This window comes from Carassius carassius, chromosome 28, assembly GCF_963082965.1.
Source record: "Carassius carassius chromosome 28, fCarCar2.1, whole genome shotgun sequence".
NCBI lineage: Eukaryota > Metazoa > Chordata > Actinopteri > Cypriniformes > Cyprinidae > Carassius > Carassius carassius.
The window spans coordinates 5,327,032-5,387,294 of NC_081782.1; the positions used below are offsets into that span (position 1 = coordinate 5,327,032).

Here is a 60,263-nt window from a genome sequence, read left to right on the forward strand (position 1 = left end):
AAATGTTTCTTCTGCATGTGTGCAACAACTTCCATTCCCAAATATGAATGGTGGATCTGATACCAGTGAAGAAGATGAAGTGAATTACTCCACTGTGTCTGCTGTTAAAGAACCCAGACATAAGCAGAAGAGCTCAAGCTCAAGCAGTTCAAGCTCTGATGATGAGAACAGAACTGAATATTCCACCATTAAAACATAAACACAAGGAGTTTCCAATTTAAGTATTAAAACTATAAGTATTATATCCTTAATCTTTATTATAGTTATAATATTAGTATATATAATCTTGTTTCAACTACATTGTGTGAAATGCAAAAACATTGCTATATATATATATATATTTTTTTTTTTTTTTTTTTTTTTGGTGGGGGACTGCTGAACTGCAAAGCTTAGAACATATAAACGCTTGCATAAAACTGTGAATAATTGTTCACAAATAAAATAATTTAATTTGAACTTTAATTGGACACAAAAATATAATTGAATCATATAGTCATATAAAAAAAAAAAATTAACAGTCAGCATAATTTACAGATTACCACAAAACCAGGCATAAGGGTACAATTTTTTTTATTATTATTTATTTATTGAGATTTATACATTATCTGAAAGTTTTCAGCTTTAGGACAATATTTAGCCAAAATATTTGAAAATCTGGAATCGGGAAAAAAATCTAAATGTTGCCTTTAAAGTTGTCCATTTACAAATAATAATAATAATAATAATAATAATAATGCATTTTACATAATTTAAATTTACAAAATATCTTCATGGAACATGATCTTTATTTAATATTAATGATTTTTGACATGAAAGAAAAATCAATAATTTGGACTCATACAATGTATTGTTGGCTATTGCTACAATATAGCCGTGCAACTTAAGACTGCTTTTGTGACCCAGGGTTACATACTGTATATAATTCAGAGTGATACTTCAGATACTTCAGAAGGATTTTATATTCCAAAGATAAATGCATATATTATAAAAAAATGTTACATATTGTGTTAGAACGCATAATATCCTGATGATACATAATATGCATGACAAATGTTTTATTATTAATAAAGTCTTATAAACACTATAGTAAAATTACTATAGTAAAATGCTTTTTGGTTTTGACGTGTAGCTTTTTCATCAGACATTTCCATAGATGTTGCCTACTTCCTCGTTGATGTAATCAGCTTCATAATCATAATCCTTATGGAATATTTATGAAATGAAAGTACAAAGCCAAACATCAGTAATTTTAGTAAGTAATATGTTAAAGAATCTATTCTCAGAGTGTAGCACAGTAATAGCAGAAATAAACAATATACTCACTGAGTGGGATTTTGGATCACTGAGGTGCATGAGGGAAAATACACATTTATGTGGTTATTTCGTTTAAATACCAGGTATATTTTGTTAATTTTGAAAAATGTTAAAGACTGAAAATCCACTTATTAGAGAATTTTATGTGGTTCAAAGTTGCTGTACCTCTTTGGTGAGGGCATTCGAGGTTTGGAGAAAGGTTTTTTTCCTGACTCTGGACTTGCATTTTTTGACCTGGGAACATATGTTGTGTGTAAGAAAAAGAAGCTGATGCTGTAAGTTTTAATAATGCCTTTAACCTTTTGTTTAATTTCTAATTTATTTCCTGTGTGATTTAACCTCAAGTTTAATGTGTGTAAATCCTGACAGCTCCAATATCTTTTAAATAACTTTTAAATGAAGTAACAGATCATTAAAGATCACATAAGTAAGCATCAAAGACAGCAAATGCATAAAAAATATTATAATTAGATAAGCTTTGCTTGCTTTATGTCATCCAGTTAACATCTACACAGCCACATATGGTAAGTGGTATGGCAACATCTACTTTGTTCTCAGAATATACAATTAGCTTTTGTTGAAGTGTGAAGTTATACATAGATAAGTTATATCAACGGAAATAGTTAGGTAGAGTTTGTAGAATGGTAGAGTTACCTTTGTCTCTTCTTGAATATGACTACAACAAGGATACAAGCCAGAAGGAACACAAGTGACGGTGTTAGGATGTAAAGACCAGTAATCTTGAGTCCAATGAGCACTGGGTCTGCATCATGATGAGAGGGGAATAAAAAAAAATATATAATTAATTTTAGCACACAACTGAAACTAATATAATAACTGATCTAAAAGGCAAGGCAATGGTGTAAGTATGAGCTACATGAAAAACAAAGCACATTCTTCATTTTGGATTGGATTCACAAGATTTGGAACACAAGATAATCAGTATGAAACCATATAAATTATGAATGGGACAAAATGCTAATAAATTACTCACTTTGCACATTTAAGACAACAGATGCCGTAATGTCTCTTCCAGAAAATTTTGCTGTACATATCAATTTCTTGCCATGGTCTTCTCTTGCCCCCAGAAAGGTTATGCTAGAATAGCTGATCTGATCTAAAGCAGAAAGTGATTTGTTCCACTCCGTGACCTGCATGTTCTTATAGTTCCATGTGATGTTTGGATTCTCATTCTGGCAGGAATGGTAGACACTACAAGTGAAGTTCTTTGCGATGCCCTCGGTGACATCTGCCAGTTCAGGCTCAATCGATATGTTATGATGGACACCTGAAATTGAATTGAAATCTTGAAATAGGTCCAACTGTGGCATTTAAATTGAACTTACAGTTAATATTACACAAAGTAGTTCATGTTTGTGTTTACTCACATTTAGCACTTTTATCTTTTGTAGCTGTCACAGTTATTCCACCATAATGTGTTACTGAACACTCAATAATCGAATGTACTGTCTTTACGACACCTGTGCGTGTCAGAGTGCTTTTCCACAGGCCATCTTTAATATGCTCATTGTCTATTTGATCAGATCCTTCTATACCGTTCAGAGTGATGGTTGGTTTGCTGTATGGACACGTGTGGAAAGTTGAACATACTACTGTGATGGCGTCACCTGTCCTGTCACCTCCAAAAACTTTGATGCTGGATTGCTGTGGACTTTCTACAAATAGCAGAAATGTCACAATTAGGCAACGCACTCTCACAACTATCATTAGTTAAAGAAAGAAAATTAATTTAGATACCTTTGACAAGGATTGTAGAAGTGACATCATAAAATTTGTAGGTCCTATACCCAATGTTTTCAGGGTCGATCCATGCATATAATTTTTCTCCATGGTGGGACAGTTCCAGGTTTTTGATCAGCAGACTGCAATCCCTACTTGAGTTACTATATAAATCAGTTTTTCCTCTGAACATCTCAATGACACTGTCTGCATGCCAAGGATCGTAAACTAAAGGATAACCTTTAGAGACCCACTGATACCACACAACTCTACGTGGGTTTTCAGGTGGGTTTGATGTGTAGCTGAAAGAACATGGTATGACCAAACAGGAACCTTGGAGACCATAAATATCTTTTGGCATGCTCACTTCCCATCCCAAAGCATCATAGAGCAGAACAACTGTGGGACAAAAGTTGGGAGTCATCACATGTTAATTTAGGCTGTAAATTTTAGCATTTAATTTGTTTTCTGTTAGTTTAGCACACTTTAATACACTAAACTTTGTGTATTTCCTAAGTGTTAGTAGTAGATTCAGGTAATGCGACTGCTGTAAACATTTAGTTGGAAGCTGTTTGGCTGTTTTTATATGATTGATAAATCTTGTCATTGCTGATTTGGTGTATAGTATTAGAAATGTATTAAATTAGTCATAAAATATAATGGCCTTGAGTCAATCATAATTTTATACTGTGATTAGAAATAACGTTCTTTCCATATTGTCAAAAAAAATAAAAATAAAGCACCATCTATATTCAAATGAAATTCAATGACGTGAGAGAGTTGTTCTTAGTCAAAGTACTTGTCAATTATACAGCATATGTTAGTCTGTCTAGTCTTCATTGGTAGGTGATCTGGATGTTGTAGTTTTTAGAGAGCCTCCATCTTGATCTGTAGTCCTTTACCACGGGCAACTTGAGGCGATATAAAATTCCTACCCTTAACTTAACTCACCCTCGAAATGCCACACAGACACACAATTTACACTGTAAAGGCTAATGTTTCCGCACAATAATGTGTTTCACTTTTTTTTCAAAATGCTGATACATTTTTTGATCTTGTGAGTGTAAGGCAGAATTTTTTGACTGCTGTGAATAAAGTGTGTATAAAATTGTAGCCTATTAGTTTTTATATGATTTTGGTATTATCATCACTGAGCAGCCTAATGTGGAAATTTCTGTTAAATTATATTAATAAACATATAAAAACATCTACTGTGACAGAACATGCCCAAAACATACCTAAAAGAGGACAACAGATAATATACCTTGGAAAAGTAAATGAAGTAGAAGTGGTGCTGTCATGTTCCTGGGTCAATACATAAAAAATAAAAAAATAAAAAATTTTAATGTTAGTAATGGGTGACCTTTCGGCCTAACAGTTCACTTAAATTGTAGTTTTCACAATAATTTATTTAATAATAATGATTTAATACTAATACATTATTTGTCATTCCTACCTTCTCAGTTGTCCTCTGTAGAAGAAAAGATAATAACCTTTTACCAAGGAGAGCAAAATATGAGAAGTGAGAGAAAGGAGAAGAATAATTTTCAGAAAAGTGTCCTCCACACCCAGCAAGATGAAAAATATTTCTTGATCTTGTTATAGCTCATCATATCAAGGGGCTTTTGCTGTGACACCACAATCAAAAATAGTATTTCCTGACATGAACGCCACAATTTGCGACTCTGACAATTGAGTTTACTAACATCATAATACACACGTGGTTCATTTAAAAACAATATACAAAACGCAAAACTGAACTTAACGTATAAAACAGTTAGTAATTAAATCTGAACTTTTTATTGTGCCCAAATAGGATTAGACATTTTCTTTTCACAGTCATTTTTACAAAGATGATTATTTCTGATAACATTTGGTTTCATCACAGTCTGTTAATTCACTAGCAATATACTTTCAAACGTTAATGACAAACACATTTGCAGTAATATATGCAACAGCACAATTTTACTGTTTGCTGCAGTACTGCATATTGCTGGTTTCTGGGGAAAAATGTACTTATATTATGAATAAACACTGTAGTTGACCTTTGACCTTTATTTTAAAAACAAGTTTGAACAGAATCATAGTCGATTAAAAATGTATTGAAAATTTTGAGAAGAAATCTGTGTTTTGATGATCCCCAGGGAAATGTGGTAAATGTGACTGAAACGTTGTGTTTCTTCTCTGGCAAATTCAGTCAAAATTCTAAAGTCAGTGCAAGCATTGCTGGTTGCCGTCTCTGACTGCAGCGGAAGTTAGCAGCTATGAAAAGATACTGGCATCAACACATACCACAGCATACTATGGCCTATTAATGCCTGGAACAAATGCAGATTAGTTATGGGTGATATAAAGCATGTGATGCATGTAGAGATAATTATATATATATATATATATATATATATATCATTTTTAATTTTTATTTCTACTTATGTGCTCACACAAACATGCTGCAAGCATACATGTAGGTAAATGGCAGAGTAGAGCAGAGACAACTTTAATACAATCAATAAAGTCAATACATGCTACAGACTCAAAAAAAAAAAAGAAAAAAAAGACTGACTATATTTCAGATTTTGCAATCTTCTGTATATTTATTTTGAGCATTAAAACAAAAATCCTTGTTTTGCTCATTAGAACTTTCCATACACATTGAGAAAATCTAATTTGTACAGGCGTTTCTGGCATGGAAGTTAGGTGTGCTAACAAGGCTGCTAAAGACTGCAGCCTCAAGCCTTGGTCACTAGTGTGCTTCTTGAGATCAGGGAAGTGAGGTTTAACCGCATTGCTCTTAGCAGCTGGCCTCTGTTACACTAGAATGTGTGATGCTGTGAATTTTATTATGTTTTCTGTTCAACGTGCAAAGACAAATCTTAACCAATTCAGTTAATTCAACACAGATTGCTTTAAAGCAGCTTTACAGTGATTGTAAATCCACATTTTTCCGTTTTACAAAAAAAAGGGTTTTTAATTATGACAAATGCTCTTAATGTCAAATGAGAATTGAATTAATGAATTCAAGGCTAGATAATTAAAATGCTTTACTGAGTAGTTGCCCTTTATAAACAAACTACGGCTCAATCCAAAATGCAGCAGCTAGAATTATTGAGACATTAGCTTGGTTCTGTCAACACTGCATTGGCTGCCTATTAAACATCTTATACATTTTAATATGTTGCTGATTACTTAAAGCCCTGAATGGATTAATGAAGATTTAATTAAATATTTAAATTTAGGTTTATAGACCCATCTCCTTAATCTTCATGTTCTCACACATACATGCTTGGAAAGCATTGATAAAATCAATACATGCTACAGACAAATACGCTGCTGAATATAATTTGTTTTGTTTATTATCATCAGACACGTTCATATAAATTGAGCTTGTCCATGTTGTTGTAAACAGCCTCATAATCGTCACCCTTGATGTAAAAAGATTGTAATAATAATAAAGAACAGACAGAGGTCAGTCAACAACTTATTTCAGAACATGTTATATTTTCCACATTTTGATAAAGTGATTGTAAAAATAAATAATGTACTCAGTGAGTATGATTTTGGTTCACTGAGGAGCATGGTGAAAAAAAGGAAATCTGCATTTATCATCTCAACTGTTAAGTTAAAGGGGTTATATGATACTATTTTTAAAGATCATTATTTTGTGTATTAGGTGTAATAAAATATGTACAGTAAGCATGCTTTAGTGTTAAAAAACATTATTCAACATATTGTACATTACTATAGTTTCTCTATAGCCAGTCTACATAAAATGTGTAGTTGCCTTTCGAAAGGACTCTCCTGTTGCATGGAACACATTTGGGAACACATTGGGTTTTACTCTGTACTGAAGACTGTTTTGTACACATTTGTGCAGCTGCACAAACCAATGGTGTTTTAGCCAGCCAGAAAGGGCAGAGCCGACCACTATATAAGTCAGCTCGGAACACCATTCATCAGATCATTCTCCTTCAGTGACAAGGATCATCTATTCGCTGACTCTGCAATCAAGAAGCCAAAGAAGGAAGAAGCTCAACCTGCAGCTCACCGCCATAAAAGAGACGTTGCACTCACTGCAACAGAATGCTCTTACTCAGAGCATGAATCTCGCTGTTCTCGTTGCCTGTATGCTTTCCACTAATGGTCCTGATTGCTCAGGTCATCAGGCGAGTCATGGAGACCAAGTGCTCACTCCTCCTAGTGGCCCCACTCTGGAGAATCCAGGCCTGGCTCCCAGAGCTAGTGCAACTCTCAGCAGCAGCCCCGTAGCCCATTCCACTGAGGAGGGACTTTCAGAACATTATTATTATTACCTCTCACATGTGAAAGACATTATTTGGTATCCCTGACTGGAGCTGTGGAGCCTTCATGTATGGTGCCATGACGGGAGCTTAGACAGCTTTCTGCTGAATTGTGGCCCTTATCACTTAAATCTGCCATCCTCCTAGCCTTAGCACTGGTTAAGCAAGTGGTTGACTTAAAAGTACTGTGAGTCAGCTCCTCATGTCTTGAGTTTGGTAAAAAAAAAGACTTGTTAAGTCGTCCTAATCTGCTCTGTCCAGTGAGGGTACTGAGAGTACATCTAAAGTGCTCTAGTCTGTTTAGACAGTTACAGCAGCTCTTTGTTTGATTTGGAGGCTGACATAAGAGACTGCCAGCCACAAGTTAGTGACTTTCTTGCTGGATTGTAGATTCAATAGTCTTGACTTACGCCACAAAAGTCTTACAATGCCCCATAGGTGTGAGGGCCCGCTCCACTGGTCCAGTGGGGTTTCTATTGGTTAGGTTTGTGTGGCTGCCGGCTGGTCATCGCCGTTCACATTTGCCAGATTTTATAATTTGGATGTCCCTGCCCTACAGGCATGGATTCTTTCAATTTAGACTGCTTTCTTCCCCCTTGGGCAAAGCTGGTTATATCTGAGCTTATCAGCACAGATATATGCTTGCGGCACAGTATGCTCATGCTCTACACCCGATGTACCTGATACATTGTTAGAAGAATGGCATCTATGCTAATATTAGTCTGTTTCTCTCTTATTCTGAGGTCACTGTAGCCACTAGATCCAGTATGTATCCAGATCAGATGGTCACTGGAGTCACCTGAATCCAGTATGTATCCAGCCCAGATGGTGGATCAGCACCTAGAGAGGACCTCTACAACCCTGAAACTCAGCAGAGACCAGGACAACCAGATGATCCCCAGACACAGATCCCAGTAAAGACCTTGTCTCAGACAGCCACTGGGACAAGACCACAGGAACCAGTGGAGAGTCCTCTGCACAATGTGACTCTGCTGCAGCCTGAAATTAAACTGCTGTTTTGTCTGGCCAGATGAGAGCTGGCCCACCAACTAAGCCTGGTTTCTCCCAAGGTTTTTCTCCAATCTGTCACTGATGGAGTTTTGGTTCCTTGCCACTGTCACCTTTTACTTGCTTAGTTGGGGACACTTTATTTTCAGCGATATTGTTGACTTGATTGCACACATACTATTTAAACTGAACTAAGCTGGATGATGACATCACTGAATTTAATGATGAACTGCCTTCAACTGAAAAAAATTGTGTTTATAATTGTAATGTTGCTTTACTGACACACTATTTTCCCAATTAATGCTGTACAGTTGCTTTGACACAATCTGCATTGTTAAAAGCGCTATAAATAAAATAAAGCTGACTTGAAAACTCTTAGGAGTCATTGTCCAGTGCTCCGAGACTGGGCTTGCTGGACAGACTGTTCTGTATCTGCTCATAGCGCAGCATGATTGGATGGGTTACCCAAATGTATTCCATGCAACGGAAGAGACCGTTGAAAGGGAACACTCCAGTTACTGCCTTTACCTCAGTTCCCTGAGATAAGGGAATGAGTGTTGCATTACTTCGGGGGGGAAGTTGTGGCCTAATGGTTAGACAGTAGGACTCATAACCCAAAGGTTGCGAGTTGAAGTCTGAAGACGGCAGGAATTGTAGGTTGGGGGAGAGAATGTACACCAAACCCCAAATTGCTCCCAGAGCGCCATATCATAAATGGCTGCCCACTGCTCCGGGTGTGTGTTGACAGTGTTTGTGTGCACTTTGGATGGGTTAAATCCAGAGCACGAATTCCAAATATGTGTCTCCATACTTGGCTGTATGTTATGACACTTTCACTTAATAATAATAATAATAATAATACATTTTATTTGTAACGCACTTTACATCAATTCAATGACCTCAAAGTGCTACAATGCACATAAAACAACAAACTATATACTATAAACTTTAAAATTAGCGTAAAAAGAAAACAAAGACATAAAAATAGCACTTTTAGCCATAGGCTTTTCTAAAAAGATGGGTTTTAAGTCCTTTTTTAAAAGAGTCAACAGTTTGTGGGGTTTTACTTGGGATCCCGATGAGGAGTGCGTTGCAGTAGTCCAGCCTGGAGGATACAAAGTCGTGGACAAGTTTTTCTGCATCAGGGAGAGTGAGTATGGGATGAAGTTTTGCAATATTCCTGAGGTGAAAGAATGAGGTTTTGCATAGCTGTTTAATGTAGGCCTCATAGGTCAAGTGAGGATCCATTCTAACACCAAGGTTTGTGACTGAGGATGAAAGATGGATGTCATGGCCGGAGAAGGTAATGCTGGTGATGGTGGATGACCGGGTCTGATGTGGAGTGCCAACAAGAATGGCTTCCGTTTTTGAGCTATTGAGTTGCAGAAAGTTAGCCGTCATCCACGCCTTTATCTCCTCCAGGCAGGTGGAAATTGTGGAGAGGGCTACAGAGGGGCTTGGGTTTGTTTTAATGTAGAGTTGAGTGTCATCAGCGTAGCAATGGAAAGATATTCCATGCCGGCTGATGACATAACCAAGGGGGAGCATGTACAGTGTGAAGAGGGTGGGGCCAAGGACTGATCCTTGAGGGACACCACAAGTGACAGAGTGTGTGTCCGATTTAGCACCACCCAGGGAAACATACTCTGTTATTTTAAATGAGTCCACCCCCCAAGATTACTGTTATAAACATGAGCCACGTCTAAAAGGCAAAGGTGGAGGTGTTGCTTCAATTTATAACAACGTTTTCAGGATTTCTCAGAGGGCAGGCTATAAGTATAACTCGTTTGAAGTAATGGTGCTTCATACAACATTATCCAGAGAAACAAATGTTAATGATAAATCCCCTGTTATGTTTGTACTGGCTACTGTATACAGGCCACCAGGGCACCATACAGACTTTATTAAAGAGTTTGGTGATTTTACATCCGAGTTAGTTCTGGCTGCAGATAAAGTTTTAATAGTTGGTGATTTTAATATCCATGTTGATAATGAAAACGATGCATTGGGATCAGCATTTATAGACATTCTGAACTCTATTGGTGTTAGACAACACGTTTCATGACCTACTCATTGTCGAAATCATATTCTAGATTTAATACTGTCACATGGAATTGATGTTGATGGTGTTGAAATTATTCAGCCAAGTGATGATATCTCAGATCATTATTTAGTTCTTTGCAAAATTCATATAGCCAAAATTGTAAATTCTACTTCTTGGAACAAGTATGGAAGAACCATCACTTCTAACACAAAAGACTGCTTTTTAAGTTATCTTCCTGATGTATCCAAATTCCTTAGCATATCCAAAACCTCAGAACAACTTGATGATGTAACAAACTATGGACTCTCTCTTTTCTAGCACTTTAAATAAAGTTGCTCCTTTACGCTTAAGGAAGGTTAAGGAAAACAGTTTGACACCATGGTATAATGAGCATACTCGCACCCTAAAGAGAGCAGCCCGAAAAATGGAGCGCAGCTGGAGGAAAACAAAACTAGAGGTATTTCGTATTGCTTGGCGGGAAAGTAACATATCCTACAGAAAAGCATTAAAAACTGCTAGATCCGATTACTTTTCTTCTCTTTTAGAAGAAAACAAACATAACCCCAGGTATTTATTCAATACAGTGGCTAAATTAACGAAAAATAAAGCCTCAACATGTGTTGACATTTCCCAACACCACAGCAGTAATGACTTTATGAACTACTTTACTTCTAAAATCGTTACTATTAGAGATAAAATTGCAACCATTCAGCCGTCAGCTACAGTATCACATCAGACAGTGAACTATAGACCCCCTGAGGAACAGTTCCACTCATTCTCTACCATAGGAGAGGAAGAATAGTATAAACTTAAATCATCTAAACCAACAACATGTATGTTAGACCCTATACCATCTAAGCTCCTAAAAGAGGTGCTTCCAGAAGTCATAGATCCTCTTCTGACTATTATTAATTCCTCATTGTCATTAGGATATGTCCCCAAAACCTTCAAACTGGCTGTTATTAAGCCTCTCATCAAAAAACCACAACTTGACCCCAAAGAACTAGTTAATTATAGACCAATCTCGAATCTCCCTTTTCTGTCCAAGATACTAGAAAAGGTGGTATCCTCACAATTATATTCCTTCTTAGAGAAAAATGGTATATGTGAGGATTTCCAGTCAGGATTTAGACCGTATCATAGTACTGAGACTGCTCTCCTTAGAGTTACAAATGATCTGCTCTTATCATCTGATCGTGGGTGTATCTCTCTATTAGTTTTATTGGATCTTAGTGCTGCGTTTGACACAATTGACCACAAAATTCTTTTGCATAGACTTGAACACTTTGTTGGCATCAGTGGAAGTGCATTAGCATGGTTTAAATCGTACTTATATGACCGCCATCAGTTCGTAGCAGTGAATGAAGATATATCCTATCGATCACAAGTGCAGTATGGAGTACCTCAAGGCTCAGTACTAGGGCCGCTACTCTTCACGCTTTATATGTTACCCTTGGGAGATATCATCAGGAAACATGGTGTTAGCTTTCACTGTTATGCTGATGATACTCAGCTCTATATTTCTTCACAGCCCGGTGAAATACACCAATTTGAAAAACTAATGGATTGCATAGTCGATATAAAAAACTGGATGACGAGTCATTTCTTACTGCTAAATTCTGAAAAAAACAGAGGTGTTAATTATAGGACCTAAAAACTCTGCTTGTAACAACCTAGAACACTGTCTAAGACTTGATGGTTGCTCTGTCAATTCTTCGTCATCAGTTAGGAACCTAGGTGTGCTATTTGATCGCAATCTTTCCTTAGAAAGCCACGTTTCTAGCATTTGTAAAACTGCATTTTTCCATCTCAAAAATATATCTAAATTACGGCCTACGCTCTCAATGTCAAATGCAGAAATGTTAATCCATGCATTTATGACCTCAAGGTTAGATAATTGTAATGCTTTATTGGGTGGTTGTTCTGCACGCTTAGTAAACAAACTACAGCTAGTCCAAAATGCAGCAGCAAGAGTTCTTACTAGAACCAGGAAGTATGACCATATTAGCCCGGTCCTGTCAACACTGCACTGGCTCCCTATCAAGCATCGCATAGATTTTAAAATATTGCTTATTACTTATAAAGCCCTGAATGGTTTAGCACCTCAGTATTTGAATGAGCTCCTTTTACATTATAATCCTCTACGTCCGCTACATTCTCAAAACTCAGGCAATTTGATAATACCTAGAATATCAAAATCAACTGCAGGCGGCAGATCCTTTTCCTATTTGGCGCCCAAACTCTGGAATAACCTACCTAACATTGTTCGGGAGGCAGACACACTCTTGCAGTTTAAATCTAGATTAAAGACCCATCTCTTTAACCTGGCATACACATAACATACTAATATGCTTTTATTATCCAAATCCGTTAAAGGATTTTTAGGCTGCATTAATTAGGTAAACCGGAACCGGAAACACTTCCCATAACACCCTATGTACTTGCTACATCATTAGAAGAATGGCATCTACGCTAATATTTGTCTGTTTCTCTCTTGTTCCGAGGTCACAGTGGCCACCAGATCCAGTCTGTATCCAGATCAGAGGGTCACTGCAGTCACCCGGATCCAGTACGTACCCAGACCAGATGCTGGATCAGCACCTAGAAAGGACCTCTACATCCCTGAAAGACAGTGGAGACCAGGACAACTAGAGCCCCAGATACAGATCCCCTGTAAAGACCTTGTCTCAGAGGAGCACCAGGACAAGACCACAGGAAACAGATGATTCTTCTGCACAATCTGACTTTGCTGCAGCCTGGAATTGAACTACTGGTTTCGTCTGGTCAGAGGAGAACTGGCCCCCCAACTGAACCTGGTTTCTCCCAAGGTTTTTTTCTCCATTCTGGAGTTTCGGTTCCTTGCCGCTGTCGCCTCTGGCTTGCTTAGTTGGGGACACTTCATCTACAGCGATATCGTTGACTTGATTGCAAATAAATGCACAGACACTATTTAACTGAACAGAGATGACATAACTGAATCCAATGATGAACTGCCTTTAACTATCATTTTTGCATTATTGACACTGTTTTCCTAATGAATGTTGTTCAGTTGCTTTGACACAATGTATTTTGTTTAAAGCGCTATATAAATAAAGGTGACTTTGACGTTGCCTTTGACTTTGTTCTGTCCGTGAGATATGATGTAAACCAAGCCAAGGTAGTATCAGAGAGTCCAATAGAGGAGTGGAGGCGGTGTAGAAGGATATGGTGATCCACGGTGTCAAATGCTGCAGTGAGGTCGAGAAGGATGAGAAGTGATGGAGATCCAGCATCAGACGTCATCAGTAGGTCATTAGTAACTCTGACCAAGGCAGTTTCTGTACTGTGGCCAGAGCGAAAACCAGACTGGAACTTCTCATAAAGACTGTTAGTTATGAGATGGTTGTGGAGTTGGTCGGAAACTACCTTTTCCAACACCTTTGACCGGAAAGGGAGGTTGGAGATGGGGCGGTATTTAGCAGGAACTTCTGGATCAAGGCTGGGCTTTTTGAGTAGTGGCTTGATGACCACTTTTTTCAGAGATGTGGGGACATGGCCGGACCGAAGAGACTGATTGATGATATTGGTGATCATGGGACTTATTGCAGAAGAGTGACTTTTTATCAGGGCTGAGGGAAATGGATCCAGGTCACAGGTGGATGGCTTCATCTTCCTTAGCAGGACTTCAATTTCATGCTGAGTGATATCCTTGAAACAGCAGAGGTGCTGGGTAGTACCAGATTGAGGGTTAGTGGATATTACTGGGGGGGGGAGCATATACAGTGGGGGGGCTGGAGAGAATGGAGCGTATCTTTCCTACTTTTGTTTTAAAGAATCGGATGAAGCTGTTGCACCGCTCCTGCATATTATCGAAGTATAGGGGAGTCTGGGGTTTGAGGAGATGATTTACAGTTGAGAAAAGTTGCTTGGAGTTTCCAGGGCTATTGTTGATTATGTGGGAGTAGAACCGGGACCGTGTGTCACTGAGGGACTTGCTGTAGGCCTTCTGATGTTCCCGGTAGGCTAGCTTGTGAACAGCGAGTCCTGAGTCCTTGAAACGCCATTCGAGGACACGCCCTGTTCTCTTTTGTAGCCGCAGCTCCGTGGTGTACCAGGGGGCTGAGCATGTGAAGGTGACTGTTCTGGACTTGACTTGGGCATGGCGGTCCAGAAGTGAGCTGAGTGATGAATTGTAGAGATCCACAGAATTAGTGACTGAAAGGGGGGTTGCAGCAAAGAGATGGCAGAGGTCAGTAGTCAGGGTGACTGGGTTGATATTTTTAAGGTTCCTAAAACTGATTTTTCTGCTGGGCTTACTAATGGGGAACAGAGTGGGTAACTCCAATGTGATGGCCTTATGGTCTGACACGCCCAGATCGTGCACAGAGAGATTGGTGATGGAGGTAGAGTTGGTGATCAACAAATCAAGATTGTGGCCTCTGGAGTGTGTTGGGACATTGACATGTTGGGTGAAATTAAGACTGTCAAGAAGATTATTAAATTCAGCTACAGAGTAGGAAGAAGAGTCGTTTACATGAATATTAAAATCACCAAGTATGATGATATTCCCTGGGGTTGTGTAAAGTGTGGTGAGAAGATCATACATCTCGGAAATGAAAGCTGGATTCGGTTTTGGAGGCCGGTAAATCAGAAGCATTGTAGTGGAAAGTGGCGGTTTACATTTGAATGCAAGGCATTCAAAAGAGGAATGGACAGGCAGGGAAAGGGAGGACAACTCAAAATCTACCCGGTGCACAACGGCAAGGCCACCACCTCGGCCAGTGGTGCGGGCCTTGCTGAGGTAGGTGTAGCCAGAGGGACATGCTTCATTGAGACTAGAATAAACTTCTGGTTGTTGCCAGGTTTCAACTAGGCACATGAAGTGTATCTGCTCGTTGATTATATGGTCATGAATAAAAGATGCCTTGTTGTTAAGGGATTGTGCATTTAAAAATTCAATTTTTACAGGGGACGCTGGATTTGTGATAGCAGAATGTCTCTGTAGGGGCTGGAGTAGGCTGTTATCCACTCCGCGTTTTCTGTCCTGATTGGAATGAAATAGCCTCTTGTTGGCAGCGCTCTGATGACGTGTCCAGATCGACGGAATGCACTGCTCAGGCTGCTGATGGTAAACAAAGCATCTGTGTGTACTCCGATGGACATAACGGGAGCGACGCAAAATGCATGCCTACTTTCTTTGCATATATGTTTGGGCCGCATTATGTGAATATTTCTAAATAGTGGCCTGCTGAGGATATTGACAAACAACTACATAACACACTAAAGAAAAAGGAAAACATGACATCGTATCATATGACCACTTTAATAGAAACTTGAAGGGACATCAGAACTTTTATTGTGACTTGGCGCCGGTACAGGATGGCTGCCTCCATGACGTGCTCTGCATATGTTTTTGTCTTTTTGTTAGTTTGTCCTGTCTTTAGTTATATTCCTGCAATCAGTTTCACCAGGGATGAACTGCTGAACATTCGGCAGAACGCACCACAAGATGTTTTTCTGGATTTCAATTATTCAGACGTTTTACTGAACATTGTTATCGGAGGAGCAGCGGCACTGATCAAGCGCTTCAGGACGCGCAGGCGGGGAAAGCGGATTTGCCTTGCTTTGCCTAGCATCCATCTGGCAAATCTACGCTCTCTACCCAACAAAACGGACAAACTCCTTCTGCTTTCTCGGACAAATAAGGATTTCACACACTCTGCTGCTCTGTGTTTCACGGAAACCTGGCTGAATGACGCCATACCGGACAGCGCGCTCCATCTGCCGGGCTTTCGCTGTTTAGAGCGGATCGCGACGCAGAGTCAACGGGGAAATCGCGCGGCGGCGGGACATGCTTTTACATCAATGAACGGTGGTGTACAGATGTAACTGTGTTAAAGAAAGTTTGTCAACTGCAAGCCATTCTATTCGCCGCGGGAGTTTCACTCGCTCATTCTGGTTAGTGTTTACATCCCTCCGCAAGCGCAAGTAAGTCTGGCTTTACAGAAACTCGCTGAGCAGATCACATAGACAGAACAACAACACCCGGACTCTGTTTTAATCATTCTCGGGGACTTTAATAAAGCCAATCTCTCCCGTGAACTGCCAAAATACAGACAGCATGTTACCTGTCCCACCAGAGACAGTAATATATTGGATCACTGTTACACAACAATAAAGGATGCATATCACTCTGTTCCACGAGCAGCTTTGGGACGTTCTGATCACCTTCTGGTTCATCTTATACTGACCTACAGGCAGAGACTAAAATCAGCTAAACCTGTATTAAGGACTGTAGAAAGATGGACTAATGAAGCAGAGCAGGATTTACAATCTTGTTTTGACCTCACTGATTGGAGTGTTTTTGAAGCTGCTTCCACCGATCTGAATGAACTCACAGAGACCGTAACATCATATATCAGTTTCTGTGAGGATATGTGTATTCCTACCAAGACTCAACTAAATTACAACAATGACAAACCGTGGTTCACTGCAAAACTCAGACAGCTCCGTCAGGCCAAAGAAGATGCTTACAGGAAGGGGGACAATGTCTTGTATAAACAGGCTAAATACACACTGGAAAAGGAGATCAGAGTGGCAAAGAGGAATTATTCTGAAAAAATAAGGACTCAGTTCACTTCGCACGACTCAGCATCAGTGTGGAAAAGTCTAAAGAAGATCACCAATTACAAGACACCACCCCCCAGCAATGTGGAGAATCAACGACTGGCAGACGATCTGAACGAGTTTTACTGCAGGTTTGAAAGAACACCCATCACCTGCCCTGAACACCTCTCCACACAATCGTTCACACCAATAACAACTCCTGCAACCCATCCTGAACACCTCTCCACACAACCGTTCACACCATTAACAGCTCCTGCAACCCGCCCTGAACACCTCTCCAATCAAGCGCTCTCACCATTCACACCTCCTGCATCCCCCCTCTCCCCCACACCTGCAATTCAGACCAGCGAGGATGCGGTGCGCCAGGTCTTCCGGAAGCAGAAAAGGAAAAAAGCACCAGGCCCAGATTGTGTTACACCAGCCTGTCTGAAATCCTGTGCTGACCAGCTGGCCCCCATCTTCACAAAGATCTTCAACAGATCGCTGGAGCTGTGCGAAGTCCCTTCATGCTTCAAACGCTCCACCATCATCCCCATCCCAAAGAAACCCAAAATTACAGGACTAAATGACTACAGGCCTGTGGCTTTAACATCCGTAGTCATGAAGTCATTTGAAAAACTGGTGCTGGCCCACCTGAAGGACATCACTGGACCCTTGCTGGATCCTCTTCAGTTTGCCTACAGAGCAAACAGGTCTGTGGACGATGCAGTAAACATTGGACTGCATTATGTTCTGCAACACCTAGACAGACCGGGGACCTATGTGAGGATCCTGTTTGTGGACTTCAGCTCGGCTTTTAACACGATCATGCCAAACCTCCTCCTGCCCAAACTAACTCAGCTCTCCGTGCCCACCTCCGTCTGTCAGTGGATCAAAAGCTTCCTGACAGACAGGCGGCAGCTAGTGAGGCTGGGAAAATACACATCCAGCACCCGTACAATCAGCACCGGAGCTCCCCAGGGCTGCGTTTTCTCCCCACTGCTCTTCTCCCTGTACACTAATGATTGCACATCTAAGGACCCCTCTGTCAAGCTCCTGAAGTTTGCAGATGACACCACACTCATCGGCCTCATTCAGGACGGTGACGAGTCTGCTTACAGACAGGAGGTTAAAGAGCTGGCTGTCTGGTGCACTCTCAACAACCTGGAGCTTAACACGCTCAAAACAGTGGAGATGATTGTGGACTTCAGGAGAAACCCCCCTGCACTCCCCCCACTCACCATCATGAACAGCACTGTGACTGCAGTGGAGTCATTCAGGTTCCTGGGCACCACTATCTCTCAGGACCTGAAGTGGGACATTCACATTGACTCCATTGTGAAAAAGGCCCAGCAGAGGTTGTACTTCCTTCGCCAGCTGAGGAAGTTTAACCTGCCACAGGATCTGCTGAAACAGTTCTACTCCACCATCATCGAATCCATCCTCTGCACTTCAGTAACTGTCTGGTTCAGCTCAGCTTCTAAATCTGACCTCAGAAGACTACAGAGGGTAGTCCGGACTGCTGAGCGAATCATCGGTTCAACTCTCCCATCTATTCAAGAACTGTACTTATCCAGAGTGAGCAAAAGGGCTGTTAAAATCACTATGGACTCCTCACATCCAGTACACTCCCTCTTTGAACTGTTGCCATCTGGTCGACGCTACAGAACACTGAGCACCAGAACGACCAGACACAGGAACAGTTTCTTCCCTCAGGCAATCCATCTTATGAACAGCTGATACACACTGAACACACTACACTTTATATTTATATACACATACACTTAATTTATCTAACACACATACTTAGTATACACTTACATTTTGCACATAATATACATGTACATACATAACTGCATTTTTGTAATATACCTGCCTACAATTGTCAATTTGTATATTGTCATTCCTTATCTACTTATTTGTATTATTTGTATTTTTATATTCTTTTATTATGTGTTTTATGTTCTGTCGCTGTCATTCTGTTGTACTGCGGAGCTTCTGTCACGAAAACAAATTCCTCCATGTGTAAACATACCTGGCAATAAAGCTCATTCTGATTATTATGACACTCTACCTATTAAATGTTATTATTTTGCTGTGTAACCTTGTTAAATTAATTTAAGCCTTTGTGTTTCAAATGTTCTGTACCTCTTTGGTGAAAGCATACAAGGTTAAAGCCTAATTTCTTGACATTGTACAAATGTTGTTTGGCCTGTAAAGAGAGAAGATTCATCTGTGACTGGTGTGTAGAAGTCAGAGTGAATGAGGCTATGCAATTTATTAAGATTTTCATGTTAAAATATTTCAGTATGCAAAAACATCTAAAACATTTATCAAATGTATCAGCACTGTGGTGATATCATAATGAAGGCCTGATATGTATCCTGCAATCAGTAACCAAATCAATGTCCACCTCTACATTTGAATATCAATGTTAACTATCAGTCATACATGTTTACTGTTAGAAAAAAAATACTTGGAAACAAAATTATCTAATGGAATTCTAATTGATTATTATGTTTGATAGAATAAATACTAACTTGTATTCTGCTCTCAGATTTGCATTGGATCTAGGTAATTGATATCTGCAAAAAAAATATATAAATATTATTATGTCTTGTGTGAATGTCATACATACCTTTGTTCAAATTATGTTTGTGGCCCCTGCATATCATGATTTCACATACATATTGGAAATAACATACTGTACATACAGCGTCACTTTCTGTTTAGCATTCCTTTCTGTTATGGTTGGAAATGTCAATCATCATCTGGTCTTTGTCCAGAAGTGTCTCAAGATTGTCTTAACTAAATTTGGAGATGTTCTGATAAACATTATAGGATGAGTTGTTGGAAAAAAGTAGTTTTATTATTATTAAAATACAAGTTAAAAGCAGAAACCTACGGAGCCCCTAAGGGACCGTGGTGGTGGGAACTGAGTGAAAAGAGGAAAGAATGAGGAAAAAATATTTTTCAGATATTAGCGTTTCCTTGCAAAACTTTTGCGTTCTTTCACAAAAAAAAAAAAAAAGTTCGGACAAACACTTACATTTACATTTATTCATTCTGCGTATGCTTTTATCCAAAGCAACTTACAATTGGGGAATACATAAGTTGATTCTTTAATATTTATTTTGTAAAGTTAACAGGAAGTGTTTGTCCGAACTCAACTGGTTTTGTGAGAGAATGCCAAAAAATATTTGCGAGAGAGGAACACAAAAGAACTCCCGATGACACTATACAGTTTGAGATAGAGGGCTCAATTTTATTTTTTATTAATTTTACACTAACATTTAAAGGGGTGGTTCATTGGATTTTTTCTAGGCTTGATTGTGTTTATGGGGTGCAGTCTAACATGTGTTAATACTTCGTTTTTCAAAAAAATCTTTATTTTTTTAGCTTTAGCGCGCGTCTTAACGTCCTGCCCCTCATCTTAAATGCATTTGCTATGGTTGTATTGTAAACAACGGCATTGTTAATATCTCTTATCAATGTTTAACGCTTCTCATAGCTATGTGAAAATAAATGTATAATTAAATTACATTTATGCAGATGCTTTTATCCAAAGCAACTTACAGTGCATTCAAGCTAACACTTTTTACCTAACATATGTTCTTTGGGAATTGAACCCACAACCTTGTGTTGCTAACGCAATGCTCTACCACTTGAGCCACAAGGAACACAGTTCATTGAACACAGTGTAACAGTTCATTGCTGGAGCTGAGCTGAATTAGAGAGAGAGGCAGAGAGAGGGAGAGAGATGCAGAGGATGTGGTAGCAGAGGGACATGTGGAACAGTATTAAGAACCACTGCTTTAGACCACTGATTTTGAAACTTGTGAATCCGTTAGAATCATTAGAAGACAGAATCATGATTTGTATATGAATAAATTTTTACATGCACCTCTAGTTTTCGCTTAGCGCCCTTCTTGCCACTTCCCGCCGAAACGGGTGTGGCCCAACCTATAAAAGGAGCTCGAAAAGGCTGACTCACCTGATTTTTCATCTCTTCAGCGAAGCTCACGCATCGCTGGATCACGAAGGAAGCAAGCGCCGTCTGAGAAGCATATCAGCGGGACGAGCCATTCTGAAGCTACTGGCCTTCGCCGCCTTCCACTGCCGTTCCTGCTGCGCTGTCCGGCGCCTATATCCTTTCAATTCTGTTATATCCAACTGTTCTTAAAGAGCTTGCGTCTTTTTTAAGATGCCTTCCTGCGGCTCGTCAGAGCCCCACTCAGCGAGGGAGACCGGTACGTCATCTGTGTCTCCTGCCTGGGTGAAGATCATGCAGCGCTCGCGCTCGCTGACGGCGGATGCCCCCACTGCGAGCTGTTGTCATGGTGACTCTGAGGACTCGCCTGGCCTTTTTCTCTGAGCCTGCATTCTCCGCTGCGCTGAGGCGCCGTGAAAGCGCCGCTTCCAGCGGATTCCGGAACAGTCTTCAGCTCAACCAAGCTCGCCCTGCTTCACCGGCCTCCCCTGCATCGCTTCCCGGTGTACTTCTCAAAGCCCTCCTCATTTCTTCCTGAGCTTCACGAAGAGGTGGCGAAGGCTTGGAACGCTCCATATTCAGCGCGAACTCGTTCGTCTGTCTCACTAGCATTCTCCACACTGGATGATGCTAAAAACAGGAACTACCAGTCACTTCCGCCAGTGGAACAGGCGATAGCGACGCACCTTTGTCCGCCCTCTGCTGGACGGCGGCAAAAGCGGTGTTGCCACCTAAAGCCTGCTGTGTGACGCTGCGTCTGCACTACTCACGATGGCTGCTTCATCGAAGCACAGGTGTACGAGTTCCGCTGTGGCCGAGATCTCACCCAAGCGCGCCGCTGTTTCAGTTCCAGGAATTGTGACTGTCTCAGCGTTATCTTCAACGCGCAAGCCTGCACAGTTGCCCGCTTGCCTGCACACAAAAGCCGTTATCACAACAGCTTCAGCAACGCAGCTCGAGACCCCCGTTCTCGCTCTACCGGCCGTCGCCCCGCGCCGCGGAGACCGCGGCAGAGGATTACGGTGAGGCCGGGAGCCCCGAAGCCATCCTAGGAAAGCCATCTATGCCTGCTGCATGATGCTGCGTCTGCACTACACACGATGGCTGCTTCATCGAAGTGCCGGTGTACGAGTTCCGCTTTGGCCGGGCTCTCACCTAAGCGCGCCGCTGTTTCAGTTCCAGGGATTGTGACTGTTTCAGCGTCTTTTGCAATGCGCAAGCCTGTACGGTTGCCCGCTTGCCTGCACACAAAAACCGTTATCACGGCTACCCAGATATTTCCCGAAAAAGGTGTAATTTCTGGTGTCCCGGCCACGGCCGATGGTGCTATAAATGTAGTGACGATGCCCACTTCTCAGTGCCCATCTCCACATATAAGCACAGCCCTTCACACAGGGTTCACGCCCATAAAAGCGACTCAAGTCGATCACGCGCACTACATAGTAAACGTGCCCACTCCTCAGTGCCCACAATCACTATGTCACACGCATCATGTGGTTTCTGTAAAAACGAAACCCACTCACGTTCGTCTGGCTACGGCCGATGGTGCTATAAATGTAGTGACAATGCCCACTCCTCAGTGCCCATCTCCACATGTAAGCACAGCCCTGCACACAGGGCTCGCGCACATAAGATCGACTCAGATCGGTCACGCGCGCCACATAGTAAACGTGCCCACTCCTCAGTGCCCACAATCACTATGTCACACACGGCGCGTGGTTTCTGTAAAAGTGAAACCCATGCACGTAAGCTCTGCCCAGGCAGACAGCGAGTCGAAAGTGGTAAATGTGCATGCTTGCAGCCCACAGTTACTCGCAGACATCACGAGTCCCACGGGACCCCCTCAGCCCTCCCCCAATCGGTTAAGCACCGGGATGGGGTCGAGGACGAGCAATCTGCCCGCTGTGATCAGCGCTCTCCCCGCCTCAAATGCCACAGGCGTAACGCCCATGGTGCAGCGCACCCAAGCGCCGCCGTTGCCCAGTCAACAGAGCGCGCTTCACATCCAGCCTTTAGCCATTCATGCAGATGCATGGTCAGCGCTTCCAGGGGTTTCGGATTGGGTGCTAGGCATTATAAAGAGAGGCTACTCGCTACAGTTTTTTCGACGCCCTCCGCGCTTTTTTGCGCGCGTCGAAACTACGGTCAAAACAGAAGTAGCACACAAACTTCGGGCCGAAATATCAAAACTGTTGAGCAAAGGGGCTGTAGAGCCTGTGTCTCGTGCTCAAAGCGAGTGGGGGCTGTAGAGCAGATACTTTCTGGTGCCCAAGAGAGACGGGGGTCTCAGGCCCATACTGGATCTAAGACAGCTGACCAAGGCATTGATGAAACGCATTTTTCAGAATGCTTACGACCAGGAAGCTCCTCGTGCAGATTCGCAGAGGGGACTGGTTCATGTCAATAGATCTGAAGGACGCGTATTTTCAAATACAGATAGCGTCAAGTCACAGGCGATATTTGAGATTCGCCTTCGAGGGCCAGGCATACCAGTTTACAGTCCTGCCGTTCGGCTTGTCCGGGCTCCTCGTACGTTTACGAGGTGCATGGATGCAGCGCTTGCTCCTCTTAGACTCAGAGGCATGTGAGTGCTGAATTATTTGGATGACTGGCTGATTCTGGCTCGATCACGAGCGGAGGGAGTGGAGAGTGGAGCACAGGGCCGTTTTACTCGATCACCTCGAGAAGCTCGGTCTCAGTGTCAATTGGGCGAAGAGTTCGCTGAACTTCAGTCAGACGATTCTGTTTTTGGGTATAGTTCTGAACTCGTGTTCCATGACGGCGCGGCTGTCACCACAGCGCGCGTTGGGCATTCAGCGCGCAGCGAGTTCTTTCTGCTGCAGCGCGACCGTTTCGCTCAAACACTGTCAGAAGGTGCTGGGCCTCATGGCCTCAGCATCTCCAGTTCTGCAGCTGGGCCTGCTCCGCATGCGCCCCCTGCAGCTCTGGCTGAAGGCGCGGGTGCCGCGCAGAGCGTGGGTGTCTGGCCGACTGCATCTCAAGGTCAATCAGAGCTGTGTCACAGCCCTGAAACCCTGGACAGCAAACGGCTGGTACCAATCAGGTGTAAGCCTGGGGACTTCCCCGAATGTGAAGATGGTGTCGACGGACGCCTCCACTTCGGGATGAGGAGCGCTGCTCGAGGGCAGACCGTCCTTTGGCCTGTGGTCAGAACGGGAAAAGCTCCATCATATCAACTGTCTGGAAATGCTGGCAGTGGAGAACGCGCTGATGCGCTTTTGTCCCCAAATCAAGGACCACTACGTCTTAGTCCGTTCGGACAACATGTCTGTGGTGTCCTACATAAATCGCCAGGGCGGTCTCGGGTCCCGAAACCTGTACAGGCTGGCGGAACGCCTCCTGGTTTGGGCTCAGCGCAACGTGCGTTCGCTGAGGGCAGTGCATGTGCCTGGGCTATAGAATCTGGGTCCAGACAGGCTGTCCAGAGGCAATGTTCCTACGGGCGAATGGTCTCTACACCCTCTACAGTCCGGCTGTTGTGGGAGAGATTTGGCAGGGCGGAGGTGGACCTCTTCGCGTCCCACGAAAATGCTCACTGCCCCGCGTTCTTTTCCAAGAACGAAAGCGCGCTGTCATGGAAATGGCCGTGCTGCCCGCTTTATGCTTTCCCTCCCGTCTCCCTCCTTCCGCAGGTGATGGAACGGGTGAGAGAAACGAGATGTTCAATACTGCTTGTAGCACCTCTTTGGAAGAACCAACCATGGTTCCCAAGATTTGATGCAGTTAGCAGATGATCCCCGTGGCCAGTACCGTTGAGGAGGGACCTCCTCTCGCAGGCCAGGGGTTCGATTTGGCACCCTCAACCGGAGTGGTGGGCGCTCTACGGTTACCCGCTGATCTCGCAGTGGGAGTGCTAAATATCATCACTCAGGCTAGTGCTCCGTCGACACGACGTCTGTATGCCTCGAAGTGGTCGGTGTTCTCCAGCTGGTGCACAGCTCGAGGATGTTCACCCCTTAGTTGTGAGGTGAAGGAGGTTCTCTCCTTCCTACAGGAGCTGTTGGAAAAGTGCCGGTGTCAGGAGAGGATAGAGACTCGAGTCTTCTTTGCCCTGTCAGGGTTTTAAGAGCTTATGTGTCTCGCTCTGCTGCCTTTCGACAGACTGAGCAGCTGTTTGTCTCGTCCGGTGGACGTTCCAAGGGAATGGCTGTTTCGAGACAGACTCTATCCAGATGGATAGTTGATGCTATAGCGTTAGCTTACGCTTCCAGGGGCCTTCAGTGCCCGCTGGGCGTCAGAGCACAAACCACAAGGGGCGTCACCTCATCGTGGGTGTGGTCTGCTGGGATCTCCTTGCAGGATATATGTATGGCGGCAGGTTGGGCCTCGCCATCTACATTTATCAGGTTCTATAACCTGGAGGTTCCCGCCTTGCAAGCAAGGCTGCTGTCGGTATAGTCGAATCGGGGCCCTGAAGGGAACTCTGAGTTCGTGAGCATTATGCGCTGCCGACTGTTAAATGGGCAGTATTGCGTAAGACCCGCATTGCCACATTGTTCAGGCCTTGCCTCGGCTGTGTGATGTCATATTGCCGCATCTACGGATGCTGCTAGATATGGGACGGAGGGCTTCCCCCCTTCCTGTCCTGGACTCTCTGTGAGTCCCTCAGGTGACTGTGCACTGTAAATCCTGGGCGTTGCTTCAGGTTTATTGGTGTGTGATCCCTGCGCGCACGGCGTTTTACATTGGGTTCCCGTAGCGTCTTAGCTAAGACGCAGTACGAGAGAGCTCTCGTAAGAGAACGTACTCGGTAACTAAACGTAACCTCGGTTCTCTCTAGAAGAGCGAACGAGTACTGCGTTCTCTGCCGTGCGTACGATTCACTCTGGTTCGCTTCGGCGATGAAATAAATCAGGTGAGTCAGCCTTTTCGAGCTCCTTTTATAGGTTGGGCCACACCCGTTTCGGCGGGAAGTGGCTTATTGGTCTGATGTTGCATCAGCCTGCGCTCGATAGGCTGTGCAGTTGCCGCAGAACAAGCCAATGAGTGAACGAGCCGTCTCGCCTATGGCTGTGTACTGCTGCAAATGCGCTTTACAAAAATACAAAATTAAGGATAATTTTTTTGCTTCAGTATTTCGTGAAAAGAGACTTTTCCCGTAGCGTCTTAGCTAAGACGCAGTACTCGTTCGCTCTTCTAGAGAGAACCGAGGTTACGTTTAGTAACCGAGTATGTTTTGTACTTTGTTGACAGGCCCTATCCTGCATCATCACTCAGGCATGTACTGTTTATCTGGAGCTCCTGGACTTCCCAGTGGACAGGACAGGTCAAACTGAATCTGTGTGCACTTTCCAGGATGTGTGAAACTGAAAGCTTTGAATGAATGGAGCATGGGTCATGTCATCTGGACCTTTCAAATTCACTCATTGAACTTTAGCAAGATGACAATCCTACACTTTTAGTTAGGAGCAAGCATGTGACTGCTGTCTTAAAGCTATGAATAAACCAACATCTATATCTTCTTAGGAATCAAGAACAACACAAAACCTGCCCATTATATTTGAAAAGTATTTAACATGCAGCACATTTATTTGAACCTTATGATACCAAATAGGCCTAGTAAAGCTGTTCTGTTAGGACCTAAAAATAGGCCCCACCTTTTGGATTTGGCATTGAATTGTAAATATACACTTATTATGGGTTTTACCCAAAATGTAAGATATTATTCTTAATAACAATTAATATTACCAATGCTAATATTTTTCATGAAAGTTATATTAAGATTTAAAGTGTTTTTAGCAGATAAAAGTAGTGTGGGTGTTACATGGTACACTGTGCAGTATTTGCTAGCCTTTTTCAAGAGGGAAGCTTTGGAATAACTGATCGTTTATGCTTTTGGTGTTGTACTTTGTAGACTGCCCCTATCCTTCATTGTCACTCATCTAGGCTACTGTTTATCAGGAGCTGTTGGGCAGGATAGGTCAAACTGAATCTTGTCCACTGTGTCCAAGATATGTGACACTGAAAGCTTTGATGCTTTGAGCGTGGGTCATACCATCTGGAACTTCCATTTCATGGAAATAGCAAGATGATAAATCCTACACTTTTTGTTTAGAGCAAGCATGTGGTGGTTTACTTAAAGCTATGAATAAACCAACATCTAGATTTTGTTATAAGAATTGACAACACATACCAATTATATTTGAAATGTATTTCACGTTTATTAGTACATTTGAATTTTAATAACATTTATTTTACATACATTTTGATATTAAATCCTGAAAACAGGACCTAGTAATAAGACATTCCTTTTGGATTTGGCATTAAATTGTGCATATATTATGGGTTTTTCCCAAAATTTATGTTATTATTCTTAAAAATATATATTATTATCTAGGCTATTGTTACACCAACTAACATTTAAAGTGTTTTTGCAGTCATCAGTGTGCACTATTTGCTTGCTTTATTTATTAATTATTTAATTAATTAATTACCTAATTCATTCATTTATTCATTCATTAGAATGAAGCTTCAGGATGGAATAACTGAGCGTTTATGCTCTTGGTTTTCTAGTTTGTAGACAGTCCCTATCCTGCATCATCACTGTTTATCTGTTTATCTTTATACCACAAATATAATCCAAAATGCCATAGATTCTGTATATTTCCACCAGAGGATTTGCTGCACCTGAACGAAACCTGGTGATCACGTTATAGAGGTTGATAAATGCAATGCAGATTATATATATAAGGCTGTATTATTATAGCTAGTGCCAAGCAGTTTCAGACTCACTTGTATTTCTTGACAATGAAGAAACTCAGTAATCCAACCAAAAGTCCAGAGATGACTGGTATGATAATGTGGCTGAGAGTTGCTTGTTCTGGTGAAAGAAAAACAAAAATCACTTACTTAAGATGATCACTATTACATTAGAAACAATATATACACAGAACAGTTTTATTCTTATACCTTTCACAAAGATAGATTGAGTCGCTGTAATTACTCCCTTGATATTCCCATGATGCTTGACTGTGCATGTGATGGAGGTGTGATCAACCTCTTTCGTTGGGGTGAAGGTCACGACAGACTCTGCTTCCCAGTTTCCATGGCCAATGTCCTTGTAGCTCATGATGGTGTTTCCAGTGTGTTCCAGGTGAGCGTCGGCTGGTGGGATGGACAGGTGTGCCGGACAGAGCATTTGAAGACTGCAGGTTGACCCTCCTGCACAGACTGCTCGGCCTGCAGCTCTGGTTTTGATGCTTGCTCTGTAAATATATTTTGAATGACAAAACACGTATTTCACATAGTAAATAAAAGCACAAACAAGCTCACATTATTTAGACCCAAAAACATAATTTGGGCTCTTTCCATTTTTTAGGCTGTTTTCTTATTTGTACCCTAAGAAATCAAAGGTTGCACACTTACCGATCATTTTAATTGGCACACAGTTATCCACAAAGGAGTACTTGTCTTTGACCAATGTCTGTAATCTAAAAAAATACATGTCGTTGTCATGGTTTTTGACTTCATCAATCTCCAAGGAGCAGTTTGGAGCCCCCAGTGAACCAATCAGTCTTGAACGACCCTTGAATCTGTCTTTAACCATTGTGCCATCGATAAATTAAATCATTATTTTTGTCCTTCATTTGCCACATAGCCGTAAAACGATCAGAGCGCTGTTGTTGAGCAGGGTATTTGAATGAACATGGCATCACCACACAAGATGAAACCAGAGCCTCCATTTCAGTCTCTACATGCACCTTCCAAACATCAGCAAACACGCCTGCACAAATAACTGTAAACAATAATGATAAAAGTTAATAAACTTATACAATTATTTATATTTAAAAAAGTCATAATTTTCTAAATTAATTTTAAGTAACTTCACACTGTAAATGAACAATGTCCTAACACGTTTTAGTTTACTTAATGTACAACAATTTGTTGAGTCAAATCATAAAAACCTACAGTAGTTATACTATTACTAGTAATCTGTAGGTTAAAAATGAAGTGTTACTTTATGCATTTTTACAAAGGTTTAATAAGGGGTTACATCGAGTGATTCGTTCGCGAACTGGATATCACTACACTGCACTACGTTTGGAAAAAGTTGTGGAATTTTATTTTTCAAATCTCTATGTATTAGTTATATTTAATCAGGTCCCACATTTCTGTGGTTATAATAATTCTTGCAGCTTTCAAGTTTATAATGAGGTAAATCCCTGCATTTATTCAACATAGCTTGTAGGTTTGAACAGAGGTGGAAAGTAACGAATTACATTTACTCGCGTTACTGTAATTGAGTAGCTTTTTTGTGTACTAATACTTTTTAAAGTAATTTTTTAAATGTGTAATTTTACTTTTACTTAAGTATATTTTGTTTGAAGTATTGTACTTCGCTACATTTTAAAACACATTAATTACGGAGTAAAAAAAAAAAAAAAAAAATCGCTCCCTGGAAACTACGTCAGTAAATAATGGGCAGGAGGGAAAACTGGCGCTAAAAATCACAAGAAAGATGCAGACGGACAAAACAGGCGTTAGTGGTGCAGACACCGCTGAAAACGAAACCCCGTCATATTCTGAAGTTTAACTCGAAGGGAATGAAGTGAACCCCTGGCCATATGTATGCTCTATTATGCAGTGTAAGCTGTACTTGCCTAGGAAGACCAAACTAGCAGCTTATAAAATCTCGACAAGACATCAACCCTTCGCAAGAATGTAGAGGTAAGCTAAATAATTCGTTGCATTGGTGGTTAAAATGAAGCTTTGACATTTTAGCAAGAGGTTTTGCACAAATTAGCTAAAAAGACCATGGTGAGGAGTGTGCTGTTTTTGTTTTAATGATGTGCGCGAGCATTTATAGTGCGTTCTTTCACTGTGTGATTCAGTCTCCTAAAATGCATTTAGAATGATCACAAAATTGAAAATATAGGGGCAGAAAATTCACATTGTTATATAATTTCATATATTAAATCAAAATCACACAAAGAATGCCATCTTTTCCTTCAAAAATCATCATGAATATATACATTATATATATATATATATATAACAGTTCAGTAAACAAGTTAATTAAGAGACTTGTGTTTTAGACACCATATTGCCTTTTTTAGCTCTATTTCTACAACAAAATAATTCCAAACACAGCCACCAAAGCACAGTTTTGCGTCTCTGAGCAACGTGACAGTGACAGAACTGTCACTTGACTCGACTAATCAGGTAATTGTTGCATTGTCACAAAAATGTATAATTTGAACTCCTTTTAAGTCCCTCGCAGTCACATCCAAAGCTTGCGCGTATAAAGCCGCCTCCCGAGTATTAGCCTATATAGGAGTTATTTTTCATAGTTTGTTGAGTTTAAGCAACCAAATACACACAATATGATGTCTGATGGTTGTTGACAAATAAAACTGTTTCATGGCACACTCCACTAAAGTACAAGGGGGGAAAGGAAAGAAAAGGGGGGGATATCAAATATTAAACAACACTGCATCGTCAGTGTTTGTTGTATCAGACACGTGCAATTAACATTAGGCTATATGAAAAACAAGCTCAAATGGAGTTAAGGTCTTTGGCCGGCAAATGAGGAGATCTGTGTTTTGTCCACATCTGAGGCAAGTGCAGCGCATTATATGCTATCATTACCTTTTACAGGCTATATAACGTTTATTGTTGCTATATATATTGTCGCTTAGTTTTTCTTGTTTAGTAAACTTGGCCAATGTCTCATGATATAAACGACAAAGCGCTTATGCACAGGATATTCAAAACGTACAAAAGTATATTGGCTAGATGGCAAAAAACGTACTTCTCCAGTCTTCAAACACACAAAGACATTAGACTTTACAGACATAGTGTTTGAGTAAAGAAAATGCTGTACTATTCAAACAGTTATTTGTTTACCCTTGCTTTGCAAATAAGCTGTCTGTCTCCTCCAGGCTGTGCGCGCGCGTCAATCTGAGTGGAGGCGTTTTACTGACAAGCTCTTTTAAATACTTATCATTGGTTAAATATTCGTAAAACCCTCTGATTTAAAATAATAATAACGAATTATAATAGAGATATTAATTTTGGTTAATTTTTCAGGGCACATATCCGTCTGCCTGTGAAGGCCACAGCCATGGCCTCACAACCAGTTTAAGAGCGGTAACCTCATGTACTTAGTTTGTGCTGTTTTTCTTTAGGATTAGTTTGTATGCATTTTTCATTCACATTTGTTGCAAACATTTATTTAGTTACAAATAACTCACAGGACACGAAGGTCATTTCACATACATTGTATTTTATTTAGTTGACCATACAGAAGTATAGTTTTGGGAGTGCTCACCATTAGTTACTTTTGTCAATTTGTTTGTGTAATTATTTGTTTCTGAGCTTACCAGTGTTGGATTCCACACCCGGGAGAGATCCAGGAAGTTGGCTGGCTTAAAGGGGTGGCGGTTGGAGCAGGAGCAGTTTTATAGGGGAGGTGGCCTAATTGGACACTACCATTGTTTATGTCCCGTGGGGATAGCTCATTCTCTGCTTAGATATTCTGGGGTTTGGATTTATATTATATTGAGTACTTTTGTTGAATTAAAATTAATTATGTTTAATAATGTTTATTACTTTTGGAATAAGTTTTATGTAGATTTTGCTGTTATTTGTAGCTTGTGTAGTAGTGTTGTTGTTGTTAGTCTTCCCCTGTGTGTTAAAATTGGTCTGATCAGCCAATATATATGTCCCCGTTGTTTCTTTGTAAGAGTTAGTTGTATTTTTTTGTTTAGAGCTTTAGTTACTGTTTGTTTATTTGACTTTTGTTTTTGGGTCCAAACTTTTATTTTTACTTTGTTGTCATGATTTTTGGGAAATAAAAATCCTTATTTTTTTAATTTCCCTTGCGACTCCTCTTGCTTGACTGCTTGGTCCCTGACACTGCCATTAGTGATGGCAAAATCGAGGCCTCGTGAACCAATGAAACAGTTGAACCAAATGTGCCTTATTGTTTCGAGGCTTCGAATCAATCCGACACCCGTCTCAACGGTGACACCTAGTGGTCACTTGCAGGTGTTGATCTGAAACAACCTTGACGAGCCATTAAAAAATGTGTTTTTTTATTATTATAATGTTCTAATATGTGAAGCTTGTAACCTATAGGCTCCTCACTGTGCATAATGTTATTTTGGTCATGAAAAATGAATATTAATAAAAGAAATCAAGCCACAATGTCTTTTTTAGAGATTTTTATTCAAAAATATTAATTTATCTGCTGTGGAAGGACTTAGCCTACTTCTTTTTTTACAGATAATTTCTCCAGCCTTTGAAAAAATCCTCTCACAAGGGACACTTGTTGCTGGCATACAAAGATATTTTTTTGCAAGGACATACAAATGAGGAAAGATTACTGCTCTCTCTTTCCAGTAAGTTAGTGGATCATGAGTTCTGGGCAAATACGCATCGTTGATGTATTTTTTCACTTCCACTGTGGCATCAGCTGTAGCATTGTGTATCATATTGGTTTGATGGATGCAAGTATCAAAAAGTTCCCATAAACTGTCCTGTGTTTCTACTGGTGTTGATGTTGATGTTGATGGTGATGGTGATGATGATGATGATGGGTGTGATGTTGACATTTCTGGGTCTGAATAAAAATGAAAACAGCAATTAGTAACAAATCCTAAACTGATGGCATATATGAAGGATATATTATATTACATGATTCAGATTACATAACATAACACAGACTGAAACTGCTCACCAGGATTTGTGTTTGAACGCATCAGTGAAGCACACTCCAGTGTGATATGCTTTTCAGCTTCCTGGGCTTTGGCAGCATTTCCAAATGACACATTTTTGAACCTTGGGTCCAGCAGTGTAGCCAGTGCCAAGGCTCTAAAACTCTCATAACCTCCACATCTGGAGTGCAGACCTTCTTGCAGATATGAGCCTATGAACCAAAACAGGAGAAACACATATTTATAATAATGACAATAATATGACAGTTATGGCCAATCACATGGGTAGTATGGTCATTGTGGCCTACCTAATTGAACAGTTGATTCCTGCGTTGCATTTCCTTTTTTCTGTGCTAGCTTGTGCTGCAACATCCTGTACAGTGGTATAAGCTTTGAAGCAGACACTCTTTTCCTCTGACATCTCTGTTGTTGCGAGTTTGAATGGTTGCAGTATTGACAATGATTGTTCAATAATGTCATAATCAATACTTGTCAGGGGAGCAGTATCATTGTTTAAGTTGGAAAGTGCAGCAGCCACTGGTTCACGTTGGTCATACAAGCGCTGTAGCATGTCAAATGTGCTGTTCCATCTCGTGTCAACCTCCTGTATCAGTTTCAGAGTTGGTCTTCCCATCAAGCTCTGCATCTCCACAAGCTTGTCCTTTGCTTTGCAGCTGGATCTGAACAACCCCACTATCTTTCTGGCCTTCTGGCGTATTTCATTGATGACTGGGGTTTGATCTAGTGCCTTTTTCACAATCAAATTTAAAGTATGAGCAAAACATGGGACATGGATCATGTTAGATGCATTGTCAGTCACCATGCACTGAACTTTGGAGGTTATTCCCCACTCAGCCATTAGCAAGGCTTTAGCCTCCATGAGATGCTGGGCTGTGTGGGTTTGGTAAAGCCTCCTTACACCCAGTACAACAGTTGCCATTTTTGCCTCTGGTGTTATGTAATGGCAAGTCACACCAAGATATCCATCCATATTAATGGAGGACCACATGTCAGCTGTAAGGCTAACAAATTCGGCCTTTTGTAGGTCCTCCATTGTCTTCTCCTTGGCTTTGTTGTACTTTTCGCTGACCATTATTTTAAGCACCTTCTGGGATGGGAGGACATAGCTTGGATCAAGCTTGTTCACAAATGCCCTGAATCCCTCATCGTCCCTGATGGTGAAGGGCTGCAGATCCTTCACCACCATGTTTATAAGAGCCTCATCCAATTCCCTCTGTCTGACTTTTAAAAGAGAAGACAAAACATACTTTCAGACAAATACATTGGAAAAATACAGCTTCAATTAGTGCACATCTATTAAAAGTATACCTTCCAGTGTTTATAATCAGTGCTTTATATAACTTATAAACTTTATAAACAGTGTCCCAAAAGTTTGTAATTATATTTCAATTATAATTATATCCCAAACAATGCATACCTTGCTTAGATGGCCCAGCAGTGTCAGTAGCAGGCCTAGGTACAGGGGGAATGCCATCCTCTGCACCCTGCAAAATGGCAGGATGAGTGCTCCTCAAATGGCGCATCATGGATGATGTATTGTTGCAGTAGGCTAGCTGCCGATCACAATACACACATCTCACTTTATTTGGGGTTTCTAAATGGAAATGCTCCCACACCACAGATGTACGGCATCTCTTCTGGGGAGCTTCCATTTTATCTATCTATCCAAATCTATCTATCTATATATGAATCGATCTATGTATCTAGATATGTATCTATAATCTATGTATCTATATATGTATCTATCTATAATATATGTATTTATATATGTATCTGTAATCTATCTATATATGTATCTATCTATTAATCTAGCTGTCTATATATATTTATATCTATGTATCTATTAATGTGTCACTATATGTATACTCTGTCTGTCTCTAGCCTCTCAGTCAATGTGTTGTGTAAATTTAAATGTTAGTCTAAATTGCCTATAACTAATCAAATCGCACTATGTCACTATATCACCAAAAATCCGCTATCTCAAAGTCAAACTCCTCTCACAAAAACCCACGAGGTCAAAATGCGTTTATTTCACTTTTATACAGATGTGCGATTGTGTGGTCTGTTCCCGACCGTTCCAATCAAACGCTGATTCGGCGGACCACACCTGATGAAACAATTAGTGAAACACTTCGAGGCTTCGTTTGGTCATAGTCACGTGACATGGGTGTTTCGAATCACGCTTCGGATCAGTGTTTCGACACATCTGTGCTTCGGGATCTCGCAAAGCTTCGGAACGACTGTTTCGCTTCAGCCATCCTTAACTGCCATACGGAAACGCCACCCCCTGAGGAGGGGGATCCACCAAAATGAGGTGCCGCATCTGATTTCGGAGGTGCCGGATCCGGATCCGGCTTGTTCCGGCACAAATTAAGCCCTGCTCTTGGAGTAAATCTAAAATATCTTAAACTGTGTTCCGAAGATGAACTGAGGTCTTACGGGTGTGGAACGACATGAGTTATTAATGACATAATTTTAATGTTTGGGTGAACTAACCCCTTAAATGTGAAAAACATCTTTAAATTAATGTATAATGTAATGTGTGTATATATATATATATATAAATATATATATATATATATATATATATATATATATATATATACACACACATGCATATATATATATATATATATATGTGTGTGTGTATATATATATATATATATATATATATATATATATATATATATATATATATATAAGTACAGACCAAAAGTTTGGACACACTTTCTCATTCAAAGAATTTTCTTTATTTTCATGACCATGAAAATTGTAGAGTCACACTGAAGGCATCAAGGGCTATTTGACCAAGAAGGAGAGTGATGGGGTGCTGCGCCAGATGACCTGGCCTCCACAGTCACCAAATCCTGAACCCAATCGAGATGGTTTAGGGGTGAGCTGGACCGCAGACAGAAGGCAAAAGGGCCAACAAGTGCTAAGCATCTCTCGGGGAACTGCTTCAAGACTGTTGGAAGACCATTTCAGGTGACTACCTCTTGAAGCTCATCAAGAGAATGCCAAGAGTGTGCAAAGCAGTAATCAAAGCAAAAGGTGGCTACTTTGAAGAGCCTAGAATATGACATATTTTCAGTTGTTTCACACTTTTTTGTTATGTATATAATTCCATATATAATTCCACATGTGTTAATTCATAGTTTTGATGCCTTCAGTGTGAATCTACAATTTTCATAGTCATGAAAATAAAGAAAACTCTTTGAATGAGAAGGTGTGTCCAAACTTTTGGTCTGTACTGTATATATATATAATTAAGGGCACAAATACTAATAATGTGTACCTTGGATATTATTACACGTCTGCAGTAAATCCGGTTGCCAGGGATCACAGGAGGACTAGTTCATTGGGAAGCAAATAATGAGAACATTTGTCATCTTGAACGCTAAAAATACACACATAGCCTATAATTGCAAAGCAAAGATAGTAAACTTATTTTTCTGCAACTGTGTGCAACACATTTATAAGGAAAATATGCTCTATGGGTCATTTCAAATATGTCCACACAGCTCCCTCTGCAGTTCCATATAATGCAGTTCCATCTGTAGCAAATATAACTTTCATTGGAAGTATTGTTTTAATACTTTTGGAGTATTTATCACTCGCACTGAAGGTTTTTTTTTTAGTTTTGTGAAGATGTCTGTTCACAACTATAATCTGTTAGCCCTGCACGAGGCTTGCGACGAAAGTTATTTAGAAAGCATGGTTGTAGCCAGCTCAAAATCTACCAATCCTACTCACACGCCGATTGATAGCCCGCTCCCAAAAAGGTTGAGATCCGTGGAAGAAGGTGAAACTAGTATGGCTATTCTCAGTGCCTTACAACTGTTAACCAAAAAAGTGGATGAACAGACCGAGCTGTTGAAAGGCTTTGATAAGCGTATTGAAGTTAACAAGGGCGCCATCTCTGAGAACAAGGCAGAAGTCTCCGTGTTGCAGAAGAAAGTCGCCGAATTACAGATAGTGAACAGCTCTGTCAAGAAAGCCCACGAGGAACAAGCTCGCTACAAACGAAGATGGAATCTGAGGATGATTGGTCTACAAGAAAAAGACGGAGAGGATGCAAGAGAATTGGTGATTGGGATTTTAACCAGAGTGGTTCCGCTTTCTGTTGATCGGCTACGAGACACGGTGGATGTTGTTCACCGTTTGGGGATCAAGAGAAGTGATGGCACACAAAGGCCCATCATCATTCAGTTCGGAATGAGAAATGTACGTGATGATGTGTGGAGAAAGTCCAAGGACGCGAGAGTTTGCAAAGAAATGCATATTCGGTTCAAGGAGGACTTTTCCAAAGAAGACAGGGAAGCTCGGTCAAAGTTATGGCCGTTGGTTCAAGAGGCTCGGAAGAGGGGGACGCGAGCGTTCCTTAAAGAAGGTTACGCTTTGATTGATAACCGGCGTGTGGACCCCGAATGACTGATTTAATGCCTTGTAGTCTGAGGTAATGTTTGACTTGATGACAAGTGCTTTTCTGGTTTGTTGCAGAGAATTTAAAGGAACATATTCTTCTCGTTCCTGCACATCGTCTTTATTGTTTGGTTTATTGAGGTTCGATTTAATGGTGTTATCATTTCTTTCTTTAAATTGTAGGGGGCTAAAAGATAATTTAAAACGTAAGGCTATTTTTCTTTATTGCAAGGAGCAAAAGACGAATTGTGTTTTTTTACAGGAGACTCACTCTCAGGAAGTTGATGTTAAATTTTGGAAGAATCAGTGGGGGGATTCAGCTTTTTTAGTCATGGTACATCCCATTCTGCAGGTGTCATGGTTCTGTTTAATAGGCTACCATGTAATGTTATGTGCCACCTAAGTGATTCAAAGGGTCATTGGCTTATGGTAGTAATTGAACAAGGAGGTGTTAATTTTATTTTGCTGTGTATTTATGGATATAACCAAAAAACACTGAATAGGGAATTGCTTGTTTTTCTTAAGGAGTCTGTCAAAAAATGGAGAATCACCTATGCTGTTGATAGAATTATTTTGGGAGGGGATTTTAATTTAGTTCATGATCTTTGGTTCGATCGTTCTCCTCCAAAAGCAAATTGTCATTGTTATGAGGAAGTTATTTCAGATTTGATTTCAGATTTACACTTAACAGATTATTGGAGATGGAGTAATCCTCATAAATCACAATTTACATGGTTCAGTTCTTCTAATAAGGCCCAATGCTCAAGACTTGACTACTGGTTGATATCTAATAATCTAATTAACAACGTATCGAAATGTGACATTTCAGTTTCTCCTTTAACCGATCATTGTGCAGTTTTGCTATCCTTTTCCTTCCTTAAATCAGGTTGTGAGCGCAGTGTCATTTGGAAGTTTAATAACAGTCTTCTTGAAAATGAGGGTTTCTGTGAAAAGGTTAAAGAAGCTTTAAAAGATGTTAATGCAATGGAAACGTCACCCCTGAGTAAATGGGAATGGTTTAAATCTAATGTTAGAGGATTAGCTATAGAGACTGGTAAGCAAATTAGCAAATTTAAAAGTATGAAACGGCTTGAATTGATAAATGAAATGCACAAATTTGGCAACAAAACTGATTTAACTTTAGATGAACAGATTCAGCTAAATAATTTACAAGCGAAATTTGACAATTTATACTTGGAGAAGGCCAAGGGAGCCTTCATTCGCTCTCGAGCCAGATGGTTAGAAGAAGGGGAAAAAAAATCTTCGTATTTTTTTTAATTTGGAGAAACAAAGACAAACTAAAAAGAAGATTCAGAAGTTGTCAATCAATGGCTTAATTATTGAAGATGATGATCAGATTAACAAAGAAATAAGAACTTTTTATTGCAATCTGTATAATTCTAAATTCTCCGGTATTGAGTCTTCAATATTTTTCACAAAGATAAAAGAACTAAGAAAAGAGGAAATAGAACAGGATTTCAAATCATATTTGGACGAGCTCCTTAACATAGAAGAACTCGACAATGCTATTTTTATAATGTAAAAGGGTAAATCTCCAGGCTTAGATGGTTTATCGGTGGCTTTTTATCAACACTTTTGGACAGACATTAGACTTTTGCTTTATAATGCTTTTTTAGAATGTATTTCTAGTGGCAACCTTTCACCTTCCATGAAAAGAGGCATCATTAGATTAATCCCTAAACCCAATAAAGATAATTTGCTGCTGGACAACTGGAGACCCATAACTCTGTTATGTAATGACTACAAATTATTAGCTCATGTTTATTCGAGAAGGCTGGATAAAGGTTTGGCTAAAATTATTGATGAATGTCAATCTGCCTTTATAAAAGGTAGAAATATTAATAACCATACTAGATTAATACTGGATATTTTAGACTATAGTGACTTTATTAACACAGACAGTTATATTATGTTTTTGGACTTTTTTAAGGCATTTGACACTATTGAACATCCCTTCCTTTTAGAATATTTACGTTTTCTTGGTTTTGGAGAGGAATTTTGTAGCATTATCAAAATGTTTTACACTGATATTAGTAGCTATGTCTCATTAAATTCTGGTATGACTTCTAGTTTTATAGTGTCAAGAGGAGTAAGACAAGGTTGCCCCATTTCTCCAAAACTTTTCATTTTGACTACTCAGTTATTAACATTACTTATTAATAATTCACATGATTTACAAGGTATTATTATATTTGATAAAGAGTTTAGGTTAAGCCAATTTTCTGATGATACATCTATTTTTTTTAAAGACAAATCTATGGTTGAAAAAACAATTAATATCATTCAAAAACTTTCTCTAAAGCTTCTGGCTTAACTCTTAATTTAAATAAATGTGAATTACTTCCAGTTCATACAAGTGTGGATTCTACCATTAGTAATATTAAAGTTGTTCAAGAAGTAAAATATTTAGGAATCACAATATCTAAAAACCCAATTAGAAGACAAGATGTAAATATTGCCAATCGAATCATTGTTACGGAAAAGTCCTTAAGTCATTGGTTAACCAGAGATTTAACAGTTTTTGGTAGAGTTCTTCTGTCTAAAGCTGAAGGTATATCCAAATTATCTTATCCTTGTCACTCTCTTTATGTCTCCTCCAGCAATATTAGTAAAGCCAACTCTGTTTTATTCCATTTTTTGTGGAGAAATAAAACCCACTATATTAAGAGATCTCCACTAGTCAGAGATTATAATGAAGGTGGAATTAAGGCCATTGACTTTGAGGCACTAGTAGGTGTGTTTAGGATTAAGTGGATTAAAGAGTTTCTTTCTCAACCAAATTCAATGTGGTTCCACATTCCCAGAAGGTTGTTCCATAAGTTAGGTGGCCTGGAATTTCTTTTAAGGTGTGATTTTGAAGTTAATAAAATCCCTCTTAGATTGTCTAATTTCCATAAACAAATCCTTCATTTTTGGAAAATATTTACACATAATTTTACTCCCCATAGATCCACACTCTGGAATAATAGGGTCATTTTAATAAATAAAAAATCATTATTTAAGAGGAATTGGTTTGAGAAGGGCGTTTTATTTGTGACTGATATCCTTGATCACAGTTGTAATTTCCTTAGTTTTGAGAGTTTCAAAGAGAAATACGACGTGGCTTGTACAACAAGAGAATTTGACAAAATCTGTAAAGCCTTTCCTCTTCCCCCTTTTACATTTAATTTGTGGTATTTTAAAATATTATAATAGCAAGCCTTCTCTTCCGGCCCTACTGATTAATGGTCTAGATTTAGTTGATAAGAAATGTAATAATAAGGTAATAGGTTTGGTGTTAAGATCTAAAATATATACAGATTTTAACAAACCTCTGCTGGTTCCTGAATTTCTATCGCAGTCCACTATGGTAAAGGCTGTCTCAAAATTTATTAGATGGCCTGTTTCTTGTCCGTCAAATCAGTCTTGCCCTTGCCTTGTCTTCTTGTCTTGTTTTCATGTTTGGGTTATGTTTGGTTTTGACCCCTGCCTGGACTGTTTACCCCTTTGGATTACCCTGTAATAAATGACTTACCTGCAATTGGTTCTATCTCCGTGCCTCATTGGATCCCGAACGTGACAGAAGGACTCCGTCACACTAGGAACCAGCATGTCATTTTTCCGTTCCCCAGCCAAGATGGTGGAGCGGCGAACCAAGTACCTTCGGCTGATCGCCCTCCGCCAAGAGGGCAATGAAGTGGGGGCCCTGGCTCAGGTGTTCTGGTCCCTGGCCGAGGGCATGGGCTACAACGATGCGGCCCTCAAGGACTATTTTAATGGCGGGCTGGATGATCCAGTGTCTCAGGAGGAGATGGCGCAGTTAGAGACACTGGAATTCTGGGAATTCGTGCGCTACCTGCAGCATCGGCTTCGGTGGGATGCCCCAGCCACTTCTATCTCTTCCGGCGGGGTGGTCGTCAGCCCAGCACCACTGCCCAGGATGGCAACCAGCCAAGCGCCACAACCCAAGATGGCCGCCAGTCCAGCACCACTGCCCAGGATGGCTACCAGCCAAGCGCCACAACCCAAGATGGCCGCCAGTCCAGCACCACTGCCCAGGATGGCTACCAGCCAAGCGCCACAGCACAAGATGGCCGCTAACCCAGCGCCAATGCCCAAATTGGCCACCGTTCCAGCGCCACAGCCCAAGATGGCCGCCAGCCCAGCGCCAATGCCCAAATTGGCCACCGGTTCAGCTCCACAGCCCAAGATGGCCGTCAGCCTAGCGCCACAGCACCAGATGGCCGTCAGTCCAGCGCCACAGCACAAGATGGCCGTCAGTCCAGCGCCACAGCACAAGATGGCCACTAACCCAGCGCCAATGCCCAAATTGGCCACCGGTCCAGCACCACAACCCCAGATGGCCGCCAGTCCAGCGCCACAACCCCAGATGGCCGCCAGCCCAGCACCACAGTACAAGATGGCCGCCTGTCCAGAGTCATGTCCCAAGATCGCTGCTTGCCCAGCGCCGCTGCACAGGATGAGAGTCTCAGCTGACCCTCCGAGTCGAGTCAGGTGCCAGTTGACCCTCCAGAGTCGATTCAGGTGCCAGTTGACCCTCCAGAGTCTATTCAGGTGCCAGTTGACCCTCCAGAGTCGATTCAGGTGCCAGTTGACCCTCCAGAGTCGATTCAGGTGCCAGTTGACCCTCCAGAGTCGAGTCAGGTGCCAGTTGACCCTCCAGAGTCGAGTCAGGTGCCAGTTGACCCTCCAGAGTCGAGTCAGGTGCCAGTGAACTCTCCAGAGTCGAGTCAGGTGCCAGTGAACTCTCCAGAGTCGAGTCAGGTGCCAGTGAACTCTCCAGAGTCGAGTCAGGTGCCAGTGAACTCTCCAGAGTCAGGGCTAGTCACCGCTGATCCTCCAGAGTCAGGGCTAGTCACCGCTGATCCTCCAGAGTCAGGGCTAGTCACCGCTGATCCTCCAGAGTCAGGGCTAGTCACCGCTGATCCTCCAGAGTCAGGGCTAGTCACCGCTGATCCTCCAGAGTCAGGGCTAGTCACCGCTGATCCTCCAGAGTCAGGGCTAGTCACCGCTGATCCTCCAGAGTCAGGGCTAGTCACAGTTGACCTTTCAGAGTCAGGGCTAGTCACCGTTGACCTTTCAGAGTCAGGGCTAGTCACCGTTGATCTTCAAGGACTGAGTCAAGTCACCGGTGATCTTCAAGGACTCAGTCAAGTCACCGGTGATCTTCAAGGACTCAGTCAAGTCACCGGTGATCTTCAAGGACTCAGTCAAGTCACCGGTGATCTTCATGAACAAAGGCAAGTCACCATTGATCTTCATGAACAAAGGCAAGTCACCAATGATCTTCATGAACAAAGGCAAGTCACCAATGATCTTCATGAGCAGTGTCAGGCCAGCACCAATCTTCTGGAGTCCAGTAAGGACACCAGGAAATTACCAGAGTTTCGTCGTCCCGTTGGTCCAGCCGCACGGAGGTCTGCTCCGCCTTGGGGGGCTCTGGTCCTGACCACATGGCTGTGGTGGTCTTCTACTCCGCCCTGGGGGCCTTCCGCCCTGACCCCACGGCTGTGGGGGTCTTCCGCTCTGCCCTGGAGGACTCTGGCTTCGTCCACAAGGACGTGGTGGTCTTCTGCTCCGCCCTGGGGGGCTTCTGTCCTGACCACACGGTTGTGGTGGTCTTCTGCTCCGCCCTGGGGGGCTTCCGTCCTGACCACACGGTTGTGGTGGTCTTCTGCTCCGCCCTGGGGGGCTTCCGCCCTGACCTCACGGTTGTGGTGGTCTTCTGCCCCGCCCTGGAGGACTCTGGCCTCGACCCCAAGGATGTGGTGGTCTTCTGCTCCGCCCTGGGGGGCTTCATGTTGTTTTTTTTGCCTTTTTGTTTTTGTGTTCATCCCTGTCCCTGTTCCTCTCTGTAAGTCTGGCCCTCCGTCCCTCCCCCTGAACCTCCTCCGGTCCTCCTCCCTCCTGGTCTCCCTGTTTTGTGTTTACATTCTGGTGTCTGTTCCCCATGTTTTCCTTTTCTGGCCCTCCGTCCCTCCCCCTGAGCCTCCACCTGTCCGCCTCCCTCCTGGTCTCTGTTTTGTGTCTGTCGTGTAGCGTCTGGGAGCCGCTCCGTAGAGGGGGGGTACTGTCACAGTGTCTGGGTTGTGTCCCTGGGTTTCCACTAGATGTCCTCCTTTCCCACGGTGTCTGTCACCTTATTAACTGTCTGTTCCCTTATTTGGTCACCTTCCTCCTGTTGAGTAATTGATTGTTCCCCACCTGTCTCCTGTTCCCTCATTATCCTTCTGTGTATTTATACCCGGTCTGTCTGAGTCTGTGTTACGGAATCCTTGTTTAATGTCTTATGATTATTCTTGTCCGTCAAATCAGTCTTGCCCTTGCCTTGTCTTCTTGTCTTGTTTTCATGTTTGGATTATGTTTGGTTTTGACCCCTGCCTGGACTGTTTACCCCTTTGGATTACCCTGTAATAAATGACTTACCTGCAATTGGTTCTATCTCCGTGCCTCATTGGATCCCGAACGTGACAGTTTCTCCCAAAGTTAAAGAAACTCATTTTAAAATAATACGTAATATTTATCCAGTTGCTGAATTTCTTAAAAAGCGATTTAAATTCGTGGTGGACGCTTGTGTATTTTGTGGAAAATTCGAGGAAACTGTGGAACATTTATTTGTCTTTTGTCCGGTTACCAAAGAATTTTGGAAAGATATAAAAGATTGGTTGTCTCTAAAAATAGATGGTGTTCCTTTGCTTGATACTGTTGATATTCTGTATTTTGTGGATAATTTGGATCTGTCCGTATCAGACCTAATTAATGTGATGATTCTTCTGTGTAAATATCATATTCACTGTAGTAAATGGAAAAATTCTAAGCCGTCATTTAATTGTTTCATCAATGATTTCAAACTTTTTTTTTCATCTCTCCATAAAATTAAAATGGATAAGTCAGCCAAAAAAAATACTTTGTGACATAACAGAATTTTTACTGTTTTGAGTGTTGTACTGCTCCTTTGTTTCTATAGGTTGTTGTACAGGTTAATTTATAGCTCCCTTGTTATTTTATTTTATTATTATTTTTTTGTTTGTTTGTTTCATGTATATGTGGCTGGGTTCAGTTCTTTTTTTCTGAATATACCCCTTATTGTAATCGTTTGTATTGTTTTTTGTTCCTCTGCTAGAGTATGTATCTTGTTGTTGTGTGGTTCAATAAAAAAAAAAAAAAGTAAAAAAAAAATAAAATAAAAAATAAAGGCATGGCTGAGTAGTGATAGCGAGATCTCGCGATATCTTGGGGGTCTGCTGCGCTCAGCCAGTCAATATGGAAATCGAATCCGAAACCAAAACTGAATTTATCGTAACCAAAATCAAAAAGAACACCACTTACAATAATAATAATACAAAAAATACTTAAAATGTATTCATGATTATTATATATTTTTTAATAAAATGCTTGAAAGAATTTGCTCATACAACCCAATGTATTAGAGCTTAATGTTTTATTTTTTATGCATATTTTATGTTTTAATAATGTGAAACTTGTGTTTGGTTGTAAACATCTGTAGGCCTGTAAGTGAATACAGACTACAAAGTCTGACACAGGCTTTGTATTTGATTATGTTTTTAAACTTAAACTTCCAGTAGGATAAGATCATAATATTTTTTCCCAGTATACATTTCACACTGTTGTCATTTATAAAGTACTATGCTTTATAAGACATTTAAAGGTTTTATCATGAACTGAGTGAAACTAGAGGAAACAATTGTGTGCTATATTGGCCTGATCTGTTCAAATTGTGTGTGTGCTCTCCCATATCATGACGTGTCTAAAGTAAATAATAATGTAAACGTAACACATGGCCATGATGAAATAAAAACAGAAAAAGCAATGGCAGATCCCATATTTAATTTATGCTGTATCTGTATGCGCAATTGTTACGATTTCTTTACTATTAGGTGGCGCTGTCTGCATACTGTTCAAAGCACTCTCAGGATGGTGACGACATGCACAACATTTTGTTTCAATGCCTTAACGCATTTCTAAGAAGCAACCTCACTTTCAGGTTGGAATGTCACTGTCTGAACATAACAATGATTCAATCATATTTAATAGTCAGGAACAAAAGTAGTAGATTTTTTATTTGCAATATTTTTGTTTAAATCAGCTAAAAAATATAATTCATAAACATAAATCATAGTAGTTGTTTGCTTAACAAATCTGAATACATCTGGAATTATAAAAAGATGCAGATATGCATGACAAATGTTTTGTTATTATCAATACAATCAAACATTGTTAATATTTTTACAAACATTGTTTTGAACCCATTTTGCTTTGATTTTGATGTTCTTCAGATATTTCCATAAATGTTGAGTTCACCCATGTTGGCGTATTCAGCTTCATAATCATTGTCATAATCATTGTCCTTATATTTCAAGAAAGAACAGAGAGCCAGACATCAGTCAATAGCTTATTTTAATATTTCTCATAGAAGTATGTTTTCTGCAGCGTAACACAATGTAAATAATGTACTCACAGAGCAGGATTTTGGATCACTGGGGTGCATGTGGAAAACATAAAAATGTTGTGGTTATTCCATTTTAATACCAAAAATATATTGTTATTTTTATTAATATATAAATTAGACATATATGGGTTCAAATGTTCTGTACCTCTTTGGTGACGGCATTCGAGGATTGGAGAAAGGCTTGTTTCCTGACACTGCATCTTTTGACCTGAGAACAGATGTCATGTGTAAGAAAGGAAGTTGATGCTGTGAGTTTTACTTTCTTCTTTACCTTTTGTTTGAATTCTACTAGTTTATTTTAGATTCTGTTTGATTTGACCTCCAAATTAATGCTTTTCACTGCTGACAGCTCCACCATCTGCGTGATTTCTACATGCTGACTAAAAGTAATAAACATCACTAGAGCATTTCATTGTGTCTTACCAGTTATCAAAACCAATTTTAAAATATAATGTTTAAAATAAGGTACAGAAAATAAAACAATTAAATATTATCTTATCAAGCAGCAAAGGAGCAAAAGAATTAATGCAAAAAAGATGATCTTATCTATCTAGATAAGCATTGCTTCTTGTATATCATCCAGTGAACATCTACATATAAGTGATATGCCAACTTAATACACATTTGGTTTGTTCTCAGAATATCTAATTAGCATTTGCTAGCACTTCTCTAAAGCAAACAACACTTCATGCTTAGACAAAAAGTGTGATGTTTGTCATATTCACTGTTTGGCTATTTACACAGCGGAATTTGGCAAGCGCAAAGATAGAACACGTCTCCGAGATGAAATTATATATATATATATATACACACACACTTATGCATTACAATCCTTTCATTTTTATATATTTGGCATGCTTGTGTGCTGCTGTGTTTAATAAGCACATTGTGGACCTGCCTATACTAACATGCTCTTTAAATAACAAAGAAAAAACATTGCGCCAGACTTTAGACCAGGTTTGGTATATGACGCAGTCTATTTTCAGCTCCTTAAAATAGCATTGCGCCAGCAATGCGCCTGAACACACCTATTTTTTAGACCAGCACGCACATGTGCGCACAAATAAATGCAAATGCATTTGCTAATTTAACGATGTGAAGCTGGACAGTGTATGATAGGGCCCAATAGTTGTGTACTGTAGTTTACAGTGGTACTTCCTTTTAATTGGTGTTTTTAACATCATATTTATTTGTGAAAAATACTATAATAACATTGCGTAATCAAGATGTTTTTATTTAAGGTATAAATGTTTATTTTACAGATTCAATGAAGTTAACACCCAATTTCATTACATAAATTGTTATGCATATGTTATTTATGTCATCTTTAAATTAAATAGCGTGTTACGTCCCTGTGGTTGTGCGTGGCCATGTTTTTTCTCTCTCTCTCTCTCTCTCTCTCTCTCTCTCTGACTTTTCTTAGGGTCACTCCCCTCTGGCCTGGTGATTGGCTTTGAGACCTGTCAGTTTCTATCACTGGCGTGACATCACCTCTCCCACAGCCAATCAAGTTTCCCACCTGCAGCCAATCAAGTTTCCCACCTGCAGCCAATCAAGTTCCTGCCAGCAGTTAAAAGGACGCTGAAAAGAACGCGAGGAGGAACTTGTTTTGATGCCACTCTGTTTTTGTTGTTGCTTTGTACGCTTGCTTTCAGTAACCCTTTTGTTTTCGTTGCCATCTTGTTTTGAACATCGTTTTGACATTTGTTTTACTTTATGTTTGATTTCGGACTTTTTGATGGTATTGAGTAAAAGACCCAGAGTAAAGTGGACAGGTAAAATGTCACGTGACTTACATAAAACAACACCTAGGTGACTTGATGTATATACACCCCAGGTAAGAAAGTGAATGCCAACTTCTGTATGTTTTGTTTGTTAGCTAGGGTAAGTAAGTTAGGGCGTTTTCTGACGCTGAAGATTTGACGTCTTTTCTTTTCTTTATTTTATTAGTCAGGTAAGAGGTTTACTTACAAGTTAGAATGAGTTTTGTTTTGTTCTTTTCATTTCTTTGGCTTCACTAATTGTCCCCTTTTTCTCTTGGGTTATTTATTTTTCTGAGATCTTTTTGAGTTGTAAATACTAATTATTTCGCCTTCCTTATATTCACCATTATTACTATTACACATTTTTGTATACTTATTTTCATTTAATGTATAATAAATCATTTTTCTTTCACCATTAGTTCGTTACGTGTTGTCTCTTGTCACCCCAATCACACCGAAAAACTATCATGACCTCAATGTTACCTCTTTTGACCTTAGGCCATAAGAGTTCGTAACATAGCGTGACATCTTATAGGCCTACAGTATATCAACATTATTTCGCCCACCCTATTCTAATGGCAAACAAAAAAATCCATATCGATTGACCTGACTATTATCATGGCTATTATTATTATTTTCAATTTTATTGGGTTTCTGAATCCACTTTAAAGTCTATAATATGTACAAAGTAAACTCAAAGATATTAATTTTCTTTTTTTCAACATTTCAACAGCAGCACTATAAAATATTTACATATGAGATTAAATACTGTTGCAGAAAAGCGCAGAATAATATATATTAAAGCAAAATCATTTTTGGCTTAGTCATGCAGCCTTATAATTTATGTTTAATAATTTTAAAGTAGAAAAATTATCAAAATAGAACACCAATTGAAAAAGATCCAATACATTTGTTTACGTGTGTCATGTGACCAATAACCACCATTAGAGCATCATGAATGTGTTGTTAAATTATTGAAATATAAACTTAAGATAACACAGGGTAAATATTTCACCTCTGAGGAGTTTAGCATATATATATATTAATAATAATAATAATAAATAAATAAATAAAAACCTTTAGGAATGCCTGGCCCAAAGAAACAAAAAGAAAACATAAAGAGCTACCTTTGTCTCTTTTTGTATACGATGACTCCAGCAAGTATACAAGCCAGAAGGAACACAAGTGACGGTGTTAAGATGTAAAGACCAATAGTCTTCAGTCCAATGAGCAATGGGTCTGCCTCATGATGGAATGGAGATATAAGGAATAATCATTGTTATTAGCACACAACTTATGATATCATGACTGATCTAACAGGTGTAGCAATATGAGCTACAGAAAAAAAAAAATAAATACACCAATAAAGAAAACAATGATGAGACAATATGCTAATACTGTAAATCACTCACATTGCACATTTACGACAACAGATGCCGTAATTTCTCTTCCAGAAAAATTTGCAGTGCAAGTCAATTTCTTGCCATGGTCTTCTTTTGCACCCAGAAAGGTTATGCTAGAATAGCTGATCTGATCTAAAGCAGAAAGTGATTTGTTCCACTCTGTGACCTGCATGTTCTCATAGTTCCATGTGATGTTTGGATTCTCATTCTGGCAGGAATGGTAGACGCTACAAGTGAAGTTCTTTGGGATGCTCTCGGTGACATCTGCCAGTTCAGGTTCAATCGATATGTTATGATGGACACCTGAAATTGAAATTAAATCTTGTAATAGGTCCAACTCTGACATTAAAATTGACAGTACACAAATCAATTTATATTTGTGTTTACTCACATTGTACACGTAAAACAACAGAGGTTGTAATTTTTCCTCCAGAAAAATTTGCGGTGCAAATCAATTCCTTCCCATGGTCTTCTTTTGCACCCAGAAAGGTTATGTGAGAGTAGGTGACCCGATTTAAATCTGAATGTGTTTTGCTCCACTTTGTAATCAGCATGTTCTTATAGTTCCATGTGATGGTTGGCTCTTTCTGGCAGGAATGGTAGACGCTACAAGTGAAGATCTTTGCGACGCCAACTGTAACATCTGCCAGTTCAGGCTCAATTGTTATTTTTTGATGAACACCTGTAATTAAAATAGGTTCCACTGTGACATTTAAAGTAAACTTACAGCTAATAGCACACATATCCATTCATATTTGTGTTTACTTACATTCTGCAATTTTGTCCTTAGTTGCTGTCACAATTATTCCACCATAATGTGTTACTGAACACTGAATAGTAAAGCGCTCTTTCTTTACGACACCTGTGCGTGTCAGAGTGGTTTTCCACAGGCCGTCTTTAAAAGAATCATGACTGGTTTGATCAGATCCTTCTATACCGTTCAGAGTGATGTTTGGTTTGCTGTATGGACATGTGTGGAAAGTTGAACATACTACTGTGTTGGTGTCTCCAGTCCTTTTACCTCCAGAAATACTGAGGCTGGGCTGCTGAGGACTTGCTACAAAAAGCAGAGAAATGTAAAAAAATAGGCAATTATATAGGAAATCAAGCAAATTTAGAAAAAACAGAGTATTTATGTACCATCAACTTGAATTGTAGAAGTGACATCATAAAATGCATAGGTTCTCTTTCCAACATTTTCAGGGTCAATCCATGTGTATAATTTCGCTCCGTGATGGGACTGTTCCAGGTTTTTAATCAACAGACTGCAATCCCAACTTGATGGGTCACCATATAAATCAGTTTTCCATCTGAACTTCCAAATAACATCATTGGGATTCCATGGATCGTAAACTAAAGGATAACCTCTAGAGACGTACTGATACCACACAACTCTAAGTGGGTTTACAGGTGGGTATGATGTGTAGTAGAAAGAACATGGTATGACCAGACAGGATCCTCTGAGACCGTGTATTAGTTTTGGCATCCTCACTTCCCAACCAAAAGCATCATAGAGCAGAACAACTGTGGGATAATAGTTTGAGTCATTAATGTCTGCTTTTTCATTTATGCTTTCATTTTAAGCATTTCATTTGCCTGTTTTCTGTTGTTTTCTGTTAGTATAGGACACCATAGTACACTAAACTTAGTAATTTACATTGTGTGACAGCAGAATTAGCTTTATATGGCTTCTATAAACATATAGTGTAAATATGTATGGCTAGCTGTTATTATATGATAAAAATGGAAAATAGTCACACGTACCTTGAAAAAGTAAAAAAAGTGATGTGTTCATGTTCCTGTGTGAATACATAAACAAAAACCAAAGTTAAAATTTAATATGGTTAAAATTTACAGCATTACATTACTAGGTTAGTACCTAGTTATTACATAGTTATTGTAATTACTATAATAAGTACATAGTATGTACATGGGGAACAGGACTGTAAAATAAAGTGCTACCCACATTTTCCTGACACTTTGTGCAAATTAAGGGAGTAACTTCTTTTGACATGTAAGCAGTCAACAACTTATATTTGCAAGATAAATGTATTTAGAATTTTTTTTCATAAATACATTAAACACAGACAAAGATGAGAGGATTTGCAGATGTGCAGTGTCTGTTGTCTTTTTCATATTAACAGAACAGAACATGGCTAAATATTTCATAATCCTGTGATAAAGTCACATTAAAATATCAAGCGTTGTATTATTTTAGATGTGGATAAAACCTGGAGCACAGCTCATTCAGTCAAACTGACAGATAATTATTATTTGTTGCTCAGTATATTATTTGAAATGATTTGTTTCAGTTATTTTGAATGGAAGCTCTCTAAACCAGAAGTACACTCATAATTTAAAACACAGTAGACCCTGTCATCTTCTTCTTAACATACTTAAAATGTTCATTCTTACCTTTCCAGTAGTAGTTTTCAGTAGTAGAGGACTAACAAAAGAACCTATTACCAAGAAGGGAAAATGTAAAATAACAGAAGTGAAAGAAAGAAAGGGAAACTCATCTGGCCATCAGACCAATGCCCAGCAAGATCAAAATATATCTCTTTGGTCTTGTTCAAGGAAAGTGTCAGATTTTGTCACAACAGTGCACAAATATCACAGTCAAATATACAGTGCTCTCCACTAATATTGGCACCCTTGGTAAAGATGAGTAAAGTGAAAATAAATCTGCATCATTAATATTTGGGATCTAAAAATGTAAAAAAAAAAAAAATTAACCATTCATTGAAGAAAAACAACTGAAAGTAGGGAGAAATCTCATGATGAAATTAATGTTTTCTCCAATGCATGTTGGCCACAATTATTGGCACCCATATATTCCAATTCATATACACCAGGGTGACTATGGGCATGACATTGCCCAACCATGATGTCCTGTTCTACATGATTATAAATATGAGGAACACAAAGGCCAAATTCCCTTAATCATGTTTCTCATAAATCATAATTAATCATAATCATATTTCAATAATAAATTTTTGATGTGCAAGAACAAGATTGTTAAGCTTCACAAAATAGAAAGTGGCTGTAAAAAATAGCTAAAGCATTGAAAATCCCCATTTCCACCATCAGGGCAATAATTAAGAGGTTCCAATTAAATAAATATGTTCCAAATCTGCCTGGAAGAGGACGTGTGTCAATATCGTCCTAATGCATGGTGAGGAGAAGCGTTTGAGTGGCTGAAGAATTGCAAAGATTAGTAGAGTCTCGGGGTCAGAAAGCGAAAAAACTATCAAACAGCCCCTACATCACCACATGTTGTTCTGGAGAGATTCAATAAAAATGATCCTTGCTGAAAAGCTCCAGCATTTTCAGTTGACAGACATGGCTGGAACTTCAAATGGCACCAACTTCTATGGTCAGAAGAAGAAGAAGAAAAGCTTTTTTAAAAACAAAGCTACCAGATGGGTATAGTACAAGAAAGGAATTTTTGAAAAGGATAACCAATACAGGTGTATTTGCCCATATTTACCAAGGGTGCCAATATTAGGGGAGGGCACTGTATTTCCTGAATATAACACCATAATTTGTGACTGTGATCAGTTTTGGTTTAGTTTTCATGGACTTCTTGTTTGTATTCCCCTGCTTTGCAAGGCTCCATTTCTGGTTTCTCTGTTCCCGTTACTCACTTGTTGTCATATGTGACCCTGGGACTAAAAAAATATACATCACCTGAAAGCTGTATAAATAAGCTTTCCATTGATGTATGGCTTGTTAGGATAGGACAATATTTGGATGAGAAACAACTATACGAAAGCCTGGAATCTGAGGGTGCAATAATAAATAATAATAACAATAATAATAATAATAATTCCTTACATTTATATAGCTCTTTTCTAGGCACTCAAAGCGCTTTACAGTGTCAGGGGCAGGGGTGGAACTAGAAAAATATTGATGGGGTGGCAATAACATATTGCAGACGTCTATATACTGAATTTAGTCACAGTTATCACAGTTTGATGATAAATAGTATGTACACACCACAAAAGGGTACAGGCTGACACTTACAAACTTAATCTCATGGAATCAATGTCTTGCATTTGAAACCGTTCATATAAGAAATAAGTGACCATACCCCATAAGCACCACCACACTCACTAATGCATACAGTATGCATCGACATGTAACTGAGAGCATTATGAAAGATTAAGTGTTATCGAGTGACGTTCTGCTTTATACAGCAAGTTCCATTCGTGACTGAATCCCCCGATTCAAACACAGACGGGGTGAATTTATGAACGAAAGTGTGAAAGTTCTGACACAAAACGATGTTGTTACGGATCCTAACGCATTTTAAAAGTGGGTAACGTAGCGTCGACTGCACCACTGTAACATTAGTTAGCGAAATAACGTAACCTGATATTTATCATCTCAAAGTCAATATTACAACTGTGCTTTCATTATAGCTTCATTTCCTGATCGATAGATAACCCATATGTACCTCTTTCCTCCTGTGTCTCCTTGCGACTCCTGGTTCCCAAAGTTTTCCTACTTGGACAAATCAGTCTCTTGCCGCTCTGGCGTCCTCTCGTGCTGGCTGCATTTACTGCAGTCGGACATTGGAGATTCGCGCTCGTAAATTTTCTAATTATGGAGGCATATGGGTAGCAATATTCAATTTGGAATGTAATATGCAAAATGACAATGCAATATGTAAAATGACAATGCATTTCTGTATTTACATTTACATTTTCCAATACATTTGTGCAACGTTTGGTGCAAAATGAAAATGAAAAATTACATTATTTTCATTTGCCATTTCATACACCAGTTTTAATATGTAAAATGAATACTAATTTGAACGCTAGAACGCTAAATATTATGCTAATTAACAGTGAGTGTAGTTTCAGACATTACAGTGCTTCACTCGCACTGACTCTTATTCTGCATGAAAGAATGAAAAGACCAAGCTGAAGGTGGAGCGATTCGACCAATCAGATGAAAGCAGCTGGTCAGCTCCGCCTACAAGTGCGAATGAAATATTGAAGCCATAAACCGAAATGATAAAAACGTACACGGGCCAACTGTCTTGTCCATGTTCTCTCACTTGAATCCTCTTCTTGAGATTTGAGTCTCAGACCTTCTGCAAGCCCCGCCTTGTTCACGCAGTGATTGACATAGCAAGAGGGGGCGGACACGTGATCGGCTCGGAATGCATTTTCAATGTGCACATTGAATTTTGCTACATTCATTGCGGGACATTGAATGAAAATGCAATCGTTAGTGTCTTGACTGTGAGAGTTAATGCATTTAAGAAAAATAGCATTTAAATGATAAATTTGCCACAGTTTTTGCTTGAACATGTTATACATATCTAATCATTTCTGTAATACATTTTAATTTTAATTTTGCAACTTATAAAGCGTTAAAATTAGTATTCATTTTACATATTAAAACTGGTGTATGAAATGGAAAATGAAAATAATGTAATTTAATTTTCATTTTCATTTTGCACCAAACGTTGCACAAATGTATTGGAAAATGTAAATGTAAATACAGAAATGCATTGCCATTTTACATATTGCATTGTCATTTTGCATATTACATTCCAAATTGAATATTGCTACCCATATGCTTCCATATCTAATTGGCCGTAAATTTTAATTCGTTGCTGCCAACTGGGGTGGCAAGACTTCATTTTATGCCACCGCAGTAGGTCCGCCCCTGGTCAGGGGGTATCTCCTCATCCACCACCAGTGTGCAGTATCCATCTGGATGATGCCACGGTAGCCATATTGCACCAGAACGCCACCACACACCAGCTTATTGGTGGAGAGGAGACAGAGTGATGAAGCCAATCAATAGATATGGGGATTGTTAGGAGGACAGGATGGTCAGATGCCAATGGGCAAATTTACCAAGGATGCCGAGGTCACACCTCTACTCTTTTCGAAAGTCATCCTGAGATTTTTACTGACCACATGTCAGGATCTCTCATTGTCTCATTTTGACCCATACAATGGGTTATTATACAATTGTTATTGCTACAAATATACCTGTGCTACTTAGGGTAATTTATAAGCTGCACACAGGTTCTCAGCAGCCTGTCTGCTTTTTGCTCTTGGTTTGCTAAGTTTAGTGCATTGTGTTGTTTAATTGCAATATGTTAAATCAGAAACAAAATTAGTAAAACAATTATACATGCAAATTTACAATACAATGCTTTGTTATTTAATATTTTACTAACTCACTGTAAAATATATTGATAATTAAAATGCAAATAAATCAGTGCTAGAATTGATTCTACTTTTATATGTATTTATAGTTTACACACAAACATGCTGGAAAGTGTTGATAAAAAGCAGAACAGAGCAGACACAACATATAAAATCAGTCAATGCAAGCTATAGACTCAAAAAGAGAGAAATGTACAATCTGATGAATATAATTTTGAGCATAAAAAAAAACACTGGTAAACGTTGTGTTGTTCATTATCACCAGACATTTCCATACATGGTGAGATCCATGTTGGGGTGAACAGCCTCATAATCACAACCCTACATGTAATATAAAAAAGACACAGAGGTCAGTTAATAACATATTACAAGGCAGCTTTTGAAATCAAATAAATCATTTTCAGTTTAATAATGGTAAAATTAAATAATATACTCACTGAGGATTTTGGCTGACTGGTGTGCATGGTGAAAAAGAATAATAATAAAAAAACAAATATCTGCATTTATCATGGCAACTGTTGAACATAACTTTCATTATGACACTCAGTTCAGAAATGGAATAAGTATTGTTTTCCTCAGAAATTGCATAAGCATTATTTTGCTGTGTAACATGCTATGTAATGATTTTAGGCCTTAAAGGGGTAATGGATTGAGAAACCAATTCATATGAGCAGTCATTGTGCTTTAAAAACATCCTTTAAGTTTCAGAACTCAAAGGTTCCTCATTAACATCCTTTAAGTTTCAGAACTCCAAGGTTCCTCATTAGTGCAGAAATAGCTTTCATTGAAACCAAGCTGCAGAAGACCGATGTCTATTTCATCATTGCCTCTTTAGCCCTGCCCACCGGTTCATGCATGATAAATACAAGATAGACATAGGACAGAAAATAGCCTATTACTTCTACTTTATAATGTAAAAATCTTGCTAATATTGTAAGCAGCTTTCAGAGAAAATTGTAAAATGTAGAAGAAAATAATGATTCATGACCCCTTTAAGAAACACAGATGTGGTTCAATGTACCTCTTTTATGACGGCATACAAGTTTTGGAGAAAGGCTTGTTTCCTGACAGTGTACAAATGTTGTTTGTTCTGTGAAGAGAGTTTCATTAATGAGTGGAGCATAGAAGCAAAAATGTGTGAGGATTGTTTTTAACATTTAAATACTTTCTCTGTTCAGGGTGCAAAGACAACTGTAAAACATTTGTCAAATGTTTTCCTCTCAAAGTGTCAGGAAAGGTTAAATAAATAAAGTTAAATAAATGTACCTCATCAATAACTGAATCAATATTCACCTGTAAATGTTGTTAATGTCAATTATTAGTCATATGTGTTTTATGAGATAAATGTATAGAAACCTAAAATTCTTATGGATTAAAAAAAAAAAAAAAAAATCAAATACCGACCAGTATTCTGTCTGCAGATTTACATTGGTTCTGGGTGATTGGTGTCTACAAAAATGAATACAAAAAGGTAAATATTAATTATTTTGAAAAATTGGCTCCAGATGCTCCATCTGTTGAGAAAATTACATAGTTTGATTAAATATATAGTATGAATATAAATTATAATTATATAGTAAATATAGGAATAATTTCAACCTTTCAACATGCATTTGTTGCTTTTTGTTGACATCCTTGGCGCCCTTCACTGATTTATACACAAGAATGAGTGGCCTAAATGAAAATAAATAAAAATAAAAATGCATGCTAGTATAACAGAGCTTTCTCTAAACTAACTTCCCTTTTCTTAGACACCTTTTTTTTTAATCAACTAGTCTTGAGGTCTGAGTTCCTCTTATTCTGATCATATGAACACATTTTACAAAGCTGTGCAGCCAGAAAAGATCCAATAATTTTGAACACTATGTCAATTTTAAAATTTTAGTTTCATTTTAAAATGTTTTGATTACAAATTTTTACTTTTGCTATATTTCTTTAACCCCTTAACTGTCACTTACGTTTTACGGAGATAGACTTGAATGTGCATGATACAAACCTACATTTTTATCATTCATGACTGAAAACATTTTGTAACATGATATTGATGTACCATTTACATGGTAATGCAATGTCTTATTTTAAAATGGGTTTTAAAGGATGAATTTTGAGATTTTATGTTTTCAAGTTTTCAATATATAATTTCTGATGATTTCTAAAATGTGATAGAGAAAAAGGCAACGAAGAAGTCTTTTTTTAAAACAAAGGTCAAAACTCCTGTTATAATGTAGATTTTTGAGGGTGCAGTCTTGTCATAAATTAATCTATTACTTTTGCTAAATTATTTTTAACAAAAAACATTGGTAAAATATATATTTGGGAGTCTTGGATCTTTCCAACGATATATAGTTTGTAAAGATTAGATTAGAATTGATTGTAATATAGTGAAGTAAACGTAGGCATCCCATATTTGGGACGGGGTGACAGTTTTAAGTATCTAAAATCATCACATCAACATGCTTGTTTTTTGACACCTCAGTCAAATATAGTATTTCCTGACAAGAATGACACCATTTGCGATGACTCTGTCAAGAGGGTCTGTTTTAAGATCTTTATAATACACAAGTGGTACTTAATTTAAAAACAATCATTATAAAAAAGATGATAGTCTCTGAGAACATTTGGTTTCATCACAATCATAAATTTAATTCAGTAGCGATATACTGTCAATGATGCTGTAAGAATTGTGAAACAAATTTGAATTAATATAGTAAGCCACACACAAAAATTACTGTTTGCAACATTACTGCATTCTACCTTACAGTGTACATTTATTACTGTAACTGACCTTTGACCTTTGATATGCCAAAAGTTGTAGGTTTGCTTTTGACAATGGTGTCCCACAATGATCCAGGATGCTGTTTCAAATCCTGCCATACCACAAAGCATCACGTATGTAACCATGGTTCCCTATCTGTCGGACACTACGAGTTATGTCGAATGACATATGGGGTCTCACTTGGGAGGCCAATCATCTCTGAGTTTAAGAAAAAACGGCAATGAAAATTGGCTAGTGAATTTAACATACCTGAGCCACTCCCCATGCCTACGGGTATAAACAGGCGACAGGTGCATCCACTCATTCAGATTTTTGCATCGGAGCCAAGTAGTAGATGATAGTAGTTGCTACAAAGCCATTTAATCTCTGTTCCTTGTCACCTATCTGGTTTCTCTGGCTCAAGCAGGGGACTGTGAGCTGGCCCTCTTGGAGATCTGAGGGTGACAGTGAAAGCTTCTTCACCGGGCCACACCCCACGGACCTCTCACTCCTCCCACAGTGCATGTCCCGTGCAGCTGCCGATTGGTTCTGCTGAGCCGTCTCACAGCGGTCTCAGCGTGTCTTTCGGTGTGTCGGCCGAGGATCACATGTCGATTGCAGCATTGGGAGATGGGCTATCGGCATCTGAGGATGAGGATTCAGCAGGGCTGCCCCCCTCGGGCAATGTCGCTACAGCCGAATCGGACTGAGAGTTGTCGGCCATGCTTGCAAGGGCAGACGTGAGCATCGGGCTGGAGGTGACTAAACCGCTCAGCCCTGAGCACTCGATGCACAATGCTCTCATCTCCCAGGCAGGCCTGTTCGGCGACACTGTCGAGGACTTTGCCCAGCAGTTCTCTGTTGTGCAAAAACAGACTGAGGCAATTCAAGACATCTTGCCCGGATGTGATCCTCCAGTTGCCACCATTCTGTTGCGGGCAATGCCTCAGCCAGCTCGTCGCTGTGGGTGCCCTTTAGAGTTCCTTTAGAGGCAGGACAGTGGTACCACTGAAATATTTTCAGAGGCTCCTGGGGCATATGGCATCTGCAGCCGCAGTCACGCCGCTCGGATTGCTTCAGCACTGGTTATACTCATGGTTTTCGGAACTCATGCTCCTTGGTGCACCCCCCTGAGGAGGAACCTCCTGTCTCAGGGGCTGGGCACCATATGGCACCTGTGTCCAGATCATTGGAACCTCCATGTGTGACTTCTGGACGGGACGCGGCAGACCTAAGTGATCTGCCACCGGCAGTGGTAGACACTATCACTCAGGCTAGAGCCCCCTCAACGAGGCAGGCCTATGCTTTGAAGTGGAGTCTGTTCACAAATTGGTGTTCTTCTCACCAAGAAGATCCCCAGAGATGCTTGGTCAGAGTCGTGCTTTCTTTCCTGCAAGAAAGGTTGGAGCATAGGCTGTCATCCTCCAAAGTGTATGTGGCTGCCATTGCAGCCCATCACGATGCAGTGGACGGCCGGTCCCTGGGGAGACATGACTTGATTGTTAGGTTCCTGAGGGGTGGCAGAAGGTTGAATCCTCCTAGGACACCCCTGATACCCTCCTGGGACCTCTCTATTGTTCTAGCTGGACTTTATAGGGGTCCCTTTGAGCCACTGCATTCAGTCGAGTTCAAGTTCCTGTCTCTCAAGACAGTGCTCCTGGTCGTGCTCACTTCCATCAAGAGGGTCGGGAACCTCCAAGAATTTCCGGTAAGAGTGCCTTATGCTCTGACTGGCCTACTTTCATGTTGTCCTGAGACCCCGGCATGCTCGAGGGTTCCACCACTCCCTTCTGAGACCAGGTGGTGAACCTGCAAGCACTGCCCCTGGAGGTGGCCAATCCAGCCTTGACGTTGCTGTGTCCCATAAGAGCGCTTTGCATATATGTGGACCGCACCCAGAGCTTCAGAAGTTCTGAGCAGCTCCTGGTCTGCTTTGGAGGTCAGCAGAAAGGGAAGGCTGTCTCCAGGCAGAGTTTGGCCCAGTGGATAGTGGATGTCATCGCCTTAGCATACCATTCCCAAGGCAAGCCATGCCCCCGGGGGTGAGGGCTCACTCCACACAGAGTGTGGCCTCCTCCTATGCTCTGGCACACTGTGCCTCTCTGGCAGACATCTGTCAAGCTGTGGGCTGGGAGACACCTAACACCTTTGCAAGGTTTTACAACCTTTTGTAGAGCCAGTTTCTTCCTGTGTGTTGGGTAACAGGTAATGGCGGGTATGTGAACGCCTTTCTTCTCCCAGTAGAGTTCCCCGGTTGGCGTACCATGGTCGAGCATCCTCCAGCACCCTCGGCGGTAAGACTTAGTGAAGCAGTCTCGCGCCAGGTCCAGTACTGGTGTTAGCATACCCGGAGTTCCGGTCAGCCCCGGTTATTGGGCTAGGTGTCCATATGGCTTGATTCCCTACGGGTAATCCCATGTGTGTATTCTTCCATGGTAAGGTTTTCCTCTTGGTAAACCTGTGTCTTTCCATGACAGACTTCCTCTGTCAGTCTCTTCTGGCAGCTGTTCCGTCCCTATTCCAAGGTAGGACCTGCCTCAGAGACTCATTCCACAT

The 60,263-nt window shown here is 40.1% G+C and overlaps 2 protein-coding genes, 1 long non-coding RNA gene and 1 pseudogene across 3 annotated transcripts; all 4 read right to left on the minus strand.

The window, feature by feature from the left end:
* Positions 1–1,094: 1,094 nt before the first annotated feature.
* On the minus strand, positions 1,095–4,667 carry LOC132107767 (sialoadhesin-like). The gene is made up of 9 exons (XM_059513963.1): positions 4,511–4,667; positions 4,319–4,359; positions 3,073–3,453; positions 2,703–2,990; positions 2,309–2,602; positions 1,969–2,077; positions 1,480–1,548; positions 1,324–1,342; positions 1,095–1,200 (listed from the first exon to the last, which is right to left on the minus strand). The coding sequence occupies exons 2-9, from the start codon at positions 4,353–4,355 to the stop codon at positions 1,138–1,140; spliced, it is 1,260 nt and encodes a 419-aa protein (XP_059369946.1). The 5' UTR covers positions 4,356–4,359; positions 4,511–4,667; the 3' UTR covers positions 1,095–1,137.
* Positions 4,668–27,729: 23,062 nt separating this feature from the next.
* LOC132107583 (sialic acid-binding Ig-like lectin 14) lies at positions 27,730–31,210 on the minus strand (annotated as a pseudogene).
* A 13,967-nt stretch (positions 31,211–45,177) lies between these two features.
* Positions 45,178–51,428, minus strand: LOC132107766 (sialoadhesin-like). Its single transcript, XM_059513962.1, has 9 exons — positions 51,174–51,428; positions 50,523–50,557; positions 49,899–50,282; positions 49,528–49,815; positions 49,150–49,440; positions 48,768–49,061; positions 48,483–48,594; positions 45,738–45,800; positions 45,178–45,620 (listed from the first exon to the last, which is right to left on the minus strand). The coding sequence occupies exons 2-9, from the start codon at positions 50,551–50,553 to the stop codon at positions 45,551–45,553; spliced, it is 1,533 nt and encodes a 510-aa protein (XP_059369945.1). The 5' UTR covers positions 50,554–50,557; positions 51,174–51,428; the 3' UTR covers positions 45,178–45,550.
* Positions 51,429–56,479: 5,051 nt separating this feature from the next.
* LOC132108359 (uncharacterized) lies at positions 56,480–58,461 on the minus strand. Its single transcript, XR_009424431.1, has 3 exons — positions 58,109–58,461; positions 57,738–57,819; positions 56,480–56,626 (listed from the first exon to the last, which is right to left on the minus strand). It is a non-coding gene; the product is annotated as an uncharacterized LOC132108359 (long non-coding RNA).
* Between the last annotated feature and the right edge of the window lie 1,802 nt (positions 58,462–60,263).

Excerpts from the sequence above, each read along its gene's own strand:
- LOC132107767 (XM_059513963.1), bottom strand. The coding sequence starts at position 4,355 with ATGACAGCACCACTTCTACTTCATTTACTTTTCCAAG. Across the intron at positions 2,991-3,072 it reads TTCTACAATCCTTGTCAAAG|AAAGTCCACAGCAATCCAGC; the intron begins GTATCTAAATTA and ends TGCTATTTGTAG. Across the intron at positions 2,078-2,308 it reads TGTTGTCTTAAATGTGCAAA|ACCCAGTGCTCATTGGACTC; the intron begins GTGAGTAATTTA and ends ATCATGATGCAG.
- LOC132107766 (XM_059513962.1), bottom strand. The coding sequence starts at position 50,553 with ATGAACACATCACTTTTTTTACTTTTTCAAG. Across the intron at positions 49,816-49,898 it reads TTCTACAATTCAAGTTGATG|CAAGTCCTCAGCAGCCCAGC; the intron begins GTACATAAATAC and ends TGCTTTTTGTAG. Across the intron at positions 48,595-48,767 it reads TGTTGTCGTAAATGTGCAAT|ACCCATTGCTCATTGGACTG; the intron begins GTGAGTGATTTA and ends ATCATGAGGCAG.